Below are 72,089 nucleotides of genomic sequence, written 5' to 3' on the forward strand. Positions count from 1 at the left end.
CCATGGCAACAATGGGGATTTGTGGGCGCTCGAGGTTGCGGGAAGCATGAGAGGACATGAGTCACATTGTGGGGGCCATTCATTGGTAGGGTTGCACGTGGTAGACTTGGGCTCGTGGGCGCTTGAGATTGCAGGAAGCATGAGAGGACACAAGAGCTTCCCGTTTACTATGTGTGGATGACCAATAGGGTTAAGAGTCTACATAGCCGGGAAGGAGACAGTGATTCTAGTGGGAAAGGTACCGGAAAGGATCGCAGGAAGCGAGGAATGGACGTATCTAACCCTAAGTAGATGTGACTCAGTAGATGACTTGCATTAGGCTAAAATGAACCTTGTACACACGCCAATACTCAGGCCAAATGGTGATGTGAGAGAGTGGTGACCTAAAAAACCCCAGCCAAGGTATGTCCAGGAAGGTTTCAGTACCCATTTACCAAACGGAAAACCCAAGATGCCGGGAAGGTTGAGGGAGAGTGATTTGAGACCCACCCAAATGAGTATGGTGCTATGACTTAAATCGTGTCTGCCAATAGAGATCAACATACATATATAGAGATAGAAGCATACTTGCATTTATTGTTTCATATCATTGCATTTATGTTTGCCTTGGATTGTGTGTGTGAAGACATTTATTGTGACTGGATACTTGCTAAGTTCTTTTTGAACTTACCCTTCGGGGGACTTGTTTTTAGATGACTTTGCAGGTTCAGAAGAGAACCCGTGCCATGATACGGAGGACCCTTCCTCATTTGGTGCAACTTCGAAAGTCTCTGGAGAAGGTTATGACCAATGGGCCAGCCAGCTCACAAGTTTGGACTACTTTGACAGCTCCTATTGATGGCAATCGGCATCGTCTTGTTCGCCGATGGGACCGTGAGTTAGATGCTAACTTGAAGCTACAAGAGCACAACCCGACAGTGAAGAAGATGAAGACTAAAGAAAAAGAAGAGCCGACAAAAGATGTTGATTAGATTTCTCTTATTCTTCTAGACCTTTACTTTTATTTGTATTAGCTTAGACTTTGCTTTAGTTTTCAATCTACCTTTTGTGTTTGTTGTGGGGTATATTTCTGTTATACTCTACAGTTGTCTTTGGATAAGTATCTTGTTATTTCTGCACTCTGATGTTCTTTTGTGATCCTTCTGAGATCATTTCTTGATTTTATTATTAAATTACTTGAATACAATGATTTGTTCTTGATTTTGATTATATTATTGTGCTAAGTGGATATGATTGTTCATGAACTTGATCTTCGGGGCTGTGGATCACACACTCGAGTATTCCAAATAGGGTACTTGCTGGGTGGATGTGACAGAGACAGATCTGGCCTGAAACTGTAATAAAACCATGTAGATCTGAGATAAAGGGGGTACTTACCTGTGATTTCATGGACAAAAATGGCGTTAAACTAGTGTAGATGCATTGTAGAAGCCTAGAATCCACCAAGGATTGAAGTGGAATTTCTCTCCAAAGCCAAGAAATAGAGGTTGGAGGTGAAATGAACAATAAGAGAGGATGGTCGCCTAATAAAGACGTATTCACCGCCCTTGCAAATGGTCACCCTAGAGACCACCACCTTTTTGATTGGTTCAACTAGATAGGGTGAGCAACTTGCCTGAGTATGATCGATTTGGCCTAAGTCACACAGGGTCGGACCCATCCCAAGAACTACGTGACTTGGCAGTTGACAAGGTGGTCGATCGGTCCTCCTCGGTCGGGCATTTTTGGTAAAGATTTTTGCCTCCAGAGAATAGGTGGTCGATCTGATGATTGACCCGATCCTATATGGGTGACTTTGGCGATTTGATGCTTTTGAATGCCTATACATGCACATGTTTGGATTGAATGATTGTAATTGCTTAGAATTGAGCATGTTGTATGGTATGATCAAGGATAAGTTTGTGTGAAGTGAAGTGATGGAATTTTGCGGTTTTGTCAGGATGTTTAACTTAAGAAATCAAAATGAGGGAAATGGCCATGCAAGCAGTTCTAGACAAGGAAATGGTAGTGGGACAATGCCATCTCCACATGCGGGAGACGAACAACCACCCCCTCTCCAAGTTGGTAATCTACCTAATTCTTCACCGATGGTCACCACTCAAGATGTTTTGAACGTAGTGGGCAACATGATACAACAATAACAGGCCTAGTTCAATGCTATGATGCAAGGTTTTATGGCCATGCACAATGCCACCCAAACGGTTCCCGCAAACAACAATGAAGCTGGAATATCTACTCAAGAGGAAATGTGGGGAACTATGGATTGGGACCACACACTAAGCTTATGGAGCACTTCTTAAAGCTCGAAGTCCCTTCCTTTATAGGGAAGATAAAGGATTCCTTGTAGGCAAGCAAATGGTTAAGAGAAATGGAGAAGGAATTTAGGTACTTGTAATGTACCGAAGCCTAAAAGATTCTTTGTGTGGAACAAAAGCTTCAACACAAAGAAGAAGAGAGAGAAAGTTATCAGTTGCAAAGAACAATGGCCAACAAGGGAAGCAATCCATATGTGAACAGAAACCAAGGCAAATTTAGTAGACTATCACCTTACCCAACACCACACTATAAGCCTTGAGGTGCAAGGTATGGAATGGCAATGCAAGTGGTGCAGCTTTCTTGATGATTGCTCCTTAGTCAATGGGGCTAGATAACCCCCATCTAGTCTTCATATATAGACTAGCAATAGCGGCGACAACAACAACATTAGGTCACACATCACCTGCTTCATTTGTGGCAAAACAGGGCATATTTCTAGGACATGCCCATAGAAAGAAAATCAGCCAACAATAGCAGTAAGACCAGCCTAGGCTCCCCAGGCAAGGAAGGTGTACAGTTGATAACTCTATGAAATAGAGTTAAGATTGGTAATTTTATACTTGATGATGGCTTGATTTAGGAGTATTTCGTCTTTGTTTTAGTGATAGTATTAATTGGATGTTGTCTTATTTAGTCTTAACACGTTGCACCTTGTTTAGTTCATTATTGTCACTCTTACATGAATTTCTCTTCAGATTTGTAGATGAATTTGACAGTTTCTTTTTCTCTTGAAAAATGTAGTTAAAGAGCCATAATAGGAGAAGAAGCTGTCCTCTAACTTTGTTGTGAAGTTTGCTGCAGCAATACGGAGCAGAATATTCTTAGATCCAATACAAGTGGAAATGACCAAAAGGGGCTAACTTAAGAGGACATTATTCTTGTAAATATATGATTGTTCTCAGCCCTTGAGTGATGACCAGAATCTAACATAATGACCAGAATCGTGAGTGATGCTAGTGGCAAGGCTTATTTTAGAATGTAAACATTTAAATATAAATATATACTTTATAATATCCTTGTCATAATATTAGTTCCTCTTTTTCAAGAAAAAACTCTTATTAGAGACACCCCATTAGTTAATTTAAAAATAATTTCTAGTTAATTAAAAAGAACATTTTGTAATAAAATAAATTTGTTTTAACCTTAAGGACATTTCTTATCAACAAAATTATTATTCTAACAGTTCAGTTCTAAATGTCAATCATATTGAAAGGCAAGGGGTTGCACATAATTTTAGAAGTTTGATGAGTCAAAACAAAATTATGCTACATTCGAGGGGAGAGTTTGGTCTAAATATCCTTTTCTTTTTCTTGTTGATATGGAGATAGAGAAGGTGGAGGTTATATGGTCATCCTTATGGACAATTGGTACTAAGTCCAATGAATCTTTATGTACTTACAATACACCTGTAAAATTCGGCCTTATCCTAACCCTGACCCGGCCCGGATTTTATACTGTTGCAGGTCCGAAGACCCGAAGTGGTGGTAGAAGAGACCTGTGGGCCCTCTTAGTGGATGATTTGATGCTTGATGTTGAGCCTATGGACATTGACAATGATGCCCCTCACTTGAGCACATTGTCAGTATTGGGTGAAAATATGCGCATTGATGAAGATTGAATTAGTTGAAGCACTTCTTGAAACCCCGTGATCAATCCAAAGGTATTTTCTGAAACTAGACTTGTTGATTGACTTGTAGGAGAAAACCCCGCTCGATTTGACCCTGTATAGCTTCCCGAATCCACTCCTAAAGTTTCTGTCATGGCTTGGTCGAGTGCTTGGTCGACTGACAGGCGACCAGCCAGTCGACCAAGAGTAATGGAATTCGAAATTACACTAAATCTCTTCCCATTTTACCCCTACCTTTTTGGAACTCGTGAATGAGGACCTAAACTAATCATTGGCACTCCAGAGCTCGAGGTTGGACACTCTGTTGGGCTATTCCTTGATGTTTGGGAAGATCTTTGACTCCAATCCTTATTGTATGCATTAATCATCAACTCAAGGTATGATTTTTTCTATTCCTCTTCTAATCTATTCATTTTTTTTTTTTATCAATTAATGATCTTGAAACCATGGCTGAAGTGCTGCAACCTTGCAAACACTTAACCATGAGTTTCCCCCCTTTCAATTCCTTAATCCTCCCCCACTCTTGCTATGCTATGATTCAAATGAGATTAATTGCACTCCATCACTTGATTTCTATTCAATCTAACCTATTTTGATTCAAATCTGATATGTAGATGCATGATAAGCTTAGACTATAATGAAATTAAGATTCTAGCTTGATTCTTAACACTCATTTGATCGATTCCTATCATCCTTTACAATTTCTATCAATTCCAATTTAATTCTTGCTAAGTATCATATAGAACCTCAAACTTCGATTTGGATATTTTTGATTGAACCGTTGGATCATCATGAAAATTAGTGTGTAGTATCCTCTTACTGTTATAAACATGCCCTCCAAATTTCATGACGATCGGAGCACCGGAAGGGTAGTTTCGGATCAAGTTTCCATTGCTGTCCTGAAGATAACAAGTCTTGGTCGAGTGACAGTCAACCAAGCCAGTCAACCAAGAGCTGTTAAGGCCCTGTACTCAGCCGAATTGATCTGTTTGAACCCCGATTCAATTGCTTTCTCTCTGACATTACCTTGTATGATTATCTAGGGTATCAACATTGATTTTGGGACCATACTTGGTAATCATTGAATCTATTTACAACTTGATTAAGGTAAGGACAGTCGTTAACTCAAGTATGTTAATTATATCAACATGCTTACATTATGGGAACTTAATGGTTATGTTCATATGAGTATTCCTTTACTATACATGACTGTTATTTGTTTTCTTATCAATAATAGAATGTATTAATATCATGTTCAGTTTTACTTTACGATTTTATATATGATCAATCATGTTATGATATGTAATTGTTTATATGATGAATCATTGATTTAGTATAATATGATGAGATTGAGTTTGTGATTGACTACATACGACTTGGGATTGGGAAGTGTCCTTTTGACACTTCTGTCCTTGGACATCGGAGGGAGTAGTATGGGATATTCCCCGAAGGTGTCCATCGACGCTTTCCCGGGTTGTTGGATGACATATATAGGATTGTCTAGGTGTATGGTTAGGACATTTTCCCTTGTCGTATCAGACCCGAATCGGAAGGGTATTGAGACCGAATGACCCGTGGTAGAGTATGGTTGAAGGGCGCTCAAGACCGGTATCCACTCCATGAGAGGACTTGAACTATACTGCGGATACCCGAAAGGGGCCATTCGTTGGTAGGGTTGCAAATGGATAGAGCTGGGCTCACGGGCGCTCAAGACCGGTAACCAACCTGTGAGAGGACGTGAGAGCTTCCCGTTTACCATTTGTGGATGACCAATAGGGTTGATGAGTCCGTAGTCCGAGTTGGTCGGTGCCATAGGATACTCTGACTCTAGTGTGAAGGATACGGAACCGAGTTGGTCGGTGCCATAGGGAAAGTATCCGTATCTGACATGATATGACTGAGTAGATGACTTGCATTGGGCTAGGCTTCTCCGCGACATGCGCCAATACTTATACCAATGGTGATGTGAGAGAGTGGTGACTAAATCCCCAACCATGGCTTGATGAGGACCTTACCCAATTACCACGGCAGACCCAAGATATCTTATGATTGAGGGGGAGTGACTGATGACCCAAAGAAGTATGATGCTATGGCTTAAAGCATGTCTACCTTAGAGACTAGCATACTTAAGATTAGAATCATATTTCATCATTGTCTCATATCATATTGCATCATATTTTGACTTGTGTTGAATGAACTGTGTATTATGAAACGACTTGCCTTGCTGAGTTCTTTTGAACTCATTCCTTTTGTGCAATTTGTTAGATTATATTGCAGGTACAGAAGACCTTGATGGCACGTCCTATGACCCGAGCTATGATCCCGCATACTACACTTCGGGTGATGGCAACGAGGAGAGTCAGGATTGCTATACCGAGGAGGATTATAGTGCGTACCAGGGTTAGCCCCACATTAGTGAGGGAGCGGCCACGTTGGGTTTACTTCATCCACACTTTTGAAGAAGAAATCATTAGGATAGAAGAAACCTATATGTAGGCCCCATTTCCCTAGATAACTGTAATCATTTGGATATCTTCACCTTAACTATTATGGATTTGTTCTCGTCATAGATTGTAACTTAACTTTATTAACTACTTTTCCGCTATTTTTGGAGGAGTGACTTCTGATCACTTCTTCTCTTTGAGACTATTTCTATATGAAGTTGACATTTGATATTTCCGCACTCTGATTTACTATCTTCTCTTATTCAACTGATCTATTTATTGCTTGTTTTATACATTGATTATATTGTTCATGATTATGTTATCGTGTATGTGGGAGGCATGGCCGCTCGATCTGGATCTTCGGGCTGTCGATCACATCCCGGGTATGCCAGATAGGATACCGGCTGGGTGGATGTGACAACACCAATCAAGCAACCACATTGTGCATTACAACAGTAATGTCATAGTCATCCTCTCAACACCATGAGAAGGTGAGGAAGGAGGTCTACTTTGCATTATCATTATGTATGATAAGAAAATCTCAACACACACAGAGAGAGAAATTAGTGTATGGTATGAGAATGAGAATCGTTGATTTAGAAATTTATACAACATTGAATTTAGTATCAGTAGGTAGCAATGACATTGAACATTTTTACCCTCAAAAAATGAGTTTCTGAACTTTGCTATCACCCTTTTTTCGCATGATGCAATCAATATAGACTATCACTATTGTATTAATTAGTTATATTTTACATAACTAATACAATAGTAATACCTTTGTTCTTGGTCGAATAAGAGTTTGTATTAAATTGCTTAGAGAAAAAGCTCTCGAGGCTAGAAGAGAGGACTTTACAATAAAGAGGGGGGGGGGTTGGAGGTAGTGTTGAGAATTTTATGTTAGAATATTGAAAGATCAAATATAAATTAATAGAAATCGACATATCAAATACAAGAGCATTCTAATTCTTGATTATGGTGCCTCTTTTTGGGACTTGTGACAAGAACAATGTTAGTAAAATGGTGGGCTAAGTCATGTCATTCGACATTGTATTTAAGGCCATAGATGCCCCCTACGGTATAACTGGGAAAATGCAAATCAACCTTTAAGATAAAACAGCCCCTGGCTCCCCCAATAGTCATGCACTCGACTATTAGACCCCTTTGAGTACAATTACGGTTGTGCTCAACCTATTAAAAATATTGATTATTAATAGTATTAATTCCCAAAACATAGAACAAAAATACTAGAATGACCCATTTGTGTAAATGACCCATTTGTGTAAATGACATGAAGAAAACTCTCTCAAAAGACTGAGAACGAAGTTTATTATTGATCTCTTCATTTACAATGAGAAGAAGATTTAGGTGAGCTCCATTTGTATGTGAAGAATATGGAAGAAAAATAAATACAAGTAAGGATTATATTGATAATTGAAGGACTAATATCACAATAGAGTATATGAAATACATCTTTTAAATCCTTGAGAAAATAAGATCTCCCTAAAGGAGACTCAAGGAACCAAAACAAATAAATGAAATTAAAGTAATTAAATTGATTAAATATATTAAATAAATAATTTTAGATTATTAAATGAATATTTTAAATCTTAATGTTTTAAATTAAAACTAAAAATTCCCCCAAAAAATTCAAAATATTAGTAAAATAACAAAACATAAAATTGTCTAAGCACGTTAGAATGATAGAGCACATTGTTGTAGATGTTTTTTGACTTGAATCCACACTAGATTTGATAAGCCATGCTACAGAGTACGGGTCAAGTAAGATTTTTTGAACCTTTCCTCATTAGTATAGCTGACTGACTTACCATCAATGTTTTACCACCAAATGCAATAGTCACTCTTCTCTATACTGGATATTATAGGTTGTGTCCCTAGTCTTGGATTAATCATGAATGTTTAGACATTTTTTTCATAAAAATTCTTATTGGAATTGGTTTATCCCCTACATCCACTTAGGTTAGCCTATAGTATGCACCATAGTTAACATATCCTCAACTTGAGCTTTGCTGATTAAGAGTCATAAATTCATCTTCTTGTTATAACTAACTTACCATCCTTGTCCTACCACCAAGTGCCATAATCACACTTCCATATACTAGACATTATAGGCCATGTCCCTAGTCTTGGATTAATCATGAATGTTTAGAGAATCTTCCCATAAAAATTCTTATTGAAGGTGGCCTACCCCCTACATCCACTTAAGAAGATATATAAGGGCACACCCCATAGTATGCACCATAGTTAACATATCCTCAACTTGAGCTTTGCTGATTAAGAGTCATAAACTCATCCTCTAGTACTATCTTCCACATCTAATCTAGAATAGGCTCATTATGATAGTACTAATCAAGTCAATACAATGACTTTGTTTTTATCTTTTGAACCTAATTCCAAGGATCTCCTATCATGTAGGTTAGGTTTCCATCACATTGACTTCCGATATGGGCTAAAAACATATTCCTTAGATGTATCATGAATAGCCTTGGTGAACCGAGGATTTATAGGCATGTTGCCACTTCCCTCACTGACTTTAACAAAACAATATAAGTGCTATCACGATTCATATATTCATCATCAAGTTATGCATAAGACATATATGTCTTATCTTACCACTACAAATCTTGCTTTAACCATTTGTAATGAATGTTCAATTGCTGTGACGTTGATGTATCAAAGGCTCCAACATCTTCTGTAATGAAATATCCACTACTAGATTTCTTAGCCATTTGATTGCAAAGCCAGCTTTTACCATAGCTACAAATTTATTTTCTATGGTGGATCCTATCTTATAGGTTTATTTGACTGACTTCAAGAAATCACCTCACCATTTAAAGTTTTAATGGTGGAACCTATATCATAGGTTTGTTGAATCGACTTTCAAGAAATCACACCGCTATCTAAATAAAAACATATCCATTAGTAGCCAAAATTTCTTACAAATCAAATACCTAGTTAGCATAAAAAATGCCTTTCAAGCCCAACAATATAACCACAATAATGTGAGTCATGCCATTATTCGTAGTATTTTTAAATTATTCATAACCTGGTAAAGCTTACTTGTAATAATTTCCTTGATTCTGATATATTGGTTCAATTATCCACTACAAGAGCAATATCAATGTAGCATGTCGCAAATAACCAAATGAGATTTAGAACCCATAGACTTAGGTTTAACCTTATTTACTTTGCAAAGCATCATTAACCACAAATGTCATAGACATAAAATCATAACAACTATTATTGTCTTTCTATATCAACATGATGGACTTGAGATATCATCTTTAAAGATTTTAATTTCTAAAATCATAACATCTTCTCCTATGTCATAAAGACAAATTTTAGAAGGTTTACTGGTTTACACAATACTTTATCCTGTACCCATTATATATCTTTCTCGTTGTGATACTTGCTATTACATACTTGTATTATCATCCACATGGAAACCATAGACATTTTCTAATTCTATGTTATCATGTAGGTGCTAACTTCAAGCCATGTAGAAACTTCACTAAAATTATATACCTTATGATTGTTCAGGAGCTAAACAATCATGAGGTTGTTAATTGAGTTTTCCTCTTGCTTGAAGCCATGAGTTGTTATTCACTTTACATGTATTGAGTAATCCATCAAGTTTTAATTTTAATTTCAATATCAATAAAATATATGAAAATTTGCCACTATATGAAATATAAACTAGTATTGGCAATTACTGAGTGTAGTTCACTCTAGTTGCTCTTCTTCCATAATATCTAGAAATAATACACCATGTTACTAAACTAGAGGAACCCTATCAATATGATAAATAAGGTTTATATCTCTCAATTTTTGTTTTATGCCTTCTTTTTTTAATTAACTTTCATTTATTATAAACATCACTTGATTTGCTTATTGTACCATTTTAGTATAATATATCATATGCTATGGAGTTCAAAAATTTCCACATTTCACAATAAATCAAGTAATTTCAAGTTGCATACTTGTACCATCACCATATCACACTATAACACAAGTATACATAACAATGTATTGTTTCCTTCCAAGCATATATGAATATTTTGGACTCAACAATTCTTGCAAATATAAAACCTTTGAAAATTGACTTGGGTTGTTGTCTTATGTTTAGTTACCTTTACTTGAGCTAACTACAAAATATTGCCTCACAAAAATGATATTGTTCAGCGAATATCATGTTGCCTTATATTTGGTTACCTTTACAATATCATTGGATTCAGATGGCTATACAGTTCAATTCACTCTTCCTCTTAATTGCATCCAACCTTTGAAAATGTGACTTGGCAACCAATTGAAAAAACTCATTTCAAGTCACTAATAGGTCATCAATTTACATTATTACAACAAGTCATAGTTTGATCCAAGCATATTATGTAACAATATAACTACAAATTATCCAATGTTATGATCTCAAAAATTCAATGTTAATTTTTTGTACTCTATTCGATAGTGTTGTTAAATATCAAACTAAATATAGTTATAATGTAACATATGAATAGACCAGTTATTCACTTTGACTAGCAATTTGTCCATAAGTCAATACATCACATGATAGTGGGGGGAAAAAAATCTGAGAACAACTTTGCAAATTAAATCTTTATCTCTTTCTTTATTTCTTTCCTTTTTTTTTAAATTAATATTTCTCATATTTAGTAGATGAAAATTCATGCTTTGGTATAAATTTCCTCAAAGAGTCAACAGGATTGTTATATGCAAAGTTAAAAAGCAATTAACTAAGTCATATATAATGACTTACACAAATTGTATATTCAAGTATTGACAAATCCAATATGATTACTAAATACTCTTTGTCAAACAACATTGCTATGCTCAAGCTCAAATTGAACATATAATCTGATCTTTCAATCATCTAATTCAATAAAAGCAAATCATCTATTATTGGGACAAAAAATTTCTTTAGAAAAATTTTGTAGTAAGTAGATACATAGATTTAAAATTACCATTTTTTTTTTCAAGTAGTAATTAAATATTATTATGTTATGTCCAACAATATAAATGGAGTCATCCTAAGACAATATTTATATCCATTAATTAATATCATAAATAAATGATTACTAAAGTAGTCTCAGCTGTCAAGAAGTCACTGAGAATAGATTAAGAGACTACTTACATTGCATTTGGTAAACATTTTTTAAATCTTAATGATCAAATTTTTTTGAACAATAAATACTGATAGGCTAAAGAGTTTTAAGAAAAATGGTAGAATAAACACTTAAATCTTTCATATAAATTGGCTAACCCATCAAAATAAAAAATTTAGGGCATTTATAACAACAACAACAATAAACCTTGTCCCAACTAAATGGGGTCGGCTATATGGATTCTTGCCCTTCAATCAATTCTATTCAAGGCCATGCTAGATACAATGCCTAAGTTATACATATCCTTTATCACTACTTTCCTAAAGTTATCTTAGGTCTACCCCTAGCTCTTCTAATTCCTTCAATATGGATTATATCACTTCTCTGTACAAGGGCATTTATAGGTCTTCGTTGAACGTGGTCATGTCACCTCAAATGACTTTCTCGAAACTTATCACTTATGGGAGCAACTCCCAGACCAACTCTTTTTTTTTTTGTAACCACTCCCAGATCAACTCTAATATGATCATTTCTTATCTTATCCATTCTAGTTTTGCCACTCATCTATCTTAGCATCCTCATTTCAGCTACACTGAGTTTATCTATATGATTCTTTTTAACAGCCCAACACTTTGCACTGTACATCATAGCTGGTCAAACAACAGTCCTATAAAATTTTTCTTTAAGCTTTAATAGAATACGCCGATCACATAAGTCCCCAGACGCACCTCTCCACTTCATCCACCCTATTTTAATTCTTTGGGAAACCTCATCCTCTAAATCACCTCTTTTACTTATGATTGAACCTAGGTACCTAAAATAATCACTTTAAGGAATCTCTTTATTGTCAAGTATCGATCACCACTTCATCATCTGCCCGCTCATGACTAAAGTTACAAACTAGATATTCTGTTTTCAATCTACTAAGTTTAAAGCCTTTTGATTCTAAAGCTACTCTCCATGATTCTAATTTGGTATTAATCCCCACTTGGGTCTCATCAATCAACACAATATCATCCGCAAAAAGCATACACCAGGGACCTCATCTTGAATGTCTTTGGTTAATTCATCCAGTACCAGAGCAAATAGATATGGGCTCAAAGTTGACCCTTGATGTAGCCCAACTGTTATCGAAAATTCATTACTTTGTCCCCTCACTGTTTTAACACTAGTCACTGAACAATCATACATATTCTTAACTATATCTACATATTTACTTGTAACACTTCTTTTCTCTAGTACTTGCCAAATTAACGCTCTAGGGACTCTATCATAAGCTTTTTCTAGGTCATTAAATACCATATGGAGGTCTTTCCTACAATCTCTATACCTTTCCACAAGTCTCCTAATTAGGTAAATAGTCTCCATTGTAGATCTTCTAGGCATAAACCCAAATTGGTTCTCTGTAACTGTAGTTAAGTGTCTCAAACGGGTTTCAATTATTCTTTCCCATAATTTCATTATATGGCTATCAATTTAATGCCCTATAGTTATTACAATTTCGAATATCTCCTTTATTTTTGTAAATTGGGACCACGACACTTCTCCTCCATTCATTTGGCATTTTCCTTGTGTTCATAATCTTATTAAACAACTTAGTCAACCAAACTAGTCCATGGGTTCCTAAGCTCTTCCATACTTCAATTGAGATTTCATCAGGACCTTGTGTCTTGCCGAGTTTATCCTCCTTAAAGCTTCTTTTACTTCGGACATCGAAATTCTACGTATTTAAGTTCGGACATTGGTGCCTTGGTGAAAGGTGTAATCGTCCGAATCATAAGTGCTTGAAGAATGCTCATTTAGTAAACTAGAGAAATATGTTTTCTATCTTTTCTTAATGTCCTCACAAACTAATACTTTACCATCTCCATTTTTAATACATCCATGGTCAAAATCTCTACTCTTCCTATCCCTCATCTTAGCTATCTTATAAATAGATTTTCCCCCTTCCTTCGTGCCTAACTAATTGTATGACTCTTTATACTTCTTTTCCCGCAATTTTCTTAGCTTCATTTCTATCCAACCTATACCTCTGAAGATCCTCAACATCCTTAGTTCTTTGCCATGTCTTAAAACTATTTTTTTTCTTCCTAATGGCAACTTGAACCTCACTATCCCACCACCACGTCTCTCTATAAGAATGGAGCTTTCCTTTTGATTCACCTAGGACACTTTTAGCCACCTTCTTAATACATAGCTATGTCATTCCACATTGCATTGGTATCCCCTTTAAAATCCTATTTTCTTTGTTTGACTACTTTATTAACGAAGGATTTTGAGCACTCTACTTTCAAATTCCACCATCTTATTCTGGGATAGTTTACCTTGGACCTTTTATGCATTCTTGGGTTAAGTACATATCCAAGACCACAAGTTTATGTTGTGCAGTTAAGCTTTCCCCCAGTATCACCTTGCAATCCTTGCACAACAATTTATCAGTCCTTCTGGTTAGGAAGAAATCTATTTGGCTTCCATGTTGTCTACTTTTGAAGGTAATTAAATGCTCATCTCTTTTTGAAGTAAGTATTTATAATAGATAGATCAAAAGCAGTAGCATAATCTAAAATTGAAATCCCCTCCTCATTCCTTTCTCTAAAACCATATCCTCCATGTACACTCTCATATTCTCTTTGATCTTTTCCAATATGTCCATTTAAATCACCTTCTATGATAATCTTTTCTCCTTGACGAATTCCTTGCATCAATTCATCCATATTTTCCCAAAATTCTAGCTTTAGACTTTCATCTAATCCTACTTGAGGTGCATATGCACAAATTATATTTATGAACTCTTTCTCCATTACAAGCTTGATAGCAATAATCCTATCACCCACTCTTTTAACATCCACCACATCATTTTTTAAATCTTTATCCACTATTATACCCACTCAATTTTTATTTGTTTTATCCCCAATATACCATAGTTTAAAGTCATCCAACTCTTTGGTTTTTTACCCTTCCATCTAGTCTCTTGAATGCAAGCTACATTAATCCTTCTTCTCCTCATAACCTCTATCAATTCTAAGCTCTTACCAGTTAAAGATTCTATGTTCCAAGATGCCAATCTAATCGTACGTTTATGGACTAGCTTCTTTACCGGCACTCGTCTACAGTGCAGGAACCTTTGCCTACTTTCACCGCATCCGGGAGCCGGTGTGACGTGTCACTTACAGGGGACGCCCTAGCTAACCCTTGCCCACTTATCACTACACCCGGGCCATAGTGTAGTGCGTCGCTTCTTTTGTCAGGGAATGCCCTAGCATAGCTTTTATCATATAAGGTTGAATCCATGAAAAAATGTTTGGCTAGATTTTTTTTTCCAGTGCCAGTTGCTAACCTTACACACCAACCCTCCTCCTTTACTCGGGCTTGGGACCGGCAACAAAACACTGGCGGAGTTTGGGGCATCCGTCTTCAACCATTGCAACAATCTCATATCCGAGAAAGACAAACTAGTTGGTTAACACCTGATAGGCTATCAATAATACTTGAAACCTCATAGTCTCATATGTTTTTTTTGGTAAACATAACCTCATATGTAATATTCACTTATCGACTTGTTACTATCCAAGCCATCAGCTAATTTAATTCCTCCAAAGTGAGAGATAATCTTTAAATTCTCCATCATTGACATAAGGTTATTTACCATGTCAAACTTTTGGTCCCTCAATAAACTAATTCTTTATGATCTTAAGAATTGTTGGAAATTTTATATCAGAATATTCAGAGATCAAATAAATTAGTAGAAATTGACATATCAAATACAAGAGCTTTCTAATGTTTGATTGTGGTGCCTCTTTCTGGGACTTGGACAAAGAACAATGTTAGTAAATGGTGGGCTGAGTCATGTCATTTAACACTATCCTTCAAACCATAGATGCCCTCTATGGTGTAACCGAAAAAATGCAAATCAGCCTCTAAAATGAAACAATTCCTGGCTTCCCCAATAATCTTGCACTTGACTATTGGATCCTTTTGAGTGCTATAGGATTGTGCTCAACATATTAATTCAATGAATGATTAATATTAATAATTGAAGTACTAATATCAGAATAGAGTATATGAAATACTTCTTCTAAATCCTTAAGAAAATAAGAATTCCATAAAGGAGACTAAAATAATCGATACAAATGAAATAAAATTAAAGTAATTAAATAAATAAACTTAGGCTAAAGTGTAGCTGAACGGACGTGTGAATAGGTTAGCTAGATAAGTTTAACTTAATATCACCCGTTGTCGATTCTCATTGGCGGTAACATCTCTTTCTTCTTCCTCTGTTTCTTCTTTAATATAGTTTTTCTACAGGTTTAACACTTTCTTCTTCCTCGGTTTCTTCTCTAATATAGTTCTTCTATAAGTTTAACACAACTGATTTTCTAGAGAGACTTAGAAGAAAAATGCTGGTTTTTGTGGAAGATTCACTGACCATAAATATGTGGGAATCTCTTGTTTGTATCCTTCGAGATGGAATTAGAAACAAGAAAGACTCATGGTATCTCAAGGAAGACGATTTTTTTTTCTTCACTTCTTCAAGATGACAAAATAATTATTGCAATCAAATGGTCCAAACTTGATGAACGTAGATGAAAGAATTTTCAGAGCTGATGGAAATGAAGATGGAGAGGGAACAAAGGAAGAGATAGAGAAGGAACAAAGGAAGAAGAAATTTAACCGTTACTCTAACCATTAGTGAGAATCGAGCATTGTTTTCTCTTTTTAAAAATTTAACCAATGATAGAAGGTTATCTTAATTAACCCATAAATAATAGGAGAAAAAAATATAAATTTTATCGGACAATTCTGATTTAGTCAACAGGTTTGACGGTAGAAATTTAGAGTTGTTCAATTAACATATTCACACATCCATTCAGCTACCTCCTTCCCATAAACTTATTATGCTAAATGAATATTTTGAATCTTAATATTTAAAATTAAGTCACTAGACTCCGGATAAACTAAACTTTTTTGTACCTTTTACTAAGAAATCAGCAAGTGAATTCCAGTATATTTGCAAACCAAAATTATAAGGTAACAAAACTCTCACCCTAAACTTATTTTATTTTATTTTTTAAATTTAATAGTTTTATTTTAAAAATAAAGACTATCACATATATCACAGAGAGTTCAAATTATAACCTCTTACTTACCCCTAAAAAAAAAATTATAACCTCCTCAATAATAGAGGGGCTGGTTGAACTTCTAAATTTTCTCCAACAAACCACTAATGTCAAATTAGTGTGCCCACTCATTCAATGCAAGTACGACCCGTTTGTCGGAGTGGACGAGACCTTGAACCATCGTTTGGGCATCTAAACTCTCGGAGTCTCCTATGTCCTATCTCCATAAACCCAATCATACGCAAAACTAGTTATTGTGGAGCATTCTGCTGTTCACCCAAAAAAAAGTGGAGCCATCTGCTGTGAAACTGTGAACCATTCCTGTTGACTTGTTCTTTCAGGAACGCAAAAAGTCTCATACCGTTTCCTGTCTCATCTGTTTAGCCCAAATATTCTATTAATTTATCTATGGAATTACGACTTAACGAGTGTGTACTAAGCCTGTTCTTGCACGCAAACAGGGCTTCGAAATTTCTACTTTGACCCAAGTCATCCACCATCATCTAGACTTGCATATGCAGTGTCCATGGATATACTTTCTCTGTTTTTCCATAATAGATTATCAAGGTTTTCCCTTTTCATGTCATCGTTGCCATTTAGTGAGAATTGCTGTGGCAAATTTCCATGGGAAATTGCTGCAGGCGACCTGTTAGACTTGCTCATGTTTCTACTTCTGTACCTTCCACAGGCAAGATTAACAATTCTAATGTCTTATTTAATTCTTTTCTGAGAGATTCCATTTCTTCTGTCTTATGTTAATTGTTTTCTGAGAGATTCCATTTCTTCAGTAGCTATTTTTTTTATTATAGAAAAGCCAATAGTTGGCAGATGCATGTCCTTGTTTTCTGTAAATTTTTTTTGGATGTCCTTCGGTTGCAGTTCTTGAAGGTGTAGATTTTGACTAGTCTGGATGTGCTTCTGGGGCTTGAGAAACCTGATTTTATTGGGTGTACTTGAAATTCTCTAGATTTGACTTTACCTCTGTTCTGTTTACTATTCCTTTGGCTATTGTCTCCAAGTGGAGGAAGATCTTAAAATATAAAGTTCATGGTGGTGTAGATTCTGTTGATGTCCTCCTTGTCAGTGGGGATTAGAAAGTGTAATGAATATTCAACATCTTGTGACTTCAAATAGAGAGAGGGAGTCTTTACCCAAAAATAAAATAAAACAAAAAAGTGAGATGTCGGTGGGGGAGGGGTGGGTTGCCTGAAACATGTTCGTAAATTTGCTTGGGGATGTCTCTGTGTATGTGTACATTTATAACAAACTCAACCCTTGCCTTCATCTCCTCTTCTTCCTTAGGAGGAAGGATTTTGTGGTAATACCAAAGTGAGTCCTGAAAACTACATCAGCAAGTTTATTGTCTCATTGACTGCCAACTTAGGATTTAAAAAATTTTCCTGATGACCTTTAAGGCACTTACTGGGTGTTCCAATGTGATTGCACTTCTCCATTAGCATAACTTGGGGAATCTCTTTTTAGCTGCTAAAAGTAATCATCTCTATTTAGTTGCTAAAAGTAATCATCTCTTTTATCCTGAAAAGGCTGGCTAAGTTTAGAAACTAGTTATTGGATGATATCATCTCTGGGATGTTTAGATCTGCTCATTGCATTCAAATCTTCTTGCTTGTCTTACATCAATGCAGTGTAGCGAAAATTCATTAGTGTCTGCATTTTAAAGACTAGTATGGTGAAGTCCATTTTAATGAATGTCGAATTATACCTTCCATAGAGTTGTGTTCATAATATTTGAAAATTTTGTAATAGAGTAAGTTTTAACCTCTTTCCTATTCCTTTGACAATCCCATTTTAGCCTCAAGATGTACTCTGGCTTTAATATGCTGGACATTTATAAAATCTATCATTTGATCACCACCAAAGCATGTGGTATCTTTTACTATCGCTCTGGAAACATTTGATAAGAAACTCTGCTATTAACACATCTTTTATTATCTTTCTCACCCTCCCCCCCTCTTTTTCTTTTATTTTTCCAGAGTCTGAACAGCCTCGAAGCAGAACCTTGTATTCAACACCTTCTGGTCAAGAAACATCATCTGCCAGTTTGGTCATAAAATCTCTCACAAATTCTTCTAGTGATGCTTCAGTCTCTGTCAGTGTCAAGTCTTTTAGCTTCAATGACCTCAAAAGTGCCTCGAGGAACTTCCGCCCAGAAAGTCTACTAGGTGAAGGAGGATTTGGATGTGTCTTCAAAGGATGGATTGATGAAAATACTCTAACTCCCACCAGACCAGGCACTGGGATTACTGTGGCCATCAAAAAACTTAAAATGGAAAGCTGCCAAGGCCACAAAGAATGGCTTGTATGTATCTTGAGGTTTAATATTTATTTATATTATAATTTTACCCTTTAAGCATTGCCAATCACTATGTGAACTTGATTCTAATTTGTCCATTTTTTCTCTGTAGGCTGAGGTTATCTATTTGGGTCAACTTCACCACGAGAATCTGGTGAAACTTATTGGGTACTGCTGTGAGTCTGAGTACAGACTCCTTGTTTATGAGTATATGGCAAGAGGAAGTTTGGAAAATCATTTGTTTAGAAGTAAGTGAACTGGCTCCTCTTATATTCAATTTGACAAATGTCCATGATGGTTCTCATTCTGTTTCTTCCTGAACTTTATCTTTATTATCATCATATATACTTCAAAATTCAATGTTTGAGAAAGTCATTATACAGTCCCAGAATACATGACTTGAATAATCAACCAACTGGAGATGGTTTCTAATGCATCTTGGTTGAAATTTATGGCTTTGGTGAAGCAAACAGTTGTTCTACCAAGTATTTCATTATGATATGGTCCAGTTTTTTATGTTGTATATTTACATTTGGATAGTAATTTTGTGGCTCAACTGATGATTCTCATTCTCTGGTTTTATTTTTTTTTACTTCCTACTAATGTATATGAATGAGAAGCATGTTTGCATGCATTAGGGGAAGATTTGTTCTATGTTACTTGAGCCAGTAGTAACGCCAGACTACTTCTGCAATGGTATCTGATGGTTGTCAGAGTCTTAACTAAAACACGGTGGATTCAGTGACATATAAGAATAATGTCTGTATTATTCTTCTTCACTTGTATAGCTAAATAAAAATAAATGGAAATTTCCACCTTGAAAATCTTAAATAACTGTTTATCTCAAAGAAAAAAAGAACAAAAATGTTACAGAAAATTGGGAAATTTTTTCCCAGTAATCATGTAACATAGGATGGGATACTAATTCCATGTGAAATAAGATGACAACTATATCTAGTTTGTTGTTTTGTCCTATTCACATTATGATTTCTGAAGTTCTAATTATTAGTTAGACTTAGGTCATTTTAGGAATGTAATTGTGCTCTTGTTGTTTTTGATAGTCAAGCAGTGATTTTTGGATACCAAGAAGGATAAACCAGAGAAAATAGGACACGGAGATTTGATGGATATTGATGGGCATATCTATTCCTAAATCTAATGTTCAAATTTTAGGTAGAAAAATGGAAGAACATATCTTGTGAAATTTCATTTCAAAATAAGAAAGAAAATAGCATATATTTAAGACCATAATGGAAGAAATAGAGGAGGAAAAGAAGGTGTTGATGGAGATAAAAGAGGTATAAATCAACCGCAGAATGCAACCGAATTAGGGCAATCCTCTTATCAAAATTCAACTTAGCCTTTTCAACGGTCAGGGTACATGTTCTTGATAGAACATAGTTATCATAGTGCCAAGGAGAACCTACGCAGTAGCCAGAGGCCTTTGTGATTGGTGCTTAGGCAGGTGCCTAGGCAACTAAGGTGTCATAGACCAATGGAGCTTCAGATATAAATATTTCTTTCTCTATCGAGTAAACTTGTGGGAGTTACATGTGTAAAATGAAACTTCCATTTCTTTCACATATATCATATTAAATTTATAATTTAACAAAATAGTCCCATTTATTCTTCTTTTTCTCCTCTTACACTATGATGGTGGTGGCAATGGCTGCTGTACAACCTTTTTGGGAGTATAAAATAATCCCATTTACTACTGCTTCTCTCAAATTTTCTTATGAGTTTTCCGCTTCTCGCTGTTTTTTCTCCCATTTCCCCTCTTTTTCTTCCTGTCCCTTCCATTTCCTCTCCCTTATCCTCAACTTCCCCACTTTTTATTCACCTATGTATTCAGTCTGGGCACCCTAAACAATGTGACTAATTTCCAAGGTATTCAAGAACTACTTTGGCACCTAGGTACCTAGGCCATGCTTTTACAACTACATATGGGCTCTCAAAGTGACTTGTACTTCCAAATAATTGCCTAATCCTAATTGATATCATACCACGGCGTACTTCGAAATTCTTAGTTAGTGGGAAATGACTACAAAAGTGTGTCCACTTTGGACAAATCCTGGCATTGCCCTTTACAACCAAAAGTGCAGGAAAAGAAAAAAGGAAAGAGAAGTCCAAGAAACAAAAACCAATAAAAGATCTTATACATTGTAGTTGGATGATGATGCTATGAAGTTCAAGTAGTGATGTAAACACAAGGACATCCCCCATAATTGAGTCCCAAAATTGAGATCCAAATGGCCAATCCAAGCTGGCCAAATGCCCCCTAAGGGTATTTTGGTCATTTTCAGCCTCTTTTTAGGGCTCAATATGGGTCTGGATAGATTTTCCTTGATCTAAGGGTCATTGATCTATTTTTGGTTTCTCATTAAAATTATTTGAGAGTTCAAGTTGTGTTGAGTTAGCTAGTTGCGGATAAGATAAGATTACTTCTCTAAAGGAGTTCTTATCTTTAGAGTTTGTTTTTATTTGGAAGTGTTAGTCAAGTGTCTTGATAAGATTTCAATCCTAGGGTTGTGAACTTGTAGTAATTTGATTCCTTTTTGAGTGTGGTAGTCTAGGTCGGGATCCTTATTTATTAGGGATTCCCAATCCCAGTCAGAGTCTTTTATTTTAGGCTATAAATAGCCTCTTCTTGCATTGTAATTTTCAGTTTGGACTATTGAATGAAAAGTTATAGAGGACCGGGGTTCCTGTTGTGAGGGGGGCCTTTGTGGGTTTTGAAAAGTTTCTTCAATATTCAGCATCTTCATTCAAGTTTCAGCATCTTCTTCCTCAAGCTTGCGATCCAAGAACTTTCAAAATTCCAGCAGCCTTCAAGTGTCCTTTCCCCATCAAGTACAACCCCAACCCTCCACTACCCTTAGCCACCTTCCCAAGCCCTAAAGCCATCACCCCAATGCACTTATCGTCCTTTTTCTAATTTTCTGGATGTTTAAAGTTTTCTGCAATTTTCGGACTTTTTCCTAGACCTAAAATTCAAGGCCACATCTATGGCAATCTAACCATTAGAGCTGTACCAAACTTTAGGAGCATTATCCCCCTAACCCCATAGACCTTCCCTCCCAGTTTCAGCGCAATCTGACCATCTAAACCCTAAAATTTCTAAAAGTCTGAAAATTCTGCATGTCATCTTCTTCCTTAGAAGAATTCTGCAGAATTTTTAAAAGCTTCTAAAACCCTAAGTTTTGATCACCCTGACCTCCTAAACCCTCTGACCCATTGAGCCCTAGTTCTGAAACTGTAGAACCAGCAAAGGATAGGCCCCCACATCTACCCCACCCGAACCTGCTAACAACCCTAATTTTTGATAAAAACCACAACCCTGTTCTTACTATGACTAAGTTTGTGAGTGTGACAATGCCCTCTGAAACCTTAGAATTCTCACTCTTCTTTGCTGGAACTTCCTGGCCAACCATAAATCTAGGAAAATTACATCATTACCCTTAGCCCTAGATCCTGGTTTACATCAAGTAGTCCTCATGAAAAGAAATCTTGTTATATAACTTAGGAAAGAACAAAGTATGTAAAAGAAATTCTTTTCCCAAAAAGAACAGAATATCAACAAATTAGGTTCCATATAGGCATAGGGTGACTTAGATTACAGGAGCTAAAATAGACCTTCATTGACTTTTGGAGAAGTGAAAATATGTATGAATTAGGTTCAGTTGAAGGGCAAAAGGAGTCTATGCGGATGACCCTATTTAGTTGGAGTAAGCTTAGGTGAGTTTATCATTTGTCACTGATGGGGTTTTGAGATCTGAAACATCCAATGAAAGCACTTCATCCATTTACAAAAGCCAATTTACCATCAGTTTAAATGCCATGGGCCACATTGAAAAGAGTGACATTGTTACCACTTGAAGACCAGAGAAATGCATGCTACAAGTAATCAAAGAGTCCTAGACTCCTCTATATTGTTTTACTTTCTTAGAGTTCTTTGATGCTTTGGAGCCTTATGTCTTTGTCCGTATTGCAAGCAGTAAATGCTAAAAAGTGATATATGAATAGAATTATCTTACATATTCACAAGAGATTATTTATGGAAAGACCAATTCCTAGAAGAGTTACATAAATTAAAACGTTCCTTGATATTCATGGTAGTTTCGATTTGAGATTTAGAAAACACCTTCCAAGTTTCGATTTGAGTTTTAGAAAACACCCTCCACTTCAGGGGCGGAAGTAGGATTCAATTTTGTTTTTTGGGGGGGGGGGGGGGGCAAAGAATGAAAGTCCAGATTACTTTCCCGTTGGGAAAGCACTAATACTATTTCGTCACACATATTGTGTGGGCCCTTATAAGACCCATTGAGGGCCCATTTCTGAATTATTTTATTATATTAAGGAATAGGCCCACATATTTTGTGGGGCCCACACATTTGAAAAAAAAGGTAAACTATTGATAATGATTTTTTTGGACAAAATATAAGTAAATTAAAGCAGCAATACCAAAAAAATAATAAATAATAATAATAAAATAAAATAAAAATCCACATGACCAACCCTAAAAAGTTAGATACAAACCAAAATTTTATTTGGTAGGAGATGCAATCTAATTTTATTTTTTTTAAAGACCAATGGTAGTTAGTTACTTTACTAACTATAGACATTCACAATATCAAATCAAATAACAAAAATTATAGAACAAATAAAGAAACAGAGAATTTATAAAATCAAATAAAAAGAAAAAAAAAAAAAAAAAAAGAGAAACGAAAAGTAAATTGAGAAAGAGAAAGAGTATCTATTGTGGAGAGATTTTTTTCCAAAATTTCCTTAGCCGACCTTAATAGAAAGGGCAGAGAATAAATAAGAAGAAAGGAAGAGAGATGAGAGAGAAGATAAGAGAGAATAAATAGGGATTGAGGAGTGAGTTTCTAATTAGGAATGACATTTTGAATACCTAAAAAGATTTTTTTTCAAAAATTTCCTTTAACCCACGTTTATGAAAAAAGAAGAGAATAAATAGGAAGAAAAGATGAGAGAGAAGAGAGGGGAGAATAAATAGGGATTGAGGAGTTAGTTTTTAATTAGGAATGACATATATACCCATTATTTTACCTTTAAAAAATGTTTATAATATGAGGAGGGGGGCAAATAGTGGTATTTCACATGTGGGAAGAGAAAAAACTAAAAAAATTAAGGGAATTTACATAAAAACTAGAAAATTTTAAGGAATTAGTATAATTTTTTAAAAACTGGGGGAGGCCATGGCCCCGGCCCCACTGTGGGTCCGCCCCTGCTCCACTTGGCTTTAGACCTGCTTGGATTTACTACCTTGAAACATCATGCAACCCACTGGGTTTGGCAATTGTTGGTTAGTTTATTCATAAATGCTTGCTCTAAAGCAATCTGATGTTTGGGGACCTGTGGTTATGTCTGGTCAGTTCTGATGCTGCTATTTTAGATACATATGCTTTTTCAGCTATTCCAGCTGATGTTAACATTCCTTTTATTCTTTACGTCCCTGTAGATGACATGCTATTCTAATGTTAACACTGAATGCATCATCGTTTGTTGAATTAATTCTTATGGGTGAAAAATCTCTTATGTAGAAAGTATTCAACCACTACCATGGGCCACTCGTATGAGCATTGCCATTAGTGTTGCTCGAGGACTGTCTTTCTTGCATAATTTAGAAACCCAAGTAATCTACCGTGATTTAAAAGCTTCCAATATTCTTCTTGACTCGGTATGTAATTCTTCTCACAAATCAAATTGTTACTTTTCTCGATAATTTAAATAGTTCCATTATATAACTTGTATAACCTCAGTCAGTCTCTTTTTAATACTTACCTAATTCAGCCTTTGTGCAATTACCATGTAGGACTTCAATGCAAAGCTTTCAGATTTCGGCCTAGCAAGGGATGGTCCTACTGGAGATAAAACACATGTTTCAACTCGAATAGTGGGAACTCGTGGTTATGCTGCTCCAGAATATGTGGCAACAGGTTACTTCTACTTCCATAAATTATTTAGGAATAATAAGCCATAATATATTCATTTACCTTGGTCAAGTAGCTAGCCATACTCTTTTTGCCTCACTGACTAGTTATCTTAAACAGGTCATTTGACCATAAAGAGCGATGTATACAGCTATGGAGTTGTCTTGTTGGAGCTGTTATCTGGAAGACGAGCTCTAACTGATGAGACAGCTATCGTTGAAGAGAGCCTTGTAGATTGGGCAAGGCCATTCCTAAGTGACAACAGGAAAGTGTTGAGAATCATGGACACAGGGTTGGGAGGTCAATACCCCAAGAAAGGAGTCCAGGGGCTTGCTGCACTTGCTCTCCAGTGCCTCCATGCTGACCCTAAGAACCGGCCTAATATGAGAGATGTTCTTGACACATTGGAGGAACTTCAGGCATCTAAGGTTGTTAGGAAGACCCCACCTCCTAAGCTTAATCGTCGTGGGATAAAGAACCCAAGTAATACTCCCAAGACTTTGGCAAAACCGATATGATCAAATGCCAATGAACCAAGAGTTCAAGGCTTTCAAGGTCTCGTTGGAATTTTTTTGCTTCAAAATCTAGTGATTTCACCGAGTGTAATTAATCCAAATAGCTAGTGTATGAACTGTACTTATAACAAATGTAATGATTCGTTTTGAGTGCAGTTGAGCACGTCCTAGTTATTTTTTTTTTGGTTATCAGTTCTGCATCTTATAGTTTTGAAAAAGAAAAGAAAAGAAACTAACCGATCATGGTTTTTTTTTAGGTGGGGGGGGGGGGGGGGGGGAGAAAGGGAGACTTAATATTAATAAAATTGTTCAAAAATACAGAATTAGGTTCTAAAGAGCCTACAACCCTGCCACATAGTGTAAGAGCTGAGCATGAGAGAGAGAGAGAGAGAGAGAGAGAGAGAGAGAGAGAGAGAGAGAGAGAGAGAGAGAGATCCAACATAATTTCTTGACCGCCATTGCCAATCTGACTAAATTATTTGCACGTTGATTAGTCTTTGTAACTCCATGTATTAAAATACACTCCTCAAACAAAGATCTCAAGTGAAGAATATCTTCAACAAGTTGTAAAATCCTCCATTGTGGGCGGTAAATACCCATCAGAGTCCTAATTGCCACATGGGAGTCCAAATGCACCAAAACTGTATTGCATGGTACTATTGAGCAAGCTGCAAATCACAACAAATATCAAGCATCTCGGCATGAAAAGCACCCACATTATCACAGCTGCTGCCACAAGTGAAAATAACATCACCTATGCAATTTCCAAGCCATAACTATCCTCCAATATGCCCCCGTAGAGAACCATTACAATTGAGCAGGATCCAACCCCATGGCGGCAGTAGCCAATAATGAATAGAACTCTTGACCTGGGCAAAAGAAACCGGAATACCCTTGCTAGAGAAGGAATTGCCTCTGTTGAGGGTAATCCTCCACCATGAGCTTTGTGAACTGAAACCGTAACTGGGTCATCTTAGCCACCAAGTAAAAGATGTCGAGTTCACTCGGGAATCCTGCCGGAAAATACAGTTATTCCTTTCCTACCAAAGAAAGTAAATCATGGTAACAAAGCTGAATCGTCTCACGTCATTCAAGCTATCTGATATGCTCAATGCACCAATGCATAGCGTCCGCCCGCGAGAGAGGACCAAGATCCTTAAGCCCAGGAAGGATCATGAGACGGCTCCAAACACCAAAAGAGAAAGAACATGAGAAGAAGATATGAACATGCGACTCTCCTACCGACTGACATAACAAGGAAATTGGATCAATATTCCTAACCCATGAATTAATTGATCCTTGGCGGGGAGGTACTCTAGGTAGGCAAGCCAAGCAACAAAGGCAAACCATTTCGAATTTTTAGAAGACCAAATCACATTATGCAAACCTGCTTGACGAAGCATATTATAGGCTGAACTAATAGGGAACTCACTAGACGAAGTGGCTGTCAACACTAGCATGTCCACCTCCAAGTGATGATATATGGTCATCTTACTAATTTCAGGCCACTTATCTCGAATAACAAGATCATTTACCTCTCCATTCCACATTCCACATTCCATGATCACCTATCAAGTCTGAAATGTGAGAGTGAGGCTCCCTGCCAACCGTAGCATTCACCAGCAACCTAGGGCTATAGAGTGAACCCGATTCCAACCATGGATCAGGCCAAGTTGAGATGGTGGACGCGTCATGCACTAAGTACTGAACCTTATGAATAATCAGAGGTCTAACCTTCAATATGGCCTAAAGAGAGAAAGAACATCGACTCGGCAGGGGAAGGGACCAAATAGTGTTCTTCTTCAACTACCTTTGTTGAACAAAAGTTTGCCAAAGAGAGGATAGACAAAGTCGTGTATATGAGCCAAATTTTCTTTGCCAGGGAGAGGACGAAGTCGTGCATATGAGTCATGCAAAGTTTGATAGGGATTTTCTTTATGGTACCCTAGCTTGCACTCATGCTACCATCAAATGGTCCCCACCATCAATTTTTGATCCAACGGTGGAAATTAAAATGGCAAAGGTATATGTGTAAATAAAAGTTTTTATTTTTGCATTTTAAAGTTTAATATATTGTAAATTTAAAAAATAAAGCCCCTAGGTCTACTTGACTTTAACCCCCCCCCCCCCCAAATTTTTCATACCCTAGTTGGAGATAAGCCCTTGGCAATTTATTTTCTTCAAAAACCAACGGTTCTCCCATTCCCTAGTCGGACATTAGTCCTTGGTGACTTGCTTTCAGGAATCTACGGTTCTCTTATACCATGTTGGTAGGGTAGCCACCTTCGATGATCAAGTCAATATGTGGAGCAACACCTTCCCCCAACAGATGGAGTCCTGAGGGCTCTAAACCAGAAAGTTCAAAGCGAAAGAATTAAGAAATAAATGATGTGTCACGTTTGCTCAGCTAGTATCCAATCCACCTGAATACTCCAGGGAGTGATCCATAGTCACAAGACTAGGTTCACACACAGTCACATACCAATCCACATGATAACATAATCATGAGCAAGAAACAATAAAATCTAATAATTAATTTATATTAAAAATAAAAAATATTCAAAAGAATCTCAAAGATGCGGAGCGTGATCAAAACTGATAGAATGTTTATCTAAAAATGGATAGTGAAACTGGAAAAGAATGGGGAGTTCAATAATCCCAAGGTTTACACATCTTTTCTAAACGTTTAAAAGTTTTCATCATTGGGTCTATTTCTAGTTCATAATCCCAACGATGTACTAAGCGGGTCTTATCATTATCAATTAGAGCTGTAAGATTACTTTGGACTTGCACACGAATTGTACCACGGGTCATAATCAGCTGCTACCGTTGCGTCAATTGAATCCTTAAGGGGAAATACTTCTGAACTCAGGATCTATTCGTTACCTATGAAACCATATAAAAACAACATTTCAATGGGGGATGAGTTCCAAAGAACTCAGCGAGTACTTCAACAATATGCATATCCATGTATTCAGATATTAGAAAGTAAAGTCTGATTGTCACACCCCACCCATTGGTATGAGATCCGCCTGACAACCCGTGGGTGTGATCCACAGCCACAAGTCCTTGGTTTAGCCATCAGTAATAATAAATACACACAACGCCAAATTAAGAGAAAAGAACAACTCAATAATTAATATAAAGGAACAAAGAGTCCAAAATCCAATGTAACGTAATAAATGTAATCAAGGAATGAATAAAAGGAAATGTATCCAAAGAATGCTTTCGATGGAAGCAAATAAAATTTCATAATTTAATTATTGTTCTGCCTTTCTCAGAATTGGCACAACCTTCTTCTAGTCTCTCAATAAAAGGTGTCATAAAACCATCTCTCATCGACCTATCCAAAACGAGCCACTTGGATTCTCTTTTCGTCAATAGGTGCCATAAGAGCACTCCACGCACCCACATGAGGCTTCGTGTTGTGCAACATCAATTCCCATTGATGTCTCCATAGTCTCTTCATTAGAGTTCTCCCTTACATACAAAACTTCTCCTGCATCTGTATAGTCGTCAAAAAAAAAAAAAAAAAAAAATAGAGACAATCCACAAAGATGAGTTCTGACGAACGTAAGGCAACAATCCCATATACACATCAACATCATAAACACATCATGAGTAAAAATGAAAGGTGATAAGCGACAATATGGATGCATTTAGTAGCTAACTGTGAAAGTCTCTAATAAGGCATACATGCTTTAAGAGATAACACCAGCCCTCCTCTTGTAGGTCTTGTCACTTTGATCCCTCACGGACTGGCTACCTCTGTTGGGATCCCGGGCAAAGGGGTACGGACCTCGTCAATCAACCTTGGTTGGGGTTTAGGTCCATACTCTCTCACCACAACCATTGGCATGAGTATTGCACATGTTGGGGATTCTAACCTAATGCAAGGTCCTATGGTGATATACTACATGTGGTCTAGATACATCCCCATGGCACCAATAGACTTGGTTTAGTATCCTTCTCCACCTAGGAATGAGTCTGAAATCCCTTAAAACCCTAACTTGGAAATCCATATTGTAGGTTCGAAAACCCGGAGTGTGGGAAGAAGGCAATTGTGGGCCATCAGAATTGAAATCATTGGATTTGACTTTGAATCCATGGAAGTGGATGGTGATGATGCTAAGTTGGGAACTTTGTTTGATTAAGGAAGAAGAACTAACTTGAATGTTGATGGACTTGGTAGATAAATCAAGAGTACAATAATGACACAAGTGGAAGGTCGTGAAAAACCAGGTAAGACCCTTCTATAACTTAGAAAAGGATCCAAGAAGAAGCCAGGGCTTTCGGAGCATCAAAACCCCTCTTTGACCAAAAGTACCTTGCGTTGGGCGACCAAGCTTGTTTCGGGGCAAAAAGGGCATTTTGAGAAATTAGGTTTTTGAAGCCCTATTTAATTATTTTTTGTTCTAAAACGTGTCATTATGTTCTAAAGCCATCAGAGAATGTCGGAGACTCTCTAGAGAACCCTCTTTAAGGTGAAGGAAGGTGTGGGAGCATCCGTCAAGGTTTCCGTACTTTGTTTCGCTTTCTAAAAGGTTAGCATTGATTTTCTTCATTTTAGTTCTTCTCTTTTGATTGTTTCTACCTACTATGAAGAAGGTCTATACTTGTTGTTATGACCTATCTCTACTATTCTCTATGTTCTACAGTGAATCTCCATTCACTCTAGCTCTTCCACGAACTTCACAGTAAGATTTCGGAGAAGACCTAGTATAAAATCTATTAGTTTTTATCCTCTTGGATTAGTTTGATCTCCAAACTATGTTAGACCATGATCTATGATCATTTCAGACCTTTATCTACTACTTTCTTTACTCTAGAATGAATCTCCATTCACTCTAGTCTATCCGTGAATCTTGCAGTCTGTTTTTGGAAGAAACCTAATATACGATTCATTAGATTTTATTCCTTTTGCTATGATTGTTCCTTAAACCATACTAGATAATGTCTTACCATGATTTTAGAACTTTCTAGTTAATTTCATAGTTGTTTGGAACCCAAACGAGGAGTTTTCTATTGACTTAGACATTTTCTATCCGTACATAGTAGCCTTGGTACTTTGCCTTGGCAACCTCAGGCGACCAAGCCTGGTGCTGACAGACTAGTGGCTGGATTTTGTCATCTTTTCAACTTTAAACCTTTAGGGTTTGTTTCTAACTTTGAATCATCATGTTATTAAGAATTTTTGACAAGTTTGAACTCATACTTTGATCTATTCTACAATGTTTTTGAATCGATAACAAGGTGAGGACGTTGACTTACATATAACCCTAGTTACATTCTTATTTGTAATAGGACTCTTTTTTTTGGTAGGATTATTTGTAATAGGACTTGAATGCATGTTCTATATTGTTGTTATATGATTTAGACATGATTACTATGACTCTGTAATTTTAGAATATAGTTTAGTAATGATCTTATTCATATATGATTTATATGTGATTGTTTTGAAATTGGAATGAACTATGATATGATAATGTGATTGGAATCATATTGTAATGCGTGGATTGGGGAACGCCATTCGGGTGTTCTGTCTTGGGACATCAGTGGAGGTGGTATGGGACACAATCCTATGATGCCCCTTGGCGCTTTTCATGATCACTGGATGTCATAACTAGGAAGTTTAGAAGTGTTTGGTTAGAAACCCCATCATATCACACCCTATCGGCATGGGTATTGATGCCGAGTGACCCGTGGTAGTAGTGGGGATTGTGGGCGCTCAAGACAGGTAGTCAACTCGTGAGAGGACATGAGAGCTTTCCGTCTATTATATGTGGATGACCAATAGGGTTAAGAGTCCATAGTCCGAGCTGGTTGGTGCCATAGGATACGATGACTCTAGTGGGAAAGGATACCGAACCAATTGTGAGAGGCATGAGGGGAAGTATCTACCTTAGGTTGATGTGACTCAGGAGATGACTTGCACTGGGTTAGGTATAACCATGAAAAGTGCTAGTACTCATACCAATGGTGTGGTAAGAGAGCGGCGACCTAAACCCCAGCCATGGTGATAGTCTGAGAGGGATGCCTTGACCCCTTACCCAGGATCTCAAGACCGGTAAGCAACTCTTGAGAGATCAGAGTGACAATACCTTCCTAGAGGAGGCTGGTGTTACATCTTAATGCGTGTCCGGCATTAGAGACTAGCATCCATTAGAGTATCGTGCATTCTTGCATATTGTCTCATATCATATTGCTTCATGCTATGTTCTTAAATTGGATTGTAATTGTTATTTGTATGTGAACTACTCGCCGAGTTCTTTTGAGCTCACCCTTCAGGGACAATTTTGTTTTAGACTTTGTTGCAGGTACAGATGATATCGAGATCCAGGAATACAAGACCTCGACGAGTGGTCTGTACGGTGTACAAGGTGTTGGCGACCATGACATTCACGGTGAAGAATGCTCGTGTCTCAACTATGTGTACCAAGATTAGCTCGACTCATGAGCTGATCTACCCGATACTCAATACAAAGATTTTTGAGTTTAGAAACTACATTCTACTTAAGGATACATACTTTTGTAATGCATAAATCAATTTTGGTCTTTCGTTATCCTTTAAGTTGTATACCTTAGATTTGATTATTCTTCCACACTCTGACAGTTGTTTTGAGATCCTTACTTTTGATTTAATCCTTTAATTACATTAATGCATTGATTTATTCTTGATGTGGAATGGTTGGATGATTGTTTGAGACTTGATCTTCCGGTCTATGGATCACATCTTCAAGTATTTAGGTAGGGCACCAGCTGGGGGGATGTGACAATAAGCATCCTTACAGACTGATTACCTCTGTTGGACTCCATTCCATAACCCTATGGCCATCCACATATTTTCGGGTGGATGCTCTCTTGTCCCCTCATAACTCCCAAGCCGTTTGTTGGACGCCCATGAGCCCAACCCTAACATATGTAATCCTACCCTTGCATGATCAACAATGGACCAATGAATCTTTGCATGGACTGGCTACCACTCTTGGATGAAACAAAGTCATGTCACCATTATCACGGGTCATTTGGCTTCAATAACCCTGCCGAAAGGGTAGTAGCATGTGAGGGTACCTAACCATGCAATCTAGACCTCTTAGGTATGTAAATTAGTAACCATGATAGTGCTAGCTAGGGGCATCAAAGAGCAATGTCCCATGCCACAGTCCCTGACATCCCAAGCTAGGAATACCCAGCAAGGATAATCCTCAATCATAGTCGCACCAAACACATCATTCTACATCAAATAATAAATAAATACATCTAACATTATCCATAACATGTCATCATCAAATAAAATATTTGGCTACTGTTTCAACAGGTTATAAGGCTACATACATGTTCATAGTGATAGGCAAATCATCATAACATCACATCAATCATACATGCAATTGTAACCTTACTTGTCTTAGTGGAAATATCATGGAAAAACATAATAAATATCTTAAATAACCACTCCTACAGACCTCAGAGATCACTTAGATTAGGGTTAAGAAGTTTCATTAAGGTCTGAGATCCAATCAGAGTGAAAACAACCTCTGGAAGTGGACCGGTTGCTTGAGCCGGATGGTTCAAGCGACCTCCTTAAGTGATTGCCCTCTTTTCTGGCAGTTTTTCAAGTCCGAAATTCAGCCTTTTGATCACCGGTCCTTGATCTGACTTTGAAATAATTCAAGTCCAAACTTCGTCCTTAGAACTCCCGAGGGCACCACACATCAGATCACAGAAGAAGAATGATTTGAATCCACATCATCTTCTTTGCCATCTCTTAGCGTGATCCAATCGAGATCATTGAGGGAAAATGATCTAATCTCTCCAACTCACCAGTACAAAATTTTAGAGGGAGGAACTACTCTCTAACAATATAGAATTCAAGTAAAATAAGAAAGTGATTATCTAACCTCTAAAAGATCTGAAAGTGAAAGTAAGATCCAAGCCTTCTTTGCGAATCGAGGGTTCTTCACCACCAACCATGTGTACACAACCTCTACTCAGTCCACAACGGCCTCCACGAATATAATAATGCATAATTAGGTCATGGATGACTATTTATAGAGGGCAAGGGGTAAAACAGCGTTTAAAACCCAAAGCCAAACCGACCGGTCGCTTTAGGCTGTTGGTTGGGTCAATCAATTGCCCCCTAATATTGTTCAGTACTTGGATGTAAGTGCTACACAATGAACTAATGTTCTTATATTCTAACCAATGCTAAGTCTCTATATTGGTGGACATGTATTAAGGTATACCACCAGCCTCCTCTGGTTAGTCTCACATAGAACCCAACAACTCCAGCCGAACTGGACGTCAAAACCAAGGTATAGGGATATCAGTCCTCTCATCGACCATGATTTGGGTTTAAGGCCATTGTCACTCACCACAATCATTGGCATGAGTACTGACGCGCGCCAAAGGTAATACCTAACCCAATGCAAGTCATCTACTTAATCACATCGTTCTAGGTTAAGATACCACCCTCCCTATCTAGAGTCAACGTATCCTATGGCATCGACCAACTCGGTCTACGCCTCATCTTAATCCTATTGGTCATCCACGTATAATGGGGGCGGGGGGGAGCTCTCATGTCCTCTCATGGGTTGGTTACCGGTCTCGAGCACCCATGAGCCCAACCCTACTATATACAACCCTACCAATGAATGGCCTCCAAAGTGCATTTGTGTCCTCCACAGGGGGTTGGTTGTCACATCCCCCTAGCTGGAACCCAATTACCCAAATACCTGGAGGTATGATCCACAGCCCCAAAGATCAAGTCTTAGATAATTATCCAACCATTACACACAATAGTCCAATCATAAGTATGAATAAATCAATGTATTAATATAATTAGAGAATAAAATCAAAAGTAAGGATCTCAAAACCAATATCAGAGTGCGAAAATGATGTTAAATAATCAGATTGTAGAAGTAAAAATAAACCTAATGAATACAACTGAAAATAAAAAGAAAGATCAAAACTTTTCTAAGTATTCTAGTGTTTCACTTTCTTCTAGTTTCACCTTCTTCTTCAAAGGCTTGTACTCTTGCAACTTAAGATTGATGTCCAGCTTGTAGTCCCATCGGTGTATGAGGCGACTTGTATCATTGTTAATCAAAGCCATAATAGTGCTCCACACCGGTACATTGATCATACCACAAGCTACCGTCAATTCCCATTGCTTCCTTAGTTGTATGATATATGGGAAGGATCTCCGAACCGGTATCTCTTCTTCACTTGCAAAGTCATTTAAAAAAAAATTGTCCATGAAGGGTGAGCTCAAAAGAACTTATTTCACAAACAAATAACAAATTACAATCCAAAACAATACATTATATGATGCAATATGATATGAGAAAAAAAATGCAAGAATGCAACTATACTCTAACGGATTCTAGTATCTAATGGCAGACACACATTAAGATGGAACACCAGCCCCTCTGGGAAGGTATCGTCACTTTTTTCTCTCACAGATTGGTTACCGTTCTTGAGATCCTGGGTAAGGGGTCAAGGCATCCTTCTCAAACTATCATCATGGCTAGGGTTTAGGTCACCACTCTCTCACCACACCATTGGCATCAGTACTGGTGTGTGTAAGGGATAAGCCTAACCCAATGCAAGTCATCTACTTAGTCACATCATACTAGGTCCAGATACCTCCCCTCATACTTCTCACCTTCTTGGTTCAGTATCCTTTCCTATTTAGAGTCAACGTCTCCTTCTTGGACTATGCCTTCCCTCAACCCTATTGGTCATCCACATATAATGGGAAGGAAGCTCTCGTGTCCCCTCATGCTTCTCGCATTCTTGGGCGCCCACGAGCCCAAGCCTATTATATGCAACCCTACCAATGAATGATCCCCACTGCAATGTTGTGTCTCCTCAGGCTTCTCGCATTCTTGGGCACCCACCAACCAATTACCATTGCCACGGGTCACTCGGCATCAATACCCCGCTAATAGGGTAATGATATGTCAGGGTTTCCAATCAAACTTAACTAGACTTCCTAGTCATAACATCCAATGATCATGAAAAGTGCCAAGGGGCATCATAGGATTGTATCCCATACCACCTCCCCTAAAATCTCAAGACAGAAACACCTGAATGGTATTCCCCAGTTCAAAATCACAACATATAGTCACATCACAATATGGTTCGAATCACATTCTCAAGTCCAAATAGTCACATATTTAACATATATGCATAACATCATTAATCAAGTATATTTAACATATATGCATAACATTATTAATCAACCATATTCTAACTTCTTAGAGTCGTAGTAATCATGTTTAAACCCTAAAACAACAATATGTAATCATACATTCAAGCTCCATAACAAACAAGAATGTAACCATGGTTATGTGTAGGGGTGTAAATGGATAACCGGAATCTACTTCCGAATTTGCATTCGCATCCGTTTAGGTGTATCCAAATCCGTTCGATTACTAATAGGATGTGGATATGGTATACCCCCTTCATACTGATTATTATTTTTCCGATAAAATTATCCGATTAAGTTACTTATTTAGATTTAGTTTTCTTATTTTTATAAATTTTTACCTGTGATATGTGACTATTTTTCTAGATTTTCTACTAGAATAGCTACCAAAGTTACTAAATTCTTAAATTTTAAACCTAGCCCTCACAAATAAAATGATAAATATGTAAACAGGTATTTGAAAACTTGTATTCAATCTGTATTCATGCCCATTTAGAAGAATCTACTTAAGAAAATAACTATCCGATTATCATCCGAATCCATCCGAATATAATAGGATGCAAATATGGTATTACCACTATCCGATCCGAATCCGGTCCATTTATACCCCTAGTTATGTGTAAGTGAACATCCTCACCTTGCTATCGATTCACAACCTTTGTAAATTAGGTCAAAGAGTGAGTTCAAATTTCTCAAAAAGTCCTAAAAACATGTTGGTTCAAAGTTAGAAGCAACCCTAAATGTATGGTGTTGAAAAGAGAGCAACCAACCAACTTGACAGTGGGTGGGTTGCCTGGGGCAACCAGAGCAATCAACCCAGCCACCAATCTGCTAAACCTTGATTGGGATGCCTGTGTGGGTCTCCTAGGGCGACCACTACAGGCGACCATAACTTCTCATTTGGGTTCTAAACTAATCCGAAATTAATTAGAAAACTCTAAAATCATGATAGGACATTATCTAACATGGTTTAAAGGTCAATCATAGCAAAAAGAATGAAAACCTAATGAATCCTATGTTAGGTTTTCTCCAAATTCTTACCGTAAGATTCACGGATGAGCTAGAATGAATGGAGATTCACTCTAGAGTAAAGAGCATAGAAAATAAAGGTCTGAAATCATAATAGATAATGGTCTAACATGGTTTGGAGATCAAACCAAACAAAAAGTATGAAAACGTAATGGATCTTATACTAGGTCTTCTTAGAAACCTTACCATGAAGTTCACAGAAGAGCTAGAGTGAATGGAGATTCATTCTAGAACAAAAAGGATAGAAGAGATAGGTCATAACAGAAAGTATAAACCTTCTTCTAGGTCTATATAGTAGGTAGAAACAACCAAAAGAGAAGAACTAGAACGAAGAAGATGAATACTAACTTTTTAGAAAGACAAACAAAGATTGGAAACCTTGACAGACTCTTCCACACCTTCCTAAGATCTGATATTCTCTGATGGCTTTAGAACATAATGACATGTTTTAGAACCAAAAAATATTAAATAGGGATTAAAAAACATCAAATACCCAAGATACCTTTTTGCCCCAAAACTGGGTGGATCACCTAGGGCAAACAGGGTGACAAGCCACCCCTGGTGCTTTTGCTCCAGGAGTGGTATTGATGCTTCGAAAGCCCTAGTTCATTCTTGGGTCCTTATATAAGTTATAGAAGTGTCTTACCTGATTTTTCGGGACCTTCTACTTGTGTCATTACTTTACTTTTGATCTATCTACCAAGTCCGTCAATGTCACATCCCCCCAGCCGATACCCTATTACCCAAATACCCGAAAGTGTGATCCATAGCCTCAAAGATCAAGTCTCAGACAAACATCCAACCATTCCCTACAATAGTCCAATCATGAGCAAGAATAAATCAATGTATTAAGATAATTAAAGAATTAAATCAAAAGTAAGGTCTCAAAAGGATCTCAAAACCAATATCAAAGTGCGGAAGAAATAATAAACCTAACATATACAACTGAAAGAATAAAGGAAGCGATCAAAACTAATCAAAAATTACATTAGGTATGCGTCTTTAAGCAAAATGTAGTTTCTAAACTCAAAAATCTCCATATTGAGTACGGGGTATACCAACTCATGAGTCGAGCTAATCTTGGTATGCAGTCGAGACATGAACATTCTTTACTGTGTGTCATAGTCCCCAACACCTTGTACACCGTAAGGATCACTTGCCGGGGTCTTATATTCCTGGATTTCGGTATCATCTATACCTACAGCAAAGTCTAAAATATTATTGTCCCCGAAAGGTGAGCTCAAAAGAACTCAGCGAGTCACATACAATTAAAAAATTACAATCCAAATCAAGACATAATATGATGCAATATGATATAAGACAAAATGCAAGAATGCAAGTATATTCTAACGGATGCTAGTCTCTAATGGTGGGCACGCATTAAGATGGAACACCAGCCTCCTCTCGGATGGTATCGTCACTCTGATCTCTCACGGGTTGGTTACCGGTCTTGAGATCCAAGGTAAGGGGTCAACGCATCCCTCTCAGATTATCACCATGGCTGGGGTTTAGATCACCGCTCTCTCACCACCATTGGTATGAGTACTGGCGCGTGTCAGGGTTATACCTAGCCCAGTGCAAGTAATCTACTAAGTTACATCAACCTAGGTTCAGACACTTCCCCTCATGCCTCTCACAATTGGTTCGGTATCCTTCCTACTATAGTCATCGTATCCTATGGCACCCGGGCTCAGACACCATTTTCAAAATTTGATCGTGTCGCTAACCAATAAAAAATAATATCCTATACTAATCTAGCAAGCAGAAAGTACGGGGTCGAACTATGGGGAACTGAAAGGCTAAGTCACTAAGATTGAATTCAACAAAACTAAATTTAAACTAAATCTACTAATTAATGCATAAATGTTAACTATGAATATGTGAAGATCTTTGGGATTTTGAATCCCCAATGCTTTTCCCTAACCGATATAACTCTACAGTTCAAAGTAAATTAGGGATGGTCTTCTTCTTCAGCAATGAGAGATGAGTGCCGCATTCGCCGTCTTCTTCTCTTCTATGTGGCTGGCTTCTCTTTTATGTCTCCCGCACACAATGAATCCCCTTTCTTTACCCGTCGATTTGACCTTTATTCTTTCGTATTTTGGAAAATCTCAAAACTAGAAAGGTGTAGATATTTTCAATATCGTTCCATAGAATCTTGAATCATTGAAATCAAAGCTCATACGAGAGAGATATGCCCAAAATACTGAAGGTAGGTCTGTTTACCCGATTTTCAGATTTATTACCAATTTTGTTCCTTAGACCTCCACCTATTTCCAATTTGGCTAAGATCTCACTTTTCATGATTTCTTGAGCAGAAATATTGAATGCCATGATTTAAAATCCACCAATATCTAAAATATTTGCCAACTTTACTCCATATTATCTCTAATAACCAAAATCACATTATTCCTGAAAAATACACAAAAATACTCAATTAGGTCTCTTTAATTAAATAAGTATGGGGAATAAATCAAATAAATAATGGTAAAAGCATGCTTATCAAATACCCCCACACTTGAGTGTTGCTAGCCCTCGAGCAAAATGAAAAAATAAAAGTAATACGAAAAATAAAAAAAGGAAAAACCTAACTCACTTTCGTAGGAATCACGGTTGCACTTAGCATGTGCAACAAGCCTTTAAACCCCTAGGTTACCCTAGTGGACGAGTTGTGTCTCGTGAGTGTTTGCAGAGAATATACACACAAAATTCTTAAGTGCTCTTCTAATTATTCTGGCAGTAGTAAGAGTAGAAAGATAGATTCCAAGACAAAGACACTCCACTAAAGATTAAAGGGAATATAGGCACCCCCACACTTAAGCTCTTACACCCTCTCTTGAGTCTAGCTCTAGGCAAACAATTCAATCGAGAAGTCTCTTCTTATCTTCAGTCTACCAGTTCACCCTCAGATAAGACTAAACTAGGTACCAAATAATACCAAGAACTCAAGATCTAAGCAATATTGACCTTCTTAGACATTTCTCCTTTATAAGCACATTAATTCACTTCTTTCTGTAAAATCCAGCTTTTACCTAACCTTGACCCGACCCGGTCATTGTTATGTTTGTAGGTCCGAAGACCCGAAGTGGTGATAGAAGGGACTTATGGGCCCTACTGGTTGACGACGTAATGTCGGAACTCCAGTTTATGGACATTGACGATGCTGCTCCTTCCTTGAGTACATTATCAGTGTTAAGTGAGAATCTGCGCACTGATGAAGAGTGAGACAGTTGAAATATCAAACGGACTCCTGTGCATAATCTGAAGGTACTCCCTAAAACTAGACCTCTTGAGTGAACTGTAGGAGAAAACCCCATGCAATTTGACCTTGTATAGCCCTCCAAGTCCACACCTAAAGTTGCTGAACTATTCTGTAAAATTTTGCAGAAATATGTTTTGGTCGATACTATCGACCAAAGGTATCGACCAACAAGTTTGCTGAACCCAGATTTAAAGATTCTTGGAATATTCTTTTCTATTTATTTAGTCCTCGAGATTGGAGCCCTATTCTCGCGTTTTTAACATCTGGGAACGTGGGAGAGCCTCCCAAGAACTCCTCCTTGGTAGTGGTGAAGCATCTTCTTCATCAATCATTGCCAACCACTCATTCTTACTTTCTTGTTCCACTTTAAAGGTATGACTCTCTCTCCTAATCACTTTCTCACTCATCTTTTCTCTATTTTACTGTTGGGACCATGGCTAAGGTACTGCAACCTTGCATACACCTTGCCATGAACCTTCTAAACCCCATACAATGATGTTTTCACCGATATGACTATGATTGATTCACCTCATGATCCTTGACTACACATTTCCATGATTTATTGCTCACCAACTTGCTTTAATTACCAAAATTGAGATAAAGCTCATGATTAACCTAATCTATACCTTGCATATGTGTTCCATGTTACTTCTAAACGATTCCCTACCTAATCCCCCATGTTTTCCCCTAATTTGCATTAAGATGTAGCCAATGCCATGACCTACAACTCTTAACCTTAATATGTTGATTTGGGGATTTCCAAATGGACCATTGGATTATGATAGTTTCTTGATAATTAGTGTCCCCATGTTGTGCTTAGACTATCCTCCAAGTTTCGTGTCAATCCGAGACCCAGAAGACCAAATCTGGGCAAGAATCCAAAAAGCCAGTTTGCTGTCCTGGAATTGATTTGGTCGATACTATTGGTCAATACTATCGACCAAATGTATCGACCAATAGAGCTGCTGTCAGCAACTTTTGCCTAGTTCTGATTCGTTTGATCTCCAATTGTTCTGATTTCTTCTCTAACCTTTCATATATGCTTGTTTAGGACTTTAAGGCTATTTGGGCCACTTGCTTGTGATCTTGGACCATTCTCTTCTCCGATTCAAGGTTAGGATAGTTATCGATGTAATTACCTAAGATATGGAATTTTGACTTGGTATCCCTAACTTAGTAAATATAGTTTCTATTTCATATTCTTATCATGTTAGACTTGCTACATATGTCTTTCAACAGTAGCTTTGTGTTTACATTATGTTATTTCAATGTCTTATCATGTTTATCAATTTCAATATATGATGACTTATGTCAATGTCATGAATTGAATGTTTATTATGATGTTGTATCTTGTGAACTGATATGATGAACTTGGGCATGTGATTGCTTAAGCATAACTTGGGATTGAGGGGTACCCTACTGGTGCTTCTGTCCTTGGACATCGGAGGGAATAGTATGGGATGTTCTCTGAAGGTGTCCATTGACGCTTCCCGGGTTATTGAATGACATACATAGGACTTGTCTAGATGTATGACTAGGATGTCCCTATCATATCAGACCCGATTCGGAAGGGCATTGAGACCGAACAACCCGTGGTAGTAGTGTGGATTTGTGGGAGCTCAAGACCGGTATCCACTCTATGAGAGGACATAAATTGCATTACGGTTACCCGAAAGGGGCCATGTATTGGTAGGGTTGCAAATGGCTAGACTTGGGCTTACGAGCACTCAAGACCGGTGAAATGATCCGTGAGAGGGACGTGAGAGCTACCCGTTTACCATTTGTGGATGACCAATAGGGTTGATGAGTCCGGTGAGTAATATCCATGACTCTAGTGTGAAGGATACCGGAAAGGATCCCGAGAGGGGAGGAATGGACGTATCTGGAACTGACATGAAATGATTAAGTAGATGACTTGCATTGGGCTAGGCTATACCCTGACATGCGCCAATACTTAGACCAAACGGTAATGTGAGAGAGTGGTGACCGAAACCCCCAACCATGGATTTGTCCGAGAGGGATGCAGGACCCAATTACCCCCGGTGATGAGCAACTGAGACTACCTAAAGAAGTATGGTGCTATGACTTAAAGCATGTCTACCATAGATGACCAGCATACTTAGAATAAATTCATATTGCATTATATGCCTCATATCATCTGCATCATGTTATGATTTTCTTGTGGTTTATGTGTGGTGGAATAACTTTCTTGCTGAGTTCTTTTGAACTCATTCCTTTTCTGTTGCAATATTTTGTTAGGCTATTCTACAGGTGATTACTCTGATGGCACCCTCCCTGAGGCGGACCCGGATACCTCATATCTGGAGACTAGCTACATTGAAGACTTCGGTGACCATACCGAAGAAGATCACCTGGTGTACCAGGGTTAGCCCTGGAGTTATATGGGAGCAGTCATGTTGGATCTCCATGGTCCTCACCTTTGAAGAGGACATATCCATTGTGGAGGAGACTTATGAGTAGTTACTGTCACATCCCACCCTAAATCCACCAAGGGGATACCCTATCTGGATTACCCGGGGAGTGAATTACTGTCCCGCTGATCAAGTTTAGGAACGATCATAGTCACTTAGCACAATAATATAATCAAAAGCAAGAACAATTCCTTATTTCCAAATAATTCAATAATAAAAGTCGAAAAAGTACCTCAGAAGGATTCACAAATAACATCAGAGTGCGGAAAGGATTTCATTAGTATAAACAATCAAGTGTAAAATGGAGGGAGGAAACCCGTCCTATAATATTAGCGGAAGATGAAATGACTAAAAGTAAAGGTTACAACCGATTCACCAAATAACAAGTGAAACAACTAAGCTATAGTCCCGACAATTCAAATAAAAGGTTAAAAAGGGAATGAGGCGACATCCCATCCCTAACACACAATATAAAACTGAACCGCTACAAAAAGTCCCGATCTCGGTCTACTCGTCTTTATCAACTGGTTCATCGCCACCAGTATGATACAAGTCTTCAACTCGGCCTCCAGAGGGTTGACTGCTACAGTCAATAGTGGTAGTACCTGTAGAAAAGTCTAACAAAATATGTTGCAAAAAGGAGTGAGTTCAAAAGAACTCAGCAAGGTAGTCATCCCATAAAATATAAACCATATGATACAAGCCATAACATGATGCAATATGATATGGAACACATGATGCAAGTATGGTTCTAACTCTATGAATGCTGGTCTCTAAGGTAGACATGCTTTAAGTCATAGCACCATACTTCTCTGGGTCGTCTGTCACTCTCCCGTTCCATATCTTGGGAATGCCCGGGGAATATCGGTAAAGTCCTCAAAAAAAACCATGGTTGGGGATTTAGTCACCACTCTCTCACATCACCATTTGGTATAAGTATTGGCGCATGTCACAGTAAAGCCTAGCCCAATGCAAGTCATCTACTCAGTCATATCAACTTAGATCCAAATACGTCCATTCCTCGCCCCCGGCGATCCTTTCCGGTATCCTTCTCACTAGAGTCAGCGTAATCCCGGATTACGGACTCATCAACCCTATTGGTCATCCACAAATAGTAAACGGGAAGCTCTCACGTCCTCTCACGGGTTGGTTACCGGTCTTGAGCGCCCGTGAGCCCAAGTCTATCCATTTGCAACCCTACCAATAAATGGTTCCCACAATGAGATTTATGACCTCTCACGGGTTGGTTACCGGTCTTGAGTGCCCACAAATCCCCACTGCTACCACGGGTCGTTCGGTCTCAATGCCCTTTCGATTCGGGTCTGATACGACAGGGACATCCTAGCCAAATCACTAGACAGTCCTATGTATGTCATCCAATAATCCGGGAAAGAGTCGATAGGCCCCTTCGGAGAACATCCCATACTATTCCCTCCAGTGCCCAAGGACAAAAGCGTCAATAGGACACTCCCCAATCCCAAGTTATACGTAGGCAATCACATATTCAAGTTCATCACTTCTCATGCATCCAATACATCTTCATAATACAAGTTAAATCATGATATTGAAATGAATAATCATAGACATAAGTAAACAAGAATAGTAATGTAACATGACAACAGTATAAAGATTTCAATACTACTGTTCTAACCCATATATCACAGTCTTATAACGATTAAAAGAAATCAAGAGATTCTATTCATAAATAAGAACATAAATCATAAGTTGATGATCTATATGTTTATGGAGATAACCATCCTTACCTTAGGTTGAGTTGATGATGAATTGAGAATACCAAGAATTAGTCCAACAGAATTGTTAAGACCCTAAACAAACATCAATAATAAGTTAGAGAAGAAGTCGGGAAGATCGGATGTCAAACGGATCAAAACAGAGCAAGGTTGCTGTCAGCAACAAGTTTGGTCGATGGTCTTGGTTGATGGTATCGACCAAAAGGATCGACCAAAATTATCTTCGGGACAAAATAGTGGATTTTGGGGATTTTGGTCCGAAATGGGTCTTCCGGGGTTTGGATCGATCTGAAACTTGGAGGGATGATTAATAACAATGTAAGAACACTACCTAGCAAGTATTATCACAATCCAATGGTCCAAATGAAAACCCCCAAATTGAGGTCCTATGTTCTAAAGACAAGAATCCTAGCATTCATGAGAAATTGATGTAATTGAAAGGGAAGCTAGAGAATTAGTTGGGGAATAGGTTAGGAACATGATTATAATCATTTTCAAGCCAGAGATTAGACTAATCATACTCCACATCTCAGTTTAGTATAAGAAATCAAGTTGTTAAGCAAGGAATCATGGTAATGTGTATGTAAGGATCAAGATGCAAGTGAAGCATAGCAAGAATGAAGGAAAAGCAAGTATAAATGGGAAGAGACGTCCATGGCAAGGTGTTTGCAAGGTTGCAGCACCTTGGCCATGGTCTCATCAGTAAAAGAAGAAGGGAAGTGAGTAGAATAGAGAGAAAGAGAGAGAATCATACCTTAAAAGATGATAGTTGGAGAAAAGAGACAATGATTTTTGTAGAAGATCATCACCCAAGCCAAAGAGGAGCATAAGAGGAGCCTTCCCACGTTCTCAGGTGTTGAAATGAGTGAAATATCGCTCTAGGGTCGAGGTTTCACTTAAATAGATGAAGGAATATCCAAAAAGCATCTTTTTCTTGATTCTGGGCAACTTTGGTCGATGGTCCTTGGTTGATGGTATCGACCAAAGAGCATCGACCAAAACAGGTAACAGGTTTCAGCAGAAAATCCAGAAATAGTTCAGCAACTTCGAACAGGGATTCGGAGGGCTATACAAGGTCAAATTGAGTGAGGTTTTCTCCTAAAAGTCAATCAAGAAGTTTAGTTTCCAGAAATACCTTTGGATCAAGAATTTGAGGTCATTAGGTCCACCAACTAAGCTCACCTTCTTTGATGCGCAAGCAGGATTTTCCAGACACAGTTCAGCAACTTCGGACAGGGATTTGGAGGGCTATATGGGGTCAAATTGAGTGGGGTTTTCTCCTAAAAGTCTATCAAGAAGTCTAGTTTTAGGAAATATATTCGTATTGAGCACAGGATTTCATTTGGTATTTCAACTAATTCACCCCTCTTAGGTGCGCAGATTCAAAACTAACACTGACAATGCCCTCAAGTGAGGGGCATCATCGTCAATGTCCACAGGCTTGGGTTCCGACACCAAATCAACAAAAAAAAGGGTCCACAAGTATATTTTCCCCCAATTTGGGTCTTCGGACCTATAAACATAATAGGTCCCGGGCTGGGTCCAGGTTAGGATAAGGCCAGACATTACAGATCTACCCTAAGGGAAAGGTCTGACATGGCTTCCTAAGGTTTTCAAAGATAATAATATTGAAATTAAAGTCCAACTTTTAAGGTCTAACATTCAACCAGTCTTTCTTTATCCAAAATAAATAGGGTGTCCGGGCTAGGTTTGGGCTGGATGTTACAGTTACCCCTTCTTTTTGTGATAATTAAACTTAGAAGAATTGTAATGACTTTAACTTATCTTCATAACTTGAGACTTGTACTTAACTAAAATTTGACCTCACTTCCGCTTGGTGGAGTGGATTCCGCCCATTGCCTTCTTAATTTATCTGAATTGATATTTATTTCCGCACTCTGATTATCCTTGATATCTTATTCCTGAATTCTATTTTATTGATTGTAGCTTAATATTGATTGTTCATGATTGTTTTATTGTCTATGTGGCTGATGTGGTCTCTGAACTATGAATCTTCGGGGCTGTGGATCACATCCCGTGTATGCCAGATAGGGTACCGGCTGGGTGGATGTGACACTTTCATTAATGGTCACAGTTCTAGTCCGTGCAATGTCTTGCCTCTTAAGCTTTCTAGATGGCCTATGTAACAAGTGTTGGGTCAGCCGCTCTCAAGCCAGATGGCCTTAAGGGACTAGGTGTAGAATACCCCTCGAACTTACTTACTCAAGCCAACTAGGCTACAGGCCAAGACTGGACCAAAGACACCCCAACTGTTTGACGCGAAGCACGATGTTGGTGACACCGAGACCCGGTTACTAAGAAGGAGGTCTAACCTTTAAACTTTAGCATTTTTTTTTTCACATTATACTTCAATTCACTTCACATTTAAATAGTCTAAAATCGGTCTCAACTTGTCACCATAAGCACAAGGCAATACAAGATAACTAGATGGTCAAACCTTTTGGACTACCTGGAGTTCCTATTTTCCGATTCAACCTCGGTCTCAAAATATAAAACCCATTAATATTCTCTCAAGAGGGTGTTCATTACATCAGATGGGATTTCTAAAACACTTAAACTCTCATTTTGTATCTAAGCAAGGAATTAAAACATTTATCTTACCAAAGCCAGAAAAAATTGGGCACTTTTTATCTTTGTTACAATGCTCTACCAACTATCAACAAGTCTTACTCGAGTTGACACCCCCCCCCACACTTAAATTATGCAATGACCTCAGTGCATGCAAAAAAAAATAATAAAAGCAAATAGAGGAAATAGTGTACCCGATGTTTGAACTCATGATAGAGCACACAACAGTAAAACCTAACAACAAACAAACAAAATAAAGGAAAAAGAACAAGAAATAATATCTAAACATATGGGTTGCCTCCCATAAAGCGCTAAGTTTAGAGTCTTCAGCCAGACTCAGTAAGAAGCAGCCAATGGAGGTGGAAGCCCAAATCTAAATGTGAATGGTGACTACTCCAAAGAAGTGGAAGAGTCCAACAATGTGTTGACTTCCTCAATATTTAGGTTAGATTCCCTAAATAGCAAGTAATGTTGTAAGGGATCATCAATAAGCATGTTTGGAATATAATCAACCACTACCTCATCAATAAAGTTAATTGCAAAGCACTCTTCACCCCTATTTGAGCTTAAGGATGCATTGAAGATGTTGACTCTAAGTTTCTTATTGCCAAATGGTATGTTCATGACACCCGATCTACAATTGATGCAAGCATTCGCAGTGGCTAAAAATGGCCGTCCAAGAATGACAGGTGGTAACTTATTGGTAGTTGTATTGTCCATATCTAGGATCAAAAAATCAACAGGAAAATATAGATCCTCAACCTTTACCAAAACGTTTTCAAGTAGCCCACGGGGTCGTTTGATTGAACGGTCTACCAATTGTAGAATCACATCAGTGGATTTCAAATCTCCTAGACCAAACCTATCATAAACTGAACCGGGTAAAATATTCACACTGGCTCCCAAATCAAGCAATGCTTTACTTATGGATAAATCTCCAATGACACATGAAATTAAAGGTGTACCTGGATCTTTAAGTTTAGGGGGCAGTTGGTTGGAAATTACCTAGCTGATTGATTCAGTTAGGTGCACAGTTTTAGGTGTTTGAGTCTTCAACTTACGCTTTTGGGTGCACAAATCTTTTAGAAACTTAGCATAAGCTGGGACTTGCTTGATAGCATCTAATAGTGGGAGATTGATACGAACTTGTTGGAATAAATCAATCATCTCCTGCATCTTAGCATTCTTTCTAGAATCTGGAATTGAGGACTCAAGAGCTTCAGGGAAGGGGGCTTTGGGAGTGTAAGATTTAGGAGTAGGACCCTCTACAATCGGAATGTGCAACCCCTTACAAGGAAATTGATGGGGAATACTCACAGGTGGTGTTTCTTTACTAGGCTTGTGTGCATCATTGCCAGTCTCATGGGTCAAATCAACCTCTTCTCGACTCTCAAGATCAATGGGCAATGGCTTAGGAGTAGGCAAAGGTGCATAATATTCCTTCCCACTACGTGTCACAAACGAGACTGCTTGGACTTGTTCTTTCCTAGACCCAATTTTATGATTAGGGTTACCTATTGGTTGACTAGGTAACTAACCAACCTCCCTCCTACTGATGGCATCAACTAGTTGACCAAGTTGAGTTTCCAATTTGTTAATGGACTGAGAATGGGAATGCAACAATTGAGTGTTTTGCTCTAATCCACTAAGTGCATTTAGTACCTAATCCTCAAATGATGAATTATGTGAGGGTTGTGAAGATGATGGTTGCTCATTCCTATAGGCATTTTGGTGCATATTAAATGGAGGTGGCCTATAAGGCATTTGATTAGAGGGATTGGGCATTGAGTTTCGCCATGAAAAATTAGGGTGGTTTCGTCATCCTGGGTTATAGGTATTGGAATATGGATCATTGCCAAATTTAGAGACTCCTTGGGCCAAATGTGTATGCTCCTTAACAAACTCAAGGTATTGTGTAGCCAAATAGCAATTAGTGACATGATGGGATAGGCTAGAACATAAAACACATGCTTCAATCTGATTAGGTGGAGAGAAACTTGTAGGAAGTGGAGATGGGGTTTGTTGTCCTAATGACAAGAGATGGTCCAATTTCTTTGATAGCAAGTTAACCTTAGTGCTCATCTCAATGGTAGGATTTATCTCATAGAGACCGCTCCTCTTTGGTTGCCCAATGGATGGAATCTCAGTCCTAGCTGCTGAAGCATGGTGTTGGGAGTTTTCACTAAGGGTCTCAAAAAGTTCCCATGCTTCATTCTCATTCTTGTGCATGAAAGTCCCACCACAAGAAGAATCAACCATTTGCCTATGTCGGCCTCTAAAGCCATCATAAAAACATTGAACCAATTGCCATTTAGGAATAGCATGGTGGGGGCACTTTCTAAGTAATTCTTTTAGTCTTTCCCAAGCCTCATGAAATTGTTCTCCTTCTTGTTGGGAGAAACTCGTTATCGTTCTCCTAATGCTATTGGTACGGCCAATGGGGAAGAACTTTTTAAGGAACTCCTGTTGCATTTCTGCCCAAGTAGAAATTTTAACATTGTCCAAAAACTGAAGCCAATGCTTAGCTTTATCTTTAAGGGAGAATGGGAAAAGAAGTAACCTTAAAGCATCAACTGAGAGGTTTTGAATTTTAACCGTGGAGGACACCTCTAAAAACTCATCTAAGTGCTTATAAGGCTCTTCATTGGCAAGTCCATAAAAAGATGGTAGCATTTGAATCACACTAGATTTGATCTCATATTGAGCCGCCTCTATGTTAGGCAACTTAATACAAGAAACCGGAGTATATATCGTAGGAATGAAATGCTCACTCAAGGGCCTCATTGGAGGCTCATAGTTTGCCATGGTTCTTTGCCTTCTAAGGTTGGCCAAAGTCTCTTCTAACTCTAAGTCAAGTGGAGTCAACTCAGGGTTTAGGGACCGACGACCATGCATACACACAGAAGAATAAAAAAAAAAAGAATAAGCTAAATAAGTAAAATTAAAAGAAAATAACTATAGCAAAAGGGAGAGTTTAGGACGTACCTGAAGCGCAATCCACGTGATCTGTCGAACAAAAGTTACACATGTGGGATCTGAGGGATGGAGATTTTTAAAAATTAACCTAAACAACCCAATCTAATGCAAATATTACAATTGAAAAGTCCTAAATACAATTATATCTAAGAAAGAAAAGATAACAACCTAAACTAATTATCGAATCGCTACTCTTGTAGTTACCTACAAAACAAAAGAAAAAGAGATTAGTTAAATAAGCAAAGAAAAATAAAAAATTAAAAACACTAAAATTACTCTAAAAATTATGCCTAATTGACAAAAATCAATCCTAGCAACCGTGCTTTGGTTCCCCTGCAACGGCACCAAAATTTGATCGTGTCGTTAACCAATCAAAAATAATATCCTATACTAATCTAGCAAGCAGAAAGTACGGGGTCGAACTATGGGGAACTGAAAGGCTAAGTCACTAAGATTGAATTCAACAAAACTAAATTTAAACTAAATCTACTAATTAATGCAAAAATGTTAACTATGAATATGTGAAGATCTTTGGGATTTCGAATCCCCAATGCTTTTCCCTAACCGATATAACTCTACACTTCAAAGTAAATTAGGGATGGTCTTCTTCTTCAGCAATGAGAGATGAGTGCCGCATTCGCCGTCTTCTTCTCTTCTATGTGGCTGGCTTCTCTTTTATGTCTCCCGCACACAATGAATCCCCTTTCTTTACCCGTCGATTTGACCTTTATTCTTTCGTATTTTGGAAAACCTCAAAACTAGAAAGTTGTAGATATTTTCAATATAGTTCCATAGAATCTTGAATCATTGAAATCAAAGCTCATACGAGAGAGATATGCCCAAAATACTGAAGGTAGGGTTGTTTACCCGATTTTCAGATTTATTACCAATTTTGTTCCTTAGACCTCCACCTATTTCCAATTTGGCTAAGATCTCACTTTTCATGATTTTTTGAGCAGAAAGATTGAATGCCATGATTTAAAATCCACCAATATCTAAAATATTTGCCAACTTTACTCCATATTATCTCTAATAACCAAAATCACCTTATTCCTGAAAAATACACAAAAATACTCAATTAGGTCTCTTTAATTAAATAAGTATGGGGAAGTAAATCAAATAAATAATGGTAAATGCATGCTTATCAGTTATACCTAGCCCAGTGCAAGTCATCTACTAAGTTACATCAACCTAGGTTCAGACACTTCCCCTCATGCCTCTCACAATTGGTTCGGTATCCTTCCTACTATAGTCATCGTATCCAATGGCACCAACCAGCTTAGACTACACTAACTCTTAACCCTATTGGTCATCCACATATAATGTACTAGAAGCTCTTATGTCCTCTCATGGGTTGTCTACCAGTCTTGAGTGCCCATGAGCCCAAGTCTATTATGATGCGACCTACCAATGAATGGCCCCTACAATGTGGTTGTGTCCTCTCATGGGTTGGCTACCGGTCTTGAGCGCCCACACCCCACATTGCTACTGTGAAATCCAGCCCAAACCCTAACCCAGAAATCCATTTGTTTGTAGGTCCAAAGACCCGAAGTGAAGGTAGAAGGCATTTGTGGGCCATCTCAGTGGAAGACATGGTGTTTGACCCAAAACCCATGGATATTGATGATGGAGTTCCCTATATGGAAACCTTACCTGATTTGGACAAGAAACTGCATCTTCGTGATGAAGAGATTAATGGATGGACTTGAGCGCTAGTTGGACATGTTTTGGAAAGTCCCTCAATGCTAGGTAAGTCACTTGTTTGAGTTGGGAGAAGCCCCCTTGGAATTTTGAGGTTTGGAGCTTGAAAACCCTGTTTTTGGCCTTGCTGTCAGGGTTGGTCGATCACCCTGGTCGATCACCTGACATACCAACATGACAGACCAATAGAGATAGGGGCTGTTTTGTAAATTCTGATTTTTAGGGTTTTTGATGCTCTTTATATTAGAACATCGTGGTAATCAGCCCCAATATGTTCCTAAGCCTCTGGAGAACGTGGGAAGCCTCTCTCAAGCACTCACATTGGAATTGTGGAAGATCCTCATCAAATCCTCAAAGCTTTTCTGCAAATATTCTTCCTTAAGGTTGGTATTCACTCTACTCACACTTCATCTACTATCCTATTGAATTCTTCTATTCAATGTGATTAGGAGGATGATCTTATGTCATTCCCATGATTGATCCTCCAATTTCTGCTGTCCTAGAGTGGATCTCCATATACTCTATGACTTTGTGAATCTCCACATGATGATTTCGAAGGGAAATCAAGTGTGATCTTCATGATTGAATATCCATTCTAGGTTTTCGATTTCTAAAGCATGCTAAATTCATTCCCATGATTATTTCTATCTAAGATCTACTGTTCTTTTCTTTCTAGAGTGAATTCTCATTCTCTCTAGTCTTTCAGTAGAATTCACTGATTGATTTCAGTAAAATCTAGTTTTTGATTAAATTAGAATTCTACTCTAATGATCATTGTTGATGCCTAATCTATTGTAGATAGTCTTAGTTTACTGTTTTAGAGTTTCCCTTAAGAGTTCGGAGTGTTTCGAGCCCCGAAAGTTGAGTTTTGGATAAAAATTAGGGATTCTGTCCGTACAGAATAGGCTTGGTCGATCACCTTGGTCAATCAGCTTGACAGACCAAGCTGACTGACCAACTGAGTCACTGACAAGGTCTACCCTGTTTTGATTCGTTTCACTTCCAATCTTCGAGGATTTTTTCTTAATGATTAACCTATGTTTGTTTAGGGTTTGTTAACTTTGGACCTATCCTCATCCTTTTCTCCGGAGTTTTTCGAGATTAACTAAGGTAAGGACGTTTGTTCCCAAATAACCTAAAATGCATGTTTGCTTATATTTGATTCGAATTGCATAATCATACTACTATTTTCATGACTTTCTTATAGTTACAATGCTGCTGTAATTACTATAACTATAGTAGGTGTGAAACCCAGCCCTAACCTTGACCCGGAAACTTTGTTATTTGTAGGTCCAGTGACCCGAAGTAAAGTAAGAAGTCAGCTTTGGGCCATCCCAGTGGAGGACTTGGTGTCTGGCTTTGAATCCATGAGTGTTGATGATGAGGTTCTATTTATGGAAACTGAATCTTGATGAAGATCGGATTAGTTGATGGACTTGGAGTGCTCTCTATCATGGTTTGAAGGCATTTCTACCTATTAGGTAAGTCACTTGGTATGTGTGCAAAACCCCTTTGGGGTTGGATTTGATCTGGGCCTTCAATTCCCTGTTTAGAAGTTGCTGAACTGATTGGTCGACTCATTGGTCGACTGGACCAGTCGACCAATCCACTCGACTAATGGGTTTTGTCTTTGGTAATTAGGTCTTGCTTGCTCTATTTAAGTCCAATCTCGAGTCTACTTCGTATTTTCTGCCTCCAAACTCTTTGGAACGAACCAAAGGCCTCTGCAAGTCATCTCCCTTGCGTCCTTGGTGTTTATCTTGACGGATCTTCGTCAAAACTCTTGTTCTTACACAAAAAGGTATGTTTACACTCTCTTCTTCTTCTTTATCCTTGTTTTCTTTCCTTTTTGAGTTGAGACAGTAGAGGAGATGCTGCATTCTCTGTTGCAAACATCTCTGAACTTGTCCCTCATGATCTTCCTAAGGATTAATGGCTAATGCGATGATCTTAACCATGATCATTGCAAGCTTTTGAAGGAATCATGATCAAATCATGATTTTGTCTTTGTTCATCTTTTGATTTAAATTCTGATCTTCTTAGATCTATTATATTGATCATATTAGTAGTCAATCGCTGTGTTTTCTTTACATGATCCATGATCTATCAATCTCTAGTTGTTTCTCTTCTACCATACCATGCTTTCTTCAAGAATCATGACAGTTACATCTATGGTAGGTTTTGTTTCCTTATTTAGATTTATGCTCTTAGGTCTATTTTCTTGAAGATCTAAGTATGCCTTCCATGATATCTTTATCAGAATCAATGATTCATTCTCCTATTGTTCTTGTCTATGATTTCTATCTTGAATTCTTCAAGAACCATGATTGATCTAATTATGGTAACTTTTTGTTTCCTAATTTGTAACTTGAAAACTTGATTCGATTAGTGTTTTGAGGTCATCTATATGTTAGGATACTACCAATGTAGTTTACCCCTTGTTTAGTACCCTTTTGAACCACCAAATTCGGTTCTTTATTCTTAAAACTCTGATTTTGTAGGCCCCTTGTCTCCATTGGTCGATCGATTGGTCGATCTGGGACAAGAGACCAATCCAATCGACCAATGAGTACAACAACTCCAGATTTGGTCGGTTTTGGATGTTTTGATATCTTTTCTGTTAGGGATCTTTCCTAATATGTTGTATACACTTGTTTAGGACCTTCTTCTCAAGTTTGTCAAGATCTTACTTGATATCTTAGGATTTCTTTGCAAGTTATAAAAGGTAAGGATGGTTACTTCTTTAACAACATAAATTGCATATCTTAGTTTCTATATTTGAATCTTGTTAATTTATTTCTTTAATTAGATTCTTATAATGTTATACTACTGTGGGTCTTGTCTTCATATCGGTAGCATTACTTGTTTATATTAAATTGACTCATGTATGATTTACTTACCAGTTATATACAAGTTGATTGTAATTATTGATTTCTTTCCATATATGAAGTTACCATATATGTGATGTTATGAATTGATGCTCGTGTATGCTTAAGTATGGTTTGGAAAGGAGAGGTGTCCTTTTGACACCTCTGTCCTAGGACTACTACGGGAATATTATGGGATGTTTCCGGAGATGCCCTCCTGGACACCTTCCTAAACTGTTGGATGACATATTTAGGACTGTCTAGTAGTGTTTGGCTAGGATGTCCCGTTATGTCAGACACTAATCGGAGGGGTATTGAGACCGAATGACCCGTGGTAGCAATGGGGATTCATGGGCGCTCAAGACCGGTAACCAACCCGTGAGAGGACAGGAATCACATTGTGGGGGCCATTTATCGGTAGGGTTGCATATGGTTAGACTTGGGCTCACGGGCGCTCAAGACCGGTAACCAACCCGTGAGAGGACGTGAGAGCTTCCCGTTTACCATATGCGGATGACCAATAGGGTTGATGAGTCCGTAGTCAGGGACTATGAGGACTCTAGTGTGAAGGATACCGGAAAGGATCACCAGGGGCGAGGAATGGACGTATCTGGATCTGACTTGATGTAACTAAGTAGAAGACTTGCATTTGGCTAGGCTTTACCCTGACATGTGCCGGTACTTTGACCAATGGTGATGTGAGAGATTGGTGACCTATACCCCAACCATGGAATATCCTGAGGGATAAAGGACCCATTACCAACTGATGATGAGTGAATGAGACTTTCCTAAAGAAGTACGGTGATATGACTTAAAGCATGTCTGCCATTAGAGACCAGCATACATAGAGTTAGATTCATACATTCATTGTTTGTCTCATACCACATTGCATATATGTTTGTTTTGTAATCCTGCCATTTATGTTATTATGGATTTAACTGCTTTACTGAGTTTCTTTGAAACTCATTCCTTTTGTACAATGTTTGTTAGACTACTCTACAGGTTCTGAGTATCATGACTGCTCGTATGAAGAAGCGCAAGGAGAAGAGGCATATCTCCGGAAAGTGATTGCGATTCACGACAATTACACTGAAGATCCCGCGAGTGGTTATGCTCCGTACGATGCTTAGTCCGACCATAGAGTGGAAGCGCCCTTGTGCCATTTATGAGATTTATACTTATAGGGATATTGTCTATAAGATTGAGAACAATTTAGTTACCTTTTGTACCTGCTATTGGGATTAGATTCTATCCTGTTTCTTCTCTTTTAGAACTACATTTCCGCTGGTTGTAGAGTGGAATTTCGCCTCACTTTACTTATCTGATTTAGACACTCTGATTATATTTAGTACTCTGATTTATATATGATTCATTCTTTCCTTATTTGGATCTATGGTTTATCTTTCGCACATCGATTATTATTGTTCATGATTATGTGGGAGGTTGATTACTCGATACCTGATCTTCGGGCTGTGGATCACACTCTCGGGTATGCCAGTTAGGGTACCGGCTGGGAGGATGTGACAGATTGGTATCAGAGCCCAAGGTTCGAGGAAATCCTAACCACAAAAGACAATAACGGAACATTCCTGAGTCATACATCTAAAATGACTCCTCTACTCTTAGAAGTGAATAATAGAACACTTGGATTAGAAACTTAACCTATGAAGCATAACAAAACATTTCTGAATAGCATACCATAATTATACTTAAGCAAATGTCACTAATGCAAATAAAAGAAAGGTGCATAATATACAATAATTAAGTGAAACAAAATGAACTTCATTAATTTCAAAAGCTTTTACAACGATTACATCTGAAATGCATAAATGAAAACCCTAGGGTACAGTCTATCTAGGTGATCTCCTCCGATCTCTCGTATGCTCCGAACTCCTTCGCTAGCCGAGTCACCTGATGCTCTATCCTATCCTGTCGTGACTCCATCCTCTCATACATCTGCTCCTGTCTGACCTCCATCCTCTCTAGCTGAAGTCATCGATCTCATCTGTGCCCCAAGATCTGAAGTCTCTGGAACTGCATGAGAGGGGCCACCTTCCTCGAAGTGCGATGAAGGAAACTCGTGATGCACTGGCCCAACCTCGTGCATCTCTGTATCGTCTCCGGCCTGATCATCACTATCAGGACCGATATCCTCTCCTCCATCCTCTGACTCCTGATCCTCATCCTCTGTCTCCTCATCATCCTCACCTTCCGGACCAGGAGATCTCACAGTCTGCTGCAGTCTCATCTGACGAATGGTCCGAGTCCCGATGACATATCCCTGTGAACCAGTGTCCACTGGTGTATCCTCGAAACTCACCCCGAAATGCCTGAAGATCAAGGTCAGTAGCCTCCCATAGCAAAGGTTCCGCATGCTAGGCCGCAGAACCAAGTCCAAAGATGACCTGCTGAACGATGTAGGAGAGATCGATCTCGAAGCCCATGTAGATGCGGTAAATGACTAAGGCCTCCATCACTGTGACCCGATGGTGATGTCCGACCTTCGGCATAATGTTTCGGCCGACTATGCGACCGATAATCCATGCAGAATCCTTCATCCGTTCGCTGGTCCACGGAGTGAAGCATCGACGACTATCCCATAGTGTGGAGCATATCTCGCGTAGCTCATACGGCGGCATCAGATAGCTGTCCAAATCTGCTCCCGCAGGTATCCCCACACACTGCTGTGGATAGTAAGGAACCTGCAAGATCTCAGCCAGTGATCGGGTGGAAAAGCGAATCTGAGTCTGGAAGACCCTGATCCTGAGGACAAGTCTAAGTGGATGACCTTGACCTCGAGCCTCCTCTGTGTAAGTAAGGTTGCTGAAGAACAACCTCACTAGCTCCGGGTATACCGGCAGATCCTCAATGAAGAGATGTGTCCACTGCAACGTGTCGAATCTCTGCCGAATCCTGAAGACTCTGAGCTGGCGTAGGTGAAGTAGACGTCCCAGCTCGATGTTGCAGTAACTGAAGTAGGCCTCGTACAAAAACTCGGCCTGAGGTGTGTCGAACATGTCCGGTCTCCGAACCTCCTGTCTAGGCTCTGAAGGAACCTGACCTCTGCCCCTAAGTGCCCCTACAATACGACCACGACCTCTACCTCGTCCTCGCCCTCCCCTCTGCATAGTGTGTATCTGTGAAAGAGACAAGAGACATTTCCAGTTAGTGCTACTTTAAGATTTAAGCCAAAAGGGTATTTTCGTAATTTTTTGAAAAATTTCAAATTTGGGGAAAATTTGATTTGAACATACTAGCATGTGCGCAATACTTGGAATTTCATGTCTATGAAGTTTGTTTGAAGAAAATCGATCGAAAACTTGAATTAAAGCGAAAAATTCAGCAAGAAGGAAAATTTGGGGATTTTGCAATTTAGGTCAAAATTGGATTTTTTGAAAAGTTGAAATTTGTTAAATCAAATTTTATGGACCTATCTACAATATCATCTTGAGCATGTAGCATTTGATTTCGTGCGAAAATTTCAAGCGGTTTGTGAGAAAACGAAAATTTTCTAAAGTTAACAATTTCGGTATGAAAACGTTGCGAGATGAACACCAATATGTTAGAACTTGTTGTCTATGCATGGCATTGTGTTTAAAACCTAGGGAATATGTTTCTAAGTATTCCTAAGCATGATTTCTAGCATTGGATACAAGCAAAACATGGTTTTGTTGAAATGCAAGCATGAGAATATGAAAATGGAAGAAGGAATGAAAGATTTACCTTGTTTGTGATGGTTGTGTGTTGAAGTGTTGTTGTTGAAGCACCAAAACACCTCAAGAGCACTTGGAAGAACCTTTGGAGACTTTCCCTAGAGCTCTCTCACCTTTGAAAGAGGATAAAATGAAGTTGGAAGGTGGAAATGAGGCTTATAATGCGAATTTTCGTATTTTGTCTTGATTGGTCGACTCATTGGTCGACTGGGTCAGTCGACCAATCACTCGACCAATGGACACAGAGACCTCATTTTCTGCTGAATTTTTGGAAAATGTGATTTTTGCCTTATGAATTATTGTTTGATGACTATATGGATATATTTAAGCATGATTTAAGTTTTCAAATCATTTGGACTTGTGCTTTATGTTGAAATGCCGAAATTCAGTATTTTGATGTTCCCAGTTTTTGTAGAATGGTTACTCTGAGAAGTGGGCGTGGTGAATCGGGGTGAATCCAGTGGTCAGGGAGATGGTGAAATACCTCATGGAGGTGGTGAGATACCTAATGTTGATCAGTGGTACCCATGAGATACCCGGTGCCCCGAATGTTGGAAGCTTTCGTGATATTGCCAATATTATGGGCAATATGATGCAGCAGCAAGCAGCTCAGTTCAACCAGATGTTGGCGGGTTTCATGACTCTGCATAATGAGACTCGAACTGGTACTAATGTGAATCCACATCCCGCAGTCCTGAATGCAGGAGGTTTAGCTGGAACTCCTCATACTCGCCTGATGGAGAGTTTTCTGAAGATGCAAGTACCCACTTTCACTGGAGTTACCAAGGATCCCTTGTTTCCTAACAAGTGGCTTTGTGAGTTGGAGAAGGCTTTCTGACATCTGCAATGCTCGGAAGCTCGAAGATTCTGTTTGTTGAACGAAGTTCCAACAAGAAGCTGATGCATGGTGGACCTCCACTCGGCCTGTTTTGGAAGGTTTGCATGCAGGAGTTGTAACTTGGGAGTTGTTCAAAGAAGCTTTTTGCTTGAATTATTTCCCCGAGGCGGTGAAAGATGCGAAGGAAGCCGAGTTTATGGTTCTCACACAAGGATCTTTGTCTGTGTTGGAGTACCAACAGAAGTTTGGGGAGCTTCATTTCTTTGCTCCGCATTCTCCTGAAGGTCGATCTCGCCAAAGCGAAGAAGTTCTTCAAAGGATCGCGCCTCGCCATTAAAGCTTACCTCACAGTCCAGCCTATAGTGAGCTATGCTCAAGTGGTGCAGAACTCGAAGAAGTTGGAAGAAACAGAGAAGGAGAATGCATGTATGCAAAGGCCCTGGCAGCCAAGGAACCCTGGGTTGGTGGATCGTAATGATCGGCGTTTTGTACCACCGAGATCTACACCCTACCCCACTCCTACTTTTCAGCCTAGGAGTGTAGGTCGAACTCGGGTTTTCAGCAGCCCGGCCGTTTAGACAAGATGGCGGAAACCGACCACCAAGTGAGTGCAAGTGCTAGGCCCGTGAATGCGAATCCTAGGCCATTTGTTCGAAGCCCCCCCGTTGCAGCTACCCCATTTGGACCCAAAGCAATCCCGTTTGCTTTTACCGCAAGCAAGCTGGTCATTTGGCTCATGCCCCGTCCGAAGCGGCCCGTCCAAGCAGCCTCGCTCCAGTGGTGAAGAGTGCTCCTACTCCTCCCTCTGGTAGAGTGTTCAGTATTTCCAGTGCTGAGCAGGATCCAAGCCATGAAGTGATTACAGGTACATTGTTAGTTGCTTCTATTTCTGCATTTGTCTTATTTGATACGGGTGCATCTCATTCGTTCATGTCATCTCGCATTCATCAAGAAGACCGACCTAATCCCCGAGAAGTTGTCTAGTTGTTTATTGATTAGTACACCTACTGGTCCTGTTGTGAAACTAGATAAAGGGTTAGTTAAATGTCCTGTGTTGATTGGTGAGAAGAACTTGGAAGCCAATTTTGTACTTCTTGATATGAAGGACTTCGATGTTATTTTGGGAATTGATTGGTTAACAGCCCACAAAGCTGTGTTTCTTTGTTCCTCAAAGAAGATTCAGTTCCATATTTGTGGAAGTCCGGTCTTTGAATTTCTTGGTGAGAAAAGAAGGGTTTGTAAGAAGGTGCATGTCTGACCGATGCAAGTCTATGCCCTAGTGGATGATGCTTCATCTCGAAGGCAAGGGTAAAGTGGAGAAAAGAGTCGATGAAGTCAGGGTTGTCTGTGACTTTGTTGATGTCTTCCCTGATGATCTATCGGGAGTGCCTCCAGACAGGGATGTCGAGTTTTCTATTGATCTCGTCCCTGGTGCCGCTCCGGTATCTAAGGCTCCGTATAGGATGGCTCCTACTGAGTTGAAAGAGTTGCAAAACCAGTTGAATGAGCTCATTGATAGAGGTTTCGTACAACCTAGTGTATCACCTTGGGGAGCTCCGGTCTTGTTTGTCAAGAAGAAAGACGGTAGTATGCGCCTGTGCATCGACTACCGTGAGTTGAATAAGCTGACTATCAAGAATAGATACCCGCTGCCCAGAATTGATGACCTCTTCAATCAGTTGAAAGGTGCAGTTGTGTTCTCAAAAATTGACTTGAGATCCGGATATCACCAATTGAAAGTGAAGTCTAGTGATATCTTCAAGACAGCTTTCCGAACACGGTATGGCCACTACGAGTTTAGGGTCATGCCTTTCGGATTGACCAATGCTCCTGCGGTGTTCATGGACCTCATGAACCGAGTATTTCACGATGTGCTTGATAAGTTTTTGATTGTTTTCATCGACGACATCTTGATCTATTCGAAGAGCGAAGAAGAGCATGCAAGCCATCTAAGTTTCACTTTGCAAAGATTGCGAGAAAAGAAGTTGTACGCCAAGTTTAGCAAGTGTGATTTCTGGCTTAAGAGAGTAGTATTCCTTGGTCATGTGGTTTCAGCTGAAGGTATTCGTGTCGATCCTGAAAAAGTCCAAGCTGTGGCTGATTGGGAAAGACTGATGTCGGTAATGGAAATAAGAAGTTTTCTTGGATTGGCAGGTTACTACAGAAGGTTTATAGAGAACTTTTCTCGGTTGGCTTCTCCTATGACTAAGTTGACCAGGAAAGAAGAGAAGTTTGTTTGGTCTGACGCCTGTGAGAAAAATTTCCAAGAGTTGAAAGATAGATTGACGAGTGCCCCGGTTTTGACTATACCTGATAGTTCCGGTGGTATGACAGTTTTTACCGATGCGTCAAAGATTGGATTGGGTTGTGTACTGATGCAACATGGCAAGGTCGTAGCCTATGCTTCTCGGCAATTGAAAGATTATGAGCGGAATTACCCCACTCACGATCTAGAACTTGCCGCTGTTGTCTTTGCTTTGAAGATTTGGAGACATTACCTCTACGGTGAGAAGATTGCCATTTTCACGGATCATAAGAGTTTGAAATACTTCTTTACCCAAAAGGAGTTGAACATGAGACAAAGGAGATGGTTGGAACTAGTCTCTGATTATGATTGTGATATTCAAGATCACCCCTGGGAAGGCAAACGTTGTTGTTGATGCTCTTAGTAGGAAGAACCAGAAGAAGACTTTGGATTTGAATGCTTTGAGTCTACCATTGTGGTCTTCTATTGAGAGCTTTGATTTGGAAATTGTCCCTAAGAATTATGATTTTATTCTTTCTGCCATGACGGCAAGATCTGGCCTTAGAGATAAGATTGTTGCCTCGCAGAAGTTCTGATCAAGAACTTTTGATCAAAGTTGAGAAGATTTCTTCGAATCCTGAGTCAGACCCCGACTTTGGTATATCCATGAATGGTGCTTTATTGTTTGGAGGAAGACTGTGCGTGCCTGCAAGCGAAGAAATTAAAAAGGAAATATTGAAGGAAGCACACCAGTCAGTCTTTACTATACACCCAGGAAGCACCAAGATGTACAAGGACTTGAAGGAACATTTTTGGTGGATTGGTTTGAAGGCTGATGTCGATAATTTTGTTGCCAAGTGTGAGACTTGCCAACGTGTGAAAGCCGTTTGTCAACCCCCATCTGGATTACTTCAACCCCTTCCTATTCCTAGTTGGAAGTGGGAGGATATCTCTATGGACTTTGTGACTAGCTTGCCTCGGACAAGTAAAGGCAATGACACCGTGTGGGTGATTGTTGATAAGTTGACCAAATCAGCCCACTTCATTCCTATGAAGATCACTCATACTCTGGATAAGCTAGCAAGGCTTTATGTGGATAATGTGGTTCGCCTGCATGGTGTGCCATTGAGTATTGTTTCTGATCGTGATCCTAGGTTCACCTCAAGGTTTTGGAATAGTTTGCAGAAGGCCTTGGGAACCCAATTGAACTTGAGTACAGCTCATCATCCACAATCTGATGGACAATCTGAGCGGACAATTCAGACATTGGAAGACATGCTCAGATCTTGTGTGGTGGATATGGGTGGTAATTGGGATGAACACCTAGCTTTGGTTGAGTTTGCCTATAACAATAGTTATCAAGCAACAATAGGCATGGCTCCATTCAAGGCTTTGTATGGAAGTACTTGTAGGACACCTTTGTACTGGACTGAAATAGGTGAAAGAAAAGTCTTAGGTCCTGAGATGATTGAAGCTACGAGTGCTATGGTTGATATGATAAGAGAAAGGATTAAGTCTGCCTAGTCAAGACAGAAATCTTATGCTGATAAGAGGAGGACCGATTTGGAATTTCAAGTTGGAGAGAAAGTTTTCTTGAAGGTTTCACCAATGAAGGGTGTGATGAGATTCAATGTTAAGGGAAAGCTTAGCCCTCGTTTCATTGGACCTTTCGAGATTTTGGAAAAGGTTGGACCTGTTGCGTATCGATTAGCATTACCTCCGCCTCTTGCCGGTGTTCACAATGTGTTTCATATTTCGATGCTCCGGAAATACATAGAGAATCCGGAACACATTTTGCAACAAGCACCTGAAGGACTTAGTGCTGATTTGACCTACGATGAAGAGCCGGCCGAAATCTTGGATAAGAAGGACAAGCAACTGGAACCACACCATCCCTTTGGTGAAGATTCGGTGGAAGAACCATACCCCTGAAGAAGCTTCTTGGGAGAAGGAAGAAGATATGAAGGAGAAGTTTCTCACCTCTTTGGAAGCACAGTACGCTTTCAATTTCGAGGACGAAATTTCTTTAAGGGGGGGAGAATGTGAAACCCAGCCCTAACCTTGACCCGAAACTTTGTTATTTGTAGGTCCAAAGTGACCCAAGTAAAGTAAGAAGTCAGCTTTGGGCCATCCCAGTGGAGGACTTGGTGTCTGGCTTTGAATCCATGAGTGTTGATGATGAGGTTCTATTTATGGAAACTAAATCTTGATGAAGATCGGATTAGTTGATGGACTTGGAGTGTTCTCTATCATGGTTTGAAGGCATTTCTACCTATTAGGTAAGTCACTTGGTATGTGTGCAAAACCCATTTAGGGTTGGATTTGATCTGGGCCTTCAATTCCCCGTTTAGAAGTTGTTTGAACGATTGGTCGACTCATTGGTCGATCGGGACCAGTCGACCAATCCACTCGACCAATGGGTTCTGTCTTTGGTAATTAGGTCTTGCTTGCTCTATTTAAGTCCAATCTCGAGTCTACTTCGTATTTTCTGCCTCCAAACTCTTTGGAACGAACCAAAGGCCTCTGCAAGTCATCTCCCTTGCGTCCTTGGTGTTTATCTTGACGGATCTTCGTCAAAACTCTTGTTCTTACACAAAAAGGTATGTTTACACTCTCTTCTTCTTCTTTATCCTTGTTTTCTTTCCTTTTTGAGTTGAGACAGTAGAGGAGATGCTGCATTCTCTGTTGCAAACATCTCTGAACTTGTCCCTCATGATCTTCCTAAGGATTAATGGCTAATGCGATGATCTTAACCATGATCATTGCAAGCTTTTGAAGGAATCATGATCAAATCATGATCTTGTCTTTGTTCATCTTTTGATTTAAATTCTGATCTTCTTAGATCTATTATATTGATCATATTAGTAGTCAATCGCTGTGTTTTCTTTACATGATCCATGATCTATCAATCTCTAGTTGTTTCTCTTCTACCATACCATGCTTTCTTCAAGAATCATGATAGTTACATCTATGGTAGGTTTTGTTTCCTTATTTAGATTTATGCTCTTAGGTCTATTTTCTTGAAGATCTAAGTATGCCTTCCATGATATCTTTACCAGAATCAATGATTCATTCTCCTATTGTTCTTGTCTATGATTTCTATCTTGAATTCTTCAAGAACCATGATTGATCTAATTATGGTAACTTTTTGTTTCCTAATTTGTAACTTGAAAACTTGATTCGATTAGTGTTTTGAGGTCATCTATATGTTAGGATACTACCAATGTAGTTTACCCCTTGTTTAGTACCCTTTTGAACCACCAAATTCGGTTCTTTATTCTTAAAACTCTGATTTTGTAGGCCACTGTCTCCATTGGTCGATTGATTGGTCGATCGGGACAAGAGACCAATCCAATCGACCAATGAGTACAGCAACTCCAGATTTGGTCGGTTTTGGATGTTTTGATATCTTTTCTGTTAGGGATCTTTCCTAATATGTTGTATACACTTGTTTAGGACCTTCTTCTCAAGTTTGTCAAGATCTTACTTGATATCTTAGGATTTCTTTGCAAGTTATAAAAGGTAAGGATGGTTACTTCTTTAACAACATAAATTGCATATCTTAGTTTCTATATTTGAATCTTGTTAATTTATTTCTTTAGTTAGATTCTTATAATGTTATACTATTGTGGTATTGTCTTGATATCAGTAGCATTACTTGTTTATATTAAATTGACTCATGTATGATTTACTTACCAGTTATATACAAGTTGATTGTAATTATTGATTTCTTTCCATATATGAAGTTACCATATATGTGATGTTATGAATTGATGCTTGTGTATGCTTAAGTATGGTTTGGAAAGGAGAGGTGTCCTTTTGACATTTCTGTCCTAGGACTACTACAGGAATATTATGGGATGTTTCCGGAGATGCCCTCTAGACACCTTCCTAAACTGTTGGATGACATATTTAGGACTGTCTAGTAGTGTTTGGCTAGGATGTCCCGTTATGTCAGACCCTAATCGGAGGGGTATTGAGACCGAATGACCCGTGGTAGCAATGGGGATTCATGGGTGCTCAAGACCGGTAACCAACCCGTGAGAGGACAGGAATCACATTGTGGGGGCCATTTATCGGTAGGGTTGCATATGGTTAGACTTGGGCTCACGGGCGCTCAAGACCGGTAACCAACCCGTGAGAGGACGTGAGAGCTTCCCGTTTACCATATGCGGATGACCAATAGGGTTGATGAGTCCGTAGTCAGGGACTATGAGGACTCTAGTGTGAAGGATACCGGAAAGGATCGCCAGGGGTGAGGAATGGACATATCTGGATCTGACTTGATGTAACTAAGTAGAAGACTTGCATTTGGCTAGGCTTTACCCTGACATGCGCCGGTACTTAGACCAATGGTGATGTGAGAGAGTGGTGACCTATACCCCAGTCATGGAATATCCTGAGGGATGAAGGACCCATTACCAACTGATGATGAGTGAATGAGACTTTCCTAAAGAAGTACGGTGCTATGACTTAAAGCATGTCTGCCATTAGAGACCAGCATACATAGAGTTAGATTTATACATTCATTGTTTGTCTCATACCACATTGCATATATGTTTGTTTTGTAATCCTGCCATTTATGTTATTATGGATTTAACTGCTTTACTGAGTTTCTTTGAAACTCATTCCTTTTGTACAATGTTTGTTAGACTACTCTACAGGTTCTGAGTATCATGACTGCTTGTATGAAGAAGCGCAAGGAGAAGAGGCATATCTCCAGGAAAGTGATTGCGGTTACGACAATTACACTGAAGATCCCGCGAGTGGTTATGCTCCGTACGATGCTTAGTCCGACCATAGAGTGGAAGCGCCCCTGTGCCATTTATGAGATTTATACTTATAGGGATATTGTCTATAAGATTGCGAACAATTTAGTTACCTTTTGTACCTGCTATTGGGATTAGATTCTATCCTGTTTCTTCTCTTTTAGAACTACATTTCCGCTGGTTGTAGAGTGGGATTTTGCCTCACTTTACTTATCTGATTTAGACACTCTGATTATATTTAGTACTCTGATTTATATATGATTCATTCTTTCCTTATTTGGATCTATGGTTTATCTTTTGCACATCGATTATTATTGTTCATGATTATGTTATTGTTTATGTGGGAGGTTGATTACTCGATACCTGATCTTCGGGCTGTGGATCACACTCTTGGGTATGCCAGTTAGGGTACCGGCTAGGAGGATGTGATAGTAGGACTTGCTCATGTGATTCAATTGTTATTTTGATTATGAATGATTGTTTATTTCCCTATGTGATGATTTATCAGTTTTGGTTATGAATGACTGATTTGGAATGTGATTGCCTAAGTTGTAATTGGGGAATGTGGAATGTCCTTTTGACATTTCTGTCTATGGAAACCAGTGGAGGTGGTATGGGACACTTTCCTATAGTGCCCCTTGACTTTTTCCCTGATTATTGGTTAACATACTTAGGGCTTTTCTAGTAGTGTTTGGCTAGGATTACCCTATTACATCAGACCCGATTCCGAAGGGAATTAAGACCGCCGTGGTAGCAATGGGGATTTGTGGCGCTCAATACTAGTAACCAACCTGTGAGAGGACATGAATCACATTGTGGGGGCCATTCATTGGTAGGGTTGCAGTAGTAGACTTGGGCTCATGGGTGCTCAAGACGGGTAACCAACCCGTGAGAGGACATGAGAGCTTCCCGTTTACTATTTGTGGATGACCAATAGGGTTAATGAGTCCATAGTCCGAGTTGGTTGTAGCCATAGGATACGATGACTATAGTGGAAAGGATACCGGAAAGGATCGCGAGAGGCGAGGAATGGAAGTATCTAACCCTGACTTTATATAACTAAGTAGATGACTTGCATTGGGCTAAGATTAACCCTGTCATGCGCCATTACTCAGACCAATGGTAATGTGAGAGAGCAGTGACCTAAATCCCAGCCATGGAATGTCCGAGAGGGATGCAAAACCCAAATACCACCTAGGAACCCAAGATAACGAGATGGTTGAGGGAGAGTGATTTGAGACATACCTAGAGGAGTATGGTGCTATGACTTAAAGCATGTCTGCCACTAGAGACCAACATACATAGAGTTAGAAGCATACTTGCATGTTTGTCTCATATCATGTTGCATCCTTTATGTTTTGCTATCATGTTATATGTGTTATTGTGGAATAAACTGCCTTACTGAGTTCTTTTGAACTCATCCTTTTTGGAACAATGTTGTCAGACTTATCTCAGGTTCTTGAAGATAATGAAGGACAACTATATGAGATTACCCTGGATGACTCATACTACTCCCAAGGTGCTAGCTGTTATGACTATGATGGTGAAGACTACCAAGGTGACTGTGGAGCGTACCGGGATTAGTCATGCTCTGAAAGCTAGTGCAGCGGCACTGGGATATTGAGACTAATACATTTAGACGTATTTAATTTAAGTTTGAAGAGATATTAGTTTAGACTTAGTTTAATTCTTTTCCTTCCATTTTTGGAATTGATTGCAATTTCCTTTTAAGTTTTGAGCTACTTTTCCGCTGCTATTGTAGAGTGATTTTCCGCTACACTCTACATTTGATTTATTCTTTTGGTATCATTTTCCACACTCTGGTTGAATTTATAATACTCAAACATTGATTTAGTCCTGTTCTTGATTGTATTATTGTAAATGTGGGAGGTTGACTTCCTCGAATTGATCTTTGGGGCAGTGGATCACACACTCGGGTATGCCAAATAGGGTATCAGTTGGGTGGACGTGACATCTACCACGGGTCACTCGGCATCAATACTCACACCGATAGGGTGTCATATGATGGGGTTTCTAACCAAACACATCTAGATTTCCTAGTCATGACATCCAATGATCATGAAAAGCGCCAAGGGGCATCATAGGATTGTGTCCCGTACCACCTCCATTGATGTCCCAAGACAGAAACACCCAAATGGTATTCCCCAATTCACAATCACAACCTAAATTCACGTTACAATATGAATCCAATCACATTATCATGTCACAATTCATTCCAAGTCCAAACAGTCACATACTTAACAAATAGGCATAACTCATTGATCAACTAAATTATAAAATTATAGAGTCATAGTAATCATTCATAAACTCTTTACAACAATATGAAAACTTACATTCAAGTTCCATAACAAATAAGAATGGAATTAGGGTTATGTGTAAGTGAACATCCTCACCTTGTTATCGATTCGCAAACTTTGTATAATAGATCAACGAATGTGTTCAAACTTGTCAAAGAGTCCTAACAACATGATGATGCAAAGTCGAAAACAACCCTAGAGGTTAAGAGTTGAAAAGAGAACGTACAACCCACTTGGCAGTGGGTGGGTTGCCTAGGGCAACCAAGGCAATCAACCCAGCCACCAATCTGCCAAAACCAGGCTTGGTCACCTGAGTAGGTCGCTTGGGGAGACCAAGGCACATGACCAATGCTCTGTGTACAGACATAATATGATTAGATTGACAGGAAACTTCTCGTTTGGTTCCAAACAACTCTGAAATTAAATAGAAAATTATGAAATCATGGTAGGACATTATCTAGCATAGTTTAGAGATAAATCATAGCAAAAAGAATGAAAACCTAACAAATCCTATATTAGGTTTTCACCGAAATCATACCGCAAGATTCACGGAAGAGGTAGAGTGAATGGGGATTCACTCTAGAGTAAAGAGGATATAAGATAAAGGTCTGAAATCATATAGATCATGGTCTAACATGGTTTGGAGATCAAACCAAACAAAAAGTATGAAAACCTAATGGATCTTATACTAGGTCTTTTCCAAAACCTTACCGTGAAGTTCACAGAAGATCTAGAGTGAATGGAGATTCACTCTAGAACAAAGAGGATAGAAGAGATAGGTCATAACAGCAAGTATAAACCTTTTTCTAGTTCTAATCAGTAGGTGGAAACAAGAAAAAGATAAGAATTAGAACGAAGAATTGAATACTAACCTTTTAAAAAGATAAACGACGATCGGAAACTTGATGGACACTTCCACACCTTCCTTCACCTTGGAGAGGGTTCTCTTGAGAAGCTCTAACGTTCTCTGATGGCTTAAGAACATAATGACACGTTTTAAAATGAAAAAATTATTAAATAGGGCTTCAAAAACATCAATTTTCCAAAATACCCTTTTTTCTTGAAACTGGGTTGGTCGCCTGGGGCAACTAGGGTAGGCAACCAGAGCTTGATACTTTTGTTCCATGAGTGGCATTGATGTTCTGAAAGCCCTAGTTCATTCTTGGGTCCTTTTCTAAGTTATGGAAGGGTCTTACTTGGTTTTCCGGGACCTTTTACTTGTGCTAGTATTGTACTCTTGATCCATCTACCAAGTCCATCAATGTCCGAGATAGATCTTCTTCCATATTTCGACAAAACTCCCGACTTAGCATCATCTCCATATACTTCCATTGGTTCAAGACCTTATCCAATGGTTTCAATTTGGATGGCCCAACGTTGCCTTCTACTCTCACTCGAGTTTTTGGACCTACAATATGGATTTTTGGGTTAGGGTTTTGAGGGATTTGCACATTGGTTACTAGTCTTGGGCACCCACAAACTCAAACCCCGCTGCCGCGTGTCCCTCGGCATCAATACCTCTAGGGGGGGGGGAGCGACGGGATGGTGGTTACCTAATCATGTTGGCCTAACTAGCCTTCTTAGATATTTAAACCGAATAGTCATGTTAATGTTTTGTTTTTTGTGGCAATACTAAAGCCTCAGGTCAAGTCCATACATAATGCTATTATTCTCAAACTCAACCATGTCACTTCATAATTCAGTATAGCAAGACTAGGACATGCTTCTATGTAATTTCAAATAATAAATTGAATGAAAGAACTATATAACAACAACATATAGTCATTATGCATGTCCAATGTTAAATATACATAGTTCATTTTCTCACCTGTCAAGTAGATTGTAAGCTTGTCAAAGTGAATCCAAAGATGGCCTAACACATCCCAAATTATCCTAATTAGTTGTCGATTCAAGTTAGAATTAACCTAGGAAGTCAAGCATTGAAAATAAAAACAAACCCAAAATAGTAGGGGGTAGGGAAGCCTAAGGAGACCCCTACCAATCAACCTTAGGGGGTAGGGTCGCCTGAACAGGCCTAGGTAGGGTAGCTTGGGGAAACCCTTGTCAGTGTGCAGACAATAAACTGACATGATTTCCTTCAGCTTTGTTTTTGGGTTTCAAACAACTTCCAAAACAATTAATCCACGCAAGCAAAACAACAAACACATCGAAAAGCATTGAAATCTCAACCACCATCAATCTTCCAAGCCAAACAAGGAGACCAGAACCACCTAAGAAGTCTGTTACGGCCTTCTCTTATAAATAAGCACGTAGAGAGGAGTATGTCATTGCATTAATGTAGCAAAACACTAGGAGAAAAGAAAGAGACACGAGAGCATCAAGGAGCTTGCAAGTACGTGTAACTATGGCCAATTCTAGTGTCCTGAAGGTTGTGTGCCTTGTTCTGGTCTGCATGGTTGTGGAAGCACCAAATGCTGCGAGATGCCCTCACTTGTGGGCAAGTGGTCTCTCGAATGGCTTCTTGCCTCACCTTTCTGCGCAATGGAGGAAAGGTGTCTTTGGCTTGTTGCGATTCCGTGAGAGCACTCAACTCCCCTGCAAGAACCACTCCTAACCGTCGGGCAGCTTGTCGTTGTCTAAAGAATGCTTACAAAGCCACTCCCGGCATCAAGGGAGGCATTGCTCAGCACTTCTGGAAAGTGTGGTGTCCACCTTCCCCTACAAGATCAGCCCTTCCATTGACTGCTCCAAGTATATTTTCATCATCTAGATAACCCCGTGAATTTTTCAAATCCTTTTTATTCCTACCGTGAATCTCAAACTCTTAGATATGAGAATCTCATAATGGTTAAGTGATTCTTGTTTGACTAACATTCGGATTTTGTTACGTTTTCAGGGTGAGGTGAAGTGAAAGTGCTCAGAGGCGAAGAAGATCAATAGACATATCTAGATCCGGCAATTCCACATTAGGGGTGGACAAGTTTGAAAGTCTCTAGTTATCAATGTGCTAACATACAATTGTAAGGCAGTTGAGCTGCTTGTTTATCTCCTAGTTTGGGTGACTGTACAAAATAAATATTAACATTGTCTACCATTAATGTGGAATTGCCGGATCTAGACATGTCTATTGATCTTCTTCGCCTTTGAGAACTTTCACTTCACCTCACCCTAAAAACGTAACAAAATCTGAATCTTAGTCATACAAGAATCAGTTAACCATTATCAAATTCTCATATCTAAGTGTTTGAGATTCAGGGTCGGAATAGAAAGGATTAGAAAATTCACGGGGTTATCTAGATGATGAAAATAAACTTGGAGCAGTCAATGGAAGGGCTGATCTTGTAGGGAAGGTGGACACCACATTTTCCGAGAAGTGCTGAAGCATTGCCTCCCTTGATGCTGGGAGTGGCTCTATAGGCATTCTTGAGACAGCGACAAAGTTGCCCGATGGTCGGAGTGGTTCTTGCAGTGGGAGTTGAGTGCCCTCACGGAATTGCAACAAGCCCAAGACACCTTTCCTCCATTGCGCAGAAAGGTGAGGCAAGAAGCCAATCGAGAGACCACTTGCCCACAAGTGAGGGCATCTATAGCATTTGGTGCTGCCACAACCATGTAGACCAAAACAAGGCACAAAACCTTCATGACACTAGAATTGGCCATAGTTACACGTACTTGCAAGCTCCTTGATGCTCTCTTGTCTCTTTCATTTCTCCTAGTATTTTTCTAGATCAATGCAATGACATACTCCTCTCTACGTGCTTATTTATAAGAGAAGGGCGTAACAGACTTCTTAGGTGGTTCTGGTCTCCTTGTTTGGCTTGGAAGATTGATGGTGGTTGAGATTTCAATGCGTTTCGATGTGTTTATTGTTTTGCTTGCATGGATTTTCTCTAAAATGGAAAGCCTAAATGCTTTTTCTAATTAACCTTTTTTTGGTTGGTTTTGAATTAGAATTCGAATTTGAATGAACAAACTAGAAGGATAACGGGACCATTTTTTAGAG

General features: G+C 38.8%; 1 protein-coding gene and 1 non-coding gene across 2 annotated transcripts; both read left to right on the forward strand.

The window, feature by feature from the left end:
* Positions 1-725: 725 nt before the first annotated feature.
* LOC148998858 (putative serine/threonine-protein kinase PBL18) lies at positions 726-25,477 on the forward strand. Its single transcript, XM_089141663.1, has 6 exons — positions 726-873; positions 18,637-18,962; positions 19,069-19,204; positions 24,521-24,657; positions 24,793-24,916; positions 25,031-25,477. The coding sequence occupies exons 1-6, from the start codon at positions 726-728 to the stop codon at positions 25,426-25,428; spliced, it is 1,269 nt and encodes a 422-aa protein (XP_088997789.1). The 3' UTR covers positions 25,429-25,477.
* A 23,538-nt stretch (positions 25,478-49,015) lies between these two features.
* On the forward strand, positions 49,016-49,122 carry LOC148998859 (small nucleolar RNA R71). Its single transcript, XR_016171093.1, has one exon. It is a non-coding gene; the product is annotated as a small nucleolar RNA R71 (small nucleolar RNA).
* Positions 49,123-72,089: the final 22,967 nt, after the last annotated feature.

The sequence above is a fragment of the Hakea prostrata genome, unplaced genomic scaffold, assembly GCF_041222555.1.
Source record: "Hakea prostrata isolate BN-2017 unplaced genomic scaffold, UWA_Hpros_2 contig_108, whole genome shotgun sequence".
Classification (NCBI taxonomy): Eukaryota; Viridiplantae; Streptophyta; class Magnoliopsida; order Proteales; family Proteaceae; genus Hakea; species Hakea prostrata.

Coding starts and splice junctions, on each gene's coding strand:
- LOC148998858 (XM_089141663.1), top strand. CDS start 726: ATGATACGGAGGACCCTTCCTCATTTGGTGCAACTTCGAAAGTCTCTG. Junction 874..18,636: donor TCTTGTTCGCCGATGGGACC/GTGAGTTAGATG, acceptor TTATTTTTCCAG/AGTCTGAACAGCCTCGAAGC. Junction 24,917..25,030: donor TCCAGAATATGTGGCAACAG/GTTACTTCTACT, acceptor TATCTTAAACAG/GTCATTTGACCATAAAGAGC.